Source organism: Lactuca sativa, chromosome 1 (assembly GCF_002870075.4).
Source record: "Lactuca sativa cultivar Salinas chromosome 1, Lsat_Salinas_v11, whole genome shotgun sequence".
Lineage (NCBI taxonomy): Eukaryota > Viridiplantae > Streptophyta > Magnoliopsida > Asterales > Asteraceae > Lactuca > Lactuca sativa.
In genome coordinates, this window is record NC_056623.2 from 59543943 (window position 1) to 59616031 (window position 72089).

Below are 72089 nucleotides of genomic sequence, written 5' to 3' on the forward strand. Positions count from 1 at the left end.
GAGTCCATGGGGAGGCCTCGACGAGTCCAAGTGAAAATGCAACCAACTCGGCGAGTCAGTTCGTGCACTCGATGAGTTGGTCATGCAGATTGTAGTTTTTCGATTTTTGCTGTTGGAAATGGACTAGAAACATTACCCTAAACTGTTTTGGTGTTTTAAAACTTGTTTTAGATGGTGTAATGGTTATTCTAATCCATTTACAATGGTTAATATCAAAAATTCATGATTTTATGTGTTCTTGAATTTTTGATGTTCATATTCATGTTCATATGAGTTTAGAAAATCATAGGAATTATTTGAAACTTACTTGGTAGTTTAATTCTTGATCATTATGTGTTTTAATGGAGTCCATAACTTGTCCTCAAGTTATGGAAAACCAAGAGTCACACTTGAATAAAGAACATTAAAAGAAAACAAGAGTTATAAAAATGAAGAGTCTTCATTTTTAATACTCAATTAACTCATAAGTTATGACAAATGAAAGTTTTGAAAGTTACAAAACTGGCCCTCAAGTTTTGGAATTTAAAAAGTTTTCTTTCATGAATACTTTAATTCCAAATTAAGCCTTAGAATTTTAAAGAATTAAAATTCAACCCTTATACTTTATAATATTATAAGTTAATAATATATATATATATATATATATATATATATATATATATATATATATATATATATATATATATATATGTATGTATAAGAGCAAGTCATCTTACCACTAGTAGGCCTCATTCACGAAGCTAGTCTATAAGGGGGTATAAGGTTCTTGCCTATAAAATGGCAACTTAATGGGTGTCCATTCTCACCCACCGCTTCCTTGATCGGTGGAGGGTCGTTAGCCGAAAAAGGTAGGACAAGGACTATAATTCTCCCTTCATTATAAGTATAATGATAAATACTAAGTAACTAAACCCTTAGAAATTCCCAATCTTAGTTACTTAGGAAAAATGTGAAAAAGGTGCTAATCCATGAAATTACACTTTGCACTTTGTTAAAGCCGTTAGTAGAGCGTGTGTGGTTAACCGACACACTAACTGGACTTAACAAGGTAGGCAAAGGGTGACTTAATGTTTATCATAGTATCGATGGAGCGTGTATGGTTAACCAGCACTTCGATTGAGGGGTAATACATTAATCCTCGACATCCCAGTCACAAAACATGAAGGGCACACTCAAGATTGAAACATGTCATTGAAAGTTCAATGAATCTCAAAGATCTAGGAGCTTCAAAACCAATTAAAACCTAATAATTTATTTCGATTTTCATGGTGGAAATTGGTGAATTGTCATTCACCTACCTTCAAATATTTTATAGCTTGGATTACGGAATCCCTCTTCCAAGTTATAAAATAGTTTGTTGGGTCCTAGCCTTAATATTTCATATTGGGTGTTATATTAAGGACTTAAATCAACTAACTTGAATTTCTCCCATTGTGATGTCTGGTTAGACAACAATGATCTTCCCAAATCGAGCTTTCGTAATGAAGATGACTTCCCGAGTTTGTCTCATGGAATTCATACTTCTCTTCCTCCACCTCCTCCAATTATCCTCTTTGTCCCACAAGCACAAAGACTTGAAAAGTTCAAGATCACCCAATCCCTACTCACAATAAAGCATAAAAGTGGAAGTCATGTGTGCACTCATGTCATAGGACTGAAGTCACAGATTGACAGGTTGAGTGAGTTGGGTGTCATTGTCCCAAGGAAGTTGGCTATTGACTGGGTCTTTCAGTCACTTCTTAAGTCATATAGTAGGACTACTATGTGACAGATCACGACATGACCCTAATAGATCTTTCTTATTTGCTTATTGCTACTGAATCAGAAATGATTTGGTGCAATAGTCAGGAAAATATGGATGGAAAGTCTGTTTCTCAAACTTCCATGGACATGGACAATGGTAACACTGGATGTCCAGAAAAGCTTTCTCTTCCCAATGGAAAGGGATCGGCCTTGGTCAACCCGGTTGACCGGAAGGTAAAGAGAAAGTTTAAGTTTGGAATAGCCTTTTCTACCATTCCCAAAGAGTCTATATGTTTTTCATTGTGAAGAAAAGGGGAATTGGAATCGAAGCTGCCCTATCTACCTGAAAGATCTAAGATAAAGGAAAACCAAAAGGTTTGACTCTATTTCAAGTAAATCCACTATCTAACTCTGTTAAGTTCCCAGTTGATGATTCTTAATACCAAATGTGACTTGGTTACATTTGTGATATTTAGCAGGATCAAGCAAAGGGAAGGAAACTTAAAAAGAAAGGAGTATGTTGAATCTGATTGCAAAGATGGATTTCTATCGCTTGGTTGAAAAACCAGATTCGTGAGCTACTTCTTAGGAGTTATGATAGATTGCTAGGAAACATGTAATAGCATAGTTTTCATTTCAAGTTAAATTATAAGGAAAAGTTTTTTTTTCGCATTTCATAAATAAAATAAAAGTTTCTTTTACTTTATATCTCCTTGCAATGACACTTATGAAAACTTGATGTTTGTATGTTTCTACCAATGTTGGAAATATAAATTTGATTCTTTCATTTGTGGTAATATCTAAATTTACCAAATAAGGAAAGATTCTCATCACCCAAGTTTCAATTGGACCAAAACTTGGAATCATGCAAGTTGTGTAGTATGATGAATGAGAAATTTTCATTTTTGGAAAAAATTAAGACTAGTTCCTTGTTCACATGTATATGTGAGTCAAGTGAAAGGACTAAGGGATCAAGTACACATTCTTGTGCACTGGTCAAAGTCCACCATAAAAGATCATTAAGACTAGTCATCATGATTTACTAAAGTTTAGTGAACATGGTTATACTTACAAGCTTAAGTATAATTCTGAAACATTGAAAGAATTCTATGTATGGCAGAACGAATAAGAAGAATCAAATTAGGTAGAAGGATAAAAGTTTCTCAAATCTGAAAAGATAGGAGAGTACTTTAGTATCATGTTTTATGATCATCTTAAAGAGTAATGAGACCTTATCACAATTCATCCTCTAAGTGCATTCTTATGGCTAATAAGAGGAGTCATGAATTGTTGAAGTGGTCAAATTAAGAAGATGAGTCATACTTCATTCCAAAACGAATCTTAGAGTCATACTCCAAGATTGTAATTTGAGTGACACATCTTAAGGAAGGTTTATAACACTTGTCAAATGTAAGAGTAAAAGTTTTCTGCTCTTGTACATTTGAAATTGGTAAGTTGTGATGTTTTGGATAAAACAAAGTTCAACTAAGGCCAATTGTGTGAAATGTTTGTCTTGATTAAAGAATCCACACTACTTCTTGAATATTTGACAAGAAAGTCTTATAGGTCAAGAAGACAGTGGGAGTCTAAAAGAAACTGAAATAGGTTCAATAACTAATCAAGAATAAAATCTGTATTTCATCACTTGCACACATCTAGAGGTTTATAACCTATCGTGTTGACATTTCTTTGCCCATTCCAGTTAAAGTTGGAAATACATTTGAGTTCTAAATGTTCTCAATTTTTTGCACAACTACTTGGAAGCAATGGTAGGTGTAAGTCCCGGATTTGCTTGTGTATCAATAAAATCCAATTGATGGTGCGGAATCCCAATCAATTGGATGATGTCAGATCAAAAAGAAGAGAAGAAGAAGAAGAATTAAGATGAATCTAATGATGTATTCAAAGATATGAATGATGCTCCTTACACAAGATTCTCCCTCACACACTATTATTCTCTCTAACTTTCTCTCTCTACAATATGCTTCACTCCTTCTCTCTCTTCTAAGCCTTACCCTCCTCTACCCATTACATCTATTTATATAGACCTCCAGCTGTACACGTATGTACAGTTGCACACGCGTGTGCGGCTGCATACACATGTGCAGCCGTACACAGCCACAAAATTACATATTACATTATAGAAAAATATATTTTCCTAGAAAAGCAAAGTATAAACCAATATTTTTGACCCAACAATCTCCCCCTTGGTTTATAGCTTTCTTTTTTAATTGACCCAACAAGCTCCCCCTAAAAAGTAGCTGGCTCTTCTTGTTAATCTTCATTGGGAGGTTGGCTTCAGCATTAATCTTAAAATTTCTTCACAGCATCAAGATGAACATATGAATCTTCAATAAATGACTTCATCTTGAGTAGTTGGGATTTCTGCAGAATTTGACATTGAACGCACATTGTGTGAGGAGGCTAGATGTACTGATTCTTGAAAGATAGCGCTTTCAACTTGAGAATCTTCAGAGAGAACATCAGTGAGAACAAATCTTTTGGATCACTTTAGCAGGTACAATGATAGCAGCAGACTGATTGAGGAGGCTTCAATGCAATCTGTCACATAATCTTCAATTTCTGCTTCACCTTGCTTCCGGGGTTGAAGGATTGAATGTTGAAAGAATAATCTTCATTTATTGCTCCTTCGAATGAGAATTCTTCGATGATCACGGATGAAGCCTTGGCTCAGAAATCTTCAACACAAACTCCATGAATTTCATCTTCACCTGAATTCACTTTTCAAGACAAAACAAAACTAAAAGAAAATTTAGCACACAATATTTTTGGGTTTTTCATATTTACTGAAAAAAAAAACAAAAATAACGCTATTTTTTTATTTTTAATTTTCTAATTTTTGTTTGATTTTTGAATTTATTCAGCTTTGGTACCTTACACAGATTTTTGTTTGATTTTTGAATTTTTTTTAATTCTCCCCCTAAATTTGTGCATAAAGGAAAACTATGAACAAATTTAACAAAAAGAAAAATATTTGGGATCAAAGTTGTGAGATATCTTGAACTTGTTTATCAGTACCTTCACCTTCATGAATAGATCTGGTCAATTGCCAGTATTGTGGTCCACTTAAACACGAAGGATATTGACAAACTTTTCTAAATAAACCATTTAGCTGACGACGACCACAGGTATTGTTGTCCACTTAAATTAAGCAGCGAGATCTACAAACAACCTCTAAATGGTTCAATTTTAGTTGCACTAGAACGTGTTCCCCGTTTCCCGATATACCCTGATTATCAAGAACTTCCAAAGAACTCCTTACTTTAGATAATTATTAAGGAGGAAGTCAAATTTAGAAATAGGTGCATATGTTGTGTCCCAGGTCTGATCTCTTTCAATCACGCAGAGGGGACAACATATAACTAACAAATATAGAGGGATTGAGAGGTATAATGTTGCATTTATTGTATCCTAGGTCGGATCTTCCGATCACATAGAGGGGACAACATATGGCTAACAGATAGAAAGAATTTCATAGATAAGGAGGTGCGTAGAATTAGAGTTGCATATGTTGCATTCCAGGTCGGATCTCTTCCAATCACGCAGAGGAAGCAACATTTGACTGACAGATAGAAAGCAAGAAAATAATTTCCTACAGACCTACTTTATCAGAACCCCCAGTCGCCCTATCAGAACCAGAATTAAGGACATAAGTTCGTACATCAAGGAAAAGTTGAACCACTGTTCTAGATGCGTATTAATTTAGTGTATCCCGTAGGTTCCTGTGTTTATCTCATTGCTTAATCTATCCGAGCGTCGTATGGTTAGTCCAAAAAATCCTATCTAAATCCACACTGTCAAATCCTTCGTGCCTACCAGCACATTGAGCACATAGTCTAGACAATTCAGATTCAATCCTTTACACATATTTTAGACTGGTCGTTATCACTTTATCTTTATATCACTTCCCAAACAATACCTACTAACGAAAAAGTATAAGAAAATAAAAGATTATCTTCAAAACAAAACAGATTAAGATAAACTTAGGAGTATCAAGAAGAAAACTCAAACCGTAAATCACCGATTGAATTTGCATCCAAAAGGTCTGAGAATAGCACACACAATCTCAGAACAAATCCGAAAATTCTTCATGTCATTAAGCACTAACCCCATGTGATCTCTTCCTTTCCTCATTTCCCGCAAAAGGACACATACTCTCAAACAAAGGTCTAAATGTTGTACATTTGAGAGATGTCCCCTATCATGTGCCTAGAACAGCCACTATCAACAAACCGAAGTATGATGATATCTCCATAGCTGCTCCAACACAGAGCGATATCAATTGGTCTTTGGAACCCAGTCCATTTTGAAACTGGGTCGACCTTTGTCATCAATGCAAGCTACTTTCACCCATGACATCTCCTGTTTATCACAAACAGAAAATGTAGAAATATTAGAAGCATTAGATGATTTGGGAGATTGAACCTTCGGTACCCATCTGTAGTTAGGTTTAACCCATTTCTTTTTCAATCCGATGGGTGCCTCGGCACTTGATTTTGAACTCGAAGTCGGCTTCCGAGATGATTTTGATTTTGGCTTCATGGGAGCATCTCTTGGATTTTGCTTCTTGGCTGGCATTCCCTTCTTGACCTTTGGATTTTGATTTTTCGCCTTTTGCGCGTTCCAGTCGCCATTGTCTGAACGTGACCTTGAGGAGTTTCTTTTGAAGTATCTCCCTCTTGGCGCGTTATGCCACCCTTGTGCATAGTAGGGAACGTATGCACGATTTAGACAGTTCCGGGCAATGTGTCCAGGTGTTCCACAGTGAAAACATGTCTTTTTCTTCACTAGGAAGTTGTTTCTTCCTGCCCCTGGAGGCGTGTCTTTGCCTCGCTTCTGTTTGTTCCCACATGCACACATACAACAAGCCGTCGGTTTCGTTTGTTTTGGTGGCCTGTAATTCTCAACATCAGGTGTATTAGAGGTGACTAAATTAGAAGCAACAAATTCAGAGTTCAAGGAGACATTGGTTTGTTCAAAAGTGTTCTCCTTGTTCTCTTCTTCTACTACTTTACCTACACTGGAAGTAAAAACATTAGTATTCTTCACCTCAACACCCTCAGTTGGCTCTGATTGTTCAGTCTTAACTGAAGCTGGAGCAGGGGTTTGGACATATTGACCAGACATTTCTTCCTCATTGGTCTCAAGGGGTGGGTTATAGTTTTCATTAAAAGGAGGGGGCACACTGTGATACCCTAAACCCTTGGTTTGATTATCTTTAAAACTCAATTGTTTTTCTACTAAGGACTCGACTGTCTTACTTGACGCAGTATAATTTTTGAAACTAACATCTGTTTTTCCACACTTAATTTTCAAAGCGTCAAGTTCTTCGGTTACAACAACAAGTTTTTTCTTAATGTGATCGCAATTTTCACACTTGTTGCTGTAATCTTCTTGTAATTTCCTAAAGTACTTAGTCTTGGCCTCTAATTGAGCTTTTAGAGGTTTTTGACCTTTCCTAAGGGTATAGCCTTCGTATTTGAGGTCCTCATTTTCTCTTTTTAATAAATCGATTTGATCTCGTAGAAATTTAATAGTAGTTTCACAAGATGGAGTACATGAAACTTCATTTACCGGAATGGATGAGGAACTCATTTTTTTTTAATTTTTAATTGCCCTTTGACTTAAAAACCGAGAAAGCCAACCTTAAAATTCAAACTTAAAAAAGTCAAACCGAAAAGCTAAATTTGAAAATTAAAAAATTAAACGAGAAAGTCACAGGTCAAACTTGAAGGTCAAAGTCAAAATTTTAAAGCAAAAAGTCAAAAATAAAAGACAAAATTTAAAAACTAAAATTTTTGGTTTGAAAAGGTAATTTAAAAATAAAAGAAATTGATTTTTGGGGTTAAAAGTGTCAATTTTCAAAATTAGGAACCGAAGGTATTGTATTTGAGTTAGAATTCGAAGGTTTGTAACAAGATTCAGCTTAGTCCCACTGGTAAGGCGAGTGCTTGATGACTTAAGGGACCCGGGTTCGAATCCCGGCAACCCAAAAACTCCCCGATTTTTTGAATGAACGTTGTTGCGATGTTGTTGCTGAACAAGACGAGGTTCGAACTTCAGACCCTATGCGAGGATCGGACCGTACACGAGACCGAGCCGCACACTCCGAGGCCACACTCCAAGCCGCACACCTTCAACTGGCCGCACACCTTACAGCAGGTTTTTCTCAAATTCGGGCTTCGTTGGAGCAGCGGTTCCGAGCCGAAAGCTTTTCTTCTCAGAGCCGTCGGACGCTCCGTGGCTTCCTTCTTGTGCTAGGTAGGTTCCCTAGACTTGGGAGGGGTTTAGGGAGGCTATAGAGAAGCTAGAGAGAGAAATAAAGGTTATGGTGTGAAGAAATTATGAAGAGTTCATCTCTTATTTATATGAGTTTAATCATAGAATAGTCCTTAAGTTTCGTCTGTATCTTCCGTGTACGAGCTCCATTTTCTACGTTCTTTATATCCACATGTTGATATTTACGAGTACTACAACTTTCATATAGACCCCGTCGGCTAATTCTCATTCAATCTCAGATTTACAAAAACTGTATCGTAATTATCGCGCTTGAAGAGTAGAGACTAAGCTTCATCCATATCTTTCGCATACGAGCTCCGTTTTCGACAGTCTTTTTATCATTTAACTACTGTTAACGATATCTTCATTTCTTGTTTAACTTTCCACACTTGAAACAGGTGACCCCTCCATCACATTTTCCTTGGCGCTTCTTCTTGTATTTGTTGCACCATTTGGTTTCACCTCCTCCAGACTTGTTTGTAGCAAATTTTGAGAACCTGCACTTCTTGCTGAAATTTGATGACCCATCAAATTTCCTTTTCTCTCCAACCTCCGCTCTCTCCACATTCTTAGCATCCCAGACGGCGGCTTTCAAAGTGGTTGCTTGCTTGACCATTGGACCAAAGTCCGCTGGTAATCCGAGGGCAAACTTGTTAACGTTGGAGAGTTCGGTTGGAACTAGCTACGGAACATGCTTCCTTTTCTCTGTAAAACTTGCAGTGTATTCAGTAATGCTCATTCTTCCCTTCTTCAGATTCTGGAACTCATTGTTGATTTTCATAAGATCCTGCTCAGAGCAGTATTGCATCTTTAGTTGTACCAGAAAATCCTCCCAAGACATCTTGCTCGCTTCACCCTATGGCATTGAATCAGCTAGTAACTTCCACCAGCTCAGTACTCCAGATTTTAACAGAGGAACCATGAGAGCGGTCTTCTGCCTGTTGCTGCACTCGCAACTCTCAAACATTGTCTCCATCACGGAGATCCAGTTAATGACTTCCACCGATGTCGGGCTTCCAGATAGACACGGTGGTTTGGATGCCATACAATCCTTGTACTTACATCCACGTCTGTCATTTCCTCCATCCTAGTTGTTTCGGTGAACTATTGGTGGGTTGGCTTGACCAAAAGTCCCACTGTAGTTACCTCATTCTGACTGCCCATCATTCAGTTTGGGCTGTTCAATTGGTATGGTAGCTTCCTCTCGATTCTGTTGGAGTAAATGCATGGTTTCCTCCATTTGACGATCCAACATCATTTGGATCATCGCTTGTACTCCGGCCATCATGATTGGCTCAAGAGCGGCTACCACAACCGGAATTTTTTCAATCATAGGTGGTTGATTTATGTTCTATTCACATTCCCAACTTCACTATGGGTTCTTGTCATTTTGATCTATACACCGAATAAGGTGAATTTAGATCTTTATTTTGGATATACGTTTAAATCATCCTTATCTCTCCAAAACATTTATATGCTAGTTCTCATATCGTAGTCGTACGTTTAGAGTCCTAAACACATAAGGTTTCCAGATCCAATCGGCAACAGACCATACATCCGAAAAAATAATAGCATATAGCACATAAAAGCATTTTAGGCATCTTTCCTAAAATAAACTAGTGATTGTGTCTAAAATATACTAGACACTCCTCTCACAATCATCACTTAGCATTCTAAGTTTAAGTTTAGAAATCCTACAAATTCCTAGTTCACTTAAACTAATGCTCTGATACCAACTATGACATCCCCATTTTCACGGCAAAAAAAAACGATTTTGTTTATGTTTTGATTAAAAATTAGAGTAACATTTTAAATAAAAGTGTTGCGGAATTTGTTCCCATAATAAAATATGATAACGATTTATCTAAGCATTTCCGTAGAAATGTATTTCATTAAAAACCTCGGGATGTCATGTTCGACATAGATCAAAAGCATAAACAGTACAATATAAGCCTTACTACATTTATTCATATCTATAGGCCTATATCCGTAATCTCTCATCCCAAACATCATATCTATGCTCGTGCGCCACTACCTTAATACAAGAAACTGAGTGGGTTAGGCTTGGTAGCCTGGTGAGCACATAGGGTTTTCAACCCACAATAAATAACTTTATTAATTTCATAAACTAACAACAACCCGATTACCCGTTCCCGTTATCCTCACATTACGTCCCTAAAACACCTATCATAAGGGACCTAGACTAAGGATCAACATCGGGATAGACACTAATGCTAAGGGGATTCCTCAGTAATAAATGTCCTTAAGGCAACCATGAGGGGGATGGAGTACACCGGTGAACACATCGTTCACAAACACCTACAGGTTGTGAGTCTGCTAGCGTTCCACTGGACTATCTAGAAGAGTCCGTGGTCGTCATCCATACTCAGCTAGATGACAGAATCAACAACAACAACAATATCGAGGACTCTCATCATTTTATCACACATCGTCTATTACATCTAACCATGTTTTACCCCCAATTTTTTTGTAGATATAAAATACATATACAGTTTAAATCATATAAAACTTGGATAAAATCATTCATCCAACATAGATAGCAAGTATACAGATACTATGCACACATAGCACGTAGTTTGTATAACATACTTCATATCTATGTGTAAGATAAAAGGGACCATGCACTCATAGCATATAATTTATATTAAATACTTCATATCTATGTGTAAGATGAAAGGGACCATGCACTCACCTATTAAGGTGGTGATTCCGAACTCAGACACCACTTCATTACTCTTAACACAATTTCCTTTGACAGTACCTAGTATCATTACCACTAGGGTTTAGTCTAATATTCACCGAGACTAATTAATAGTCTTGCTATTATTACTATTATATAAGCATGAAACAATATTTCTCAACGACTATATAAAGACAGGGGCCAAACATAAAACATCAGAGGGCAAGACCATTTTGGCATATAGCACTTCTGAAATTCAACAACCCTATACGACCCTTTAAACCAGATTCCCCGTACCGTGAGTGGTTAAAAAGATATTATAACGAAACTTATATAACTCATAATAATAGCCTAAAAATCATTATAAGGTATTAATAACATTACTATATTAAAACATAAGCTATACTAAAGGTAGGTTAGGCGTAGCTCACTTACAGCGGGTTTTTCTCAAAACTGGGATTCGCTGGAGCCGCGTTTCCAAGCCGAAAGCTTTTCTTCTCGGAGCGGTCGGGAGCTCCAGGGCTTCCTTCTCATGCTATAGAGGTTCCCTAGACTTAGGAGGGGTTTAGGGAGGCTAGAGAGAAGTTAGAGAGAGAAAGAAAGGTTATGGTGTGAAGAAATTTTGAAGAGTTCATCTCTTATTTACATGAGTTTTATCGTAGAGTAGTCCCTAAGTTTCCTCCATATCTTCCGCGTACGAGCTCCATTTTGTACATTCTTTATATCCACGCGTTGGTATTTACGAGTACTAAAACTTTCATTTAGACCCCATCGGCTAATTCTCATTATATCTCAAATTTACAAAAACTGTATCGTATTTATCGCGCTTGAAGAGTAGAGACTAAGCTTCGTCCATATCTTTCGCATACGAGCTCCGTTTTCGACTTTCTTTTTATCATTTAACTCCTATTAACTATATCTTCATTTCTTGTTTATATTATTTTGGCTGAAAATCGACTGATCTAAAATTCGAATTTCCAGGTTGTGCACTGTTATGCTAAATCTTAGAAAAATCAAAACTTCCTCATATGAAGTCAGATTCGGGCGTTCATTTTATGGACGCTCTTGGTTTAACATATTCTATGAATTTTGTTTAGATTACTAAGGCCAAAAATTCCTCTATCATAAATTCAGTTTTTACGTTTCCCGGTGTTGTGTTGGTTTTGCCGCGAAACTTCGACAACCCATAACTTCTTCGTTATAACTTGGATATCGGTGTTCCTTATATATATATATATATCTAGAATCCTTGTTTCGAACACTACAACTTTATGTAAAGATATCGGGTTTATCTCACACTTTAATGTTGACGCTTATTTTTATTCTTTATTTATTATACCTTTATAATTAAGTATAAAGCACATAACACTACTAGAAAAAAGGCCTTTTACGACGCGCAAAACACGACGCTCTTTGATTTATGTTACGCATTAGAGAGCGACATTAAAAAAGTGTCATCTCTTAAAAAATTTGAAGAATTTAGGTCGCGCATTACTGAGTGTCCTTAAATTAGTGTCTCATGTAAAAGTATTAAAAACACGGAGGGTACCTATAATAAAACGGGCGTCCTCTACAAATGTCGCTTTATAATTTTAATAAACGCGCGTTTCTGGACTCCTTGATAGGTAAGGGGGGAAACTAAATCCCCTAAAATTTTGAACACCCGCTTCCTCTTCCTCTCTACTCTCTACACCCGCCAAAATCGACTTCATTCTCTCCCTTCTTTCTCTCTGCAAACCCCTTCCTCTCCGATCGACTTTCACTTCCTTCTATGTGCAAACCCTAATCAAACATAACACATTTGAAATAGTAATATCTTCTTTCACAAAATAGAAGATTGATCGAAGAATGATTTTCTTTTGATGAATCGGGCATCACCAACAACAATAGCTTCCATCACAATTTGTGTTTGCTTTCAAGGTTTTGTGTGGGTGCTTTATTGTGTATGATATTCAGGTCCTTCACAAAAAAAAAAAACAGTTGTCGGTGTGATTGCTCTCTCTCTTTCTCTCTCTCAAGAATCAAATTGCTTGAGAAAGGTTTGAGATGTTGGCTTGAGGGAAAGAAGAGGCGGCGACGGTGGCTCCAATGAAGGAAGACGCCAGACGGTGGTTGTGGGGAATGAAGATGCAACGATGGTTGGGTTCAACCCCTTAGATTCGCTTCTAATCCTTCTAAGGCTCTATCATCAATGATTATTTTCTCTCCCTTTTGTCTATATGTTTCTATGGCCTCGCGTTTCTCATCTCCTTCCTCTTTGCCCCTATATAACTTTTCTACTACTTTTCAGTTTACAGTTCTAGGTTTCCCCCAAAAAAACTACAAGATCTTGATCACGATGACCTCTTTTTCTTTCCAGTGTAGGTTTTAACTAAATCAGATGCTTATATATATGAAAAGGTTTCTCTCATAGTTACCCCTTAGATTCGCTCAGAAGGCCACGAATTGCGTACCAAATCGTTTCGTACCCAATCGGGTACGAAAGCGTTCCGAACGTGACCTGGATCGCAAACCGGTACGGTGTCGAGATAGTTCCCAATCGAAATCTGGAACAAGTTTGATTCAGTAATCCAATAGTTCCAAAACACGATTTTGGGTTCAATTTCTGAAATTAGTACGTCAATTTCTGATATTGGTATCCCGATTTTTTGGAATGGCGCGAAACTGCCGACTGTTTCCACATCGACTCTTAATTCTTCTAATTCACTGAACCATCTTACACACTAATGTTCAATTTCTTATTCTAGGTACTATAATTGCGTATATATTACTCAATTTGAAATCATCTTCTAGAATGATTGTTTGTGTATTCTATACCACTGTTCCAATTCCCAATTTCTACAAAGTCTATACGTACCAGACTAGCACTAACATGTATGTATACCTACAAATACATATTGAATTCCATCATCCAAATCTGCTCTACACTTCTACTCTTCTCCTTCTTCATTCTTCTTATTCTTCTTTTGTTTTTGTTCTATTTTTATTTCACCGAATTTACTCAAAGTTCATGTTTTGGTTTTGGAATTTGGTACACTGTACCATACTAAATTGTATACCGTACTGGATCGTTCCGAAATGAACCTACCCCCCTCCTGTAAATAATGGCATGCTGCTGCTTCTGCCAAAGGAAGAGTTGGAAGATGAAGCTTCACCTATAACAGCTTCCATAAAATGTAAGGGCTCAAGGTAAGTGATGCAATCTTTCTTAATACTTATGGTACACTAAGGGTCTATTTTGGTTGGATTGAATATGATGACAAATGTATTGGAATTGTTGATTACATTGCATAATTCCATTATCTTGCTTATTCCATTACCATGTACCTATATATTGCATTTCTTCATCGTTTAATTCCATCCAACCAACACCCGTTTCACTCATGAAGTTGAAGGGGGGTATGATGGTCATTTTCTCACTTTAAGGTACCATTTATTTTATGATCTTGTAGGGAGAGTTCTACAACTATTCAGGATGTGGAAACACCTTCAACTGCAACCATCCTATTGTACGCCAATTCATAGTAGATTCCTTGAGGTATATAAGTTGCTACTTACCTATCCCCTGTTTTCAGTTATTATTTCAAGAGTAAATTACAATTTTGCTCCCTGAGTTTAGCACTTACTTAGTTTTGGTCCCAAAAGGAATTTTTTTGGAAGACATTGCCCTTATTTTATTGTTTCATAATAATTTTGATATCTGGAGCATTTAATCTAACACCCAGTTGTTGATATTTTTTCAACTGACCATCTTGCCCTTTGACCAAAACTGCAAACAGATCCCTTTTGATACATGGGTTCCTGATTCTTGGTAAATTAAGTTTTTCTTTATGAAACCTTCCTACAGATATTGGGTAACAAAGATGCATGTCGATGGATTTCGGTTTGATCCCGCCTCTATCATGACAAGAGGCAGCAAGTTATCAGTTATCTATTCTACCAAATATCTTATATTCTGATTCTTATCTTAACAATATTTGAAAAAAAAACAACATTCATTTGTATTTTCTTTATCTTTTTTCTTTCAGCCTTTTTGATGCAATAAATGTATATGGAAATCAAGTAGAAGATGATTTACTGACAATTGGCTCACCTCTCACCAACCCATCTTTCAGCCTTTCTTTATCTTTTTTCTTTCAGCCTTTTTTCTTTCATTAAACTATAGTGGTTTTATGAGATGTAGGCTTAGTTATTTATTTATATAATAATTTGTGACAATGATTATTGGCACGTGGGCATCTATTTGCCTGGTTCAGGGGTTGTCACAAAATACTTGCTTTAGAGGTAAAATTATGATTTTGTCCTTGATTATCTTTTAATCTCTTTGCCTTCCATTTTTATAACTTTCCTCATGTATACAGTTGCCTGCAAAAGTACTTGGACTAGCAGGGATTCAGCATAGTAGGCCATGGCTGCACTATATGTAGTAAATTACAAAAATGGTCCCTGTAATTTTTGCTTTTTCCTTGTTTAGTCCAAACATGAAACCTTTTTTTCAGTTTTAGTCCTTATTTCAACATTCTAGGGACCAAAATTGAAAAAAAATGTTCCAAGTTCCAATTTTGGAGTGAAACAAAGTAAAAATCAGAAATCATAGGGATCATATTTATAATAAAGCACGGCTGGTGGAAGCATCTGATAATCCTGAAACACAAGGTAATTCTGTACTTCATGTTATGCTTTATTTTTATGGTTTAGTGGTGTATTAAAACTAAAAAGAAAACCATATTTTTAATATCTCAATATTTGTTAGCAGCTGAATATGAAAAAAGAAATATCTCCAGACTGGTGGGGTAACAAATTTCGATTTGTGTCTGGAGGATTACTTGGAGCACAATCCAAGAGAAAGAAGTCTAACAGCACACCGGAAATCACTCAAAATAGTAACAAAAGGACTGCATTTTATGAAGAGGATCAAGAGAATCTTTACAAACTTGTACAAGTATGTACCTTTTTTTTAATAATAAAAACTAAAAAGACCTCAACTTTTGAATAAAGAATCAACATCTACAAAATTGACATATTTTGTTGTTTTTGCAGGATAAAGCAACTTCTGGAAAACAGGGACTTGGTATAAAGGATCGCCCAAGGAAAATAGCAGGGGTTCGCTTTCAAGGGACAAAAACGTCTTTTAGTGACAGTGAGAGGGAGGAGTCTGAGTCGGAAGATGATCATTCTTTAAAAAAACAAAAAATTAATGATGTGTCGGAATCAAAAGTGAAGCTAAAGAAACTCTGTAGAAGGCTTCTTAGCCAGGTACCTGAGAAATCATTGAAGCTTAAAAAACTCAAAGCTCTAATCGATGAAAACTCTTCAATTTTTTCCAATTTCTCTTCAAAGAAGGATTCTCTTGAATTTTTGAGACAGAAGGTATGATTTTTTTTCTGGTCACACTATATAGAATATGGTTGCATTTGATTCTGATATTAATAATTTCTGTTATTTTTTTTTTACTGTAGCTTGAACGCAGTGAAAAGTTTATTGTGGAAGGGAAGAGAGTTAGTCTCTCATCAAAATGAGAACAAATATTTTTGGAGAATTTCAAAGTGTAGAGTTTGCTAAGGCTTGTAATCCTATCGAGTTACACAATTGGATTTGTTAGCAGGTAATTAATATTATTATTCTTAAGAGAATATAGATTTGAAAATTTTGAACACATCCATTTAGGGAATTTTAATGTGTCTTATTTTATTATTAACAGTTGTACCCTTTGTCATACTTGACTTAAATTATGGAAATAGAAACTTTCGGGAAATAGAAACTTTGAAGGGCGTGTTCACCCACTAACAAGAGCCAACTACCTGGCTTCACCTCCCTTGGTTGTAGCTTACGCACTTGTCAGCACGGTATGTGTAAAATTACTCTTCTACCCTCAAAGAAACACACAACACAAATTCATATCATGTTTTGCATGTTGTGTGTTTTATTAACAACTTTTATTTATTCATGATCTTCAGCTATCTTCTGTTGGTGGACAGCTTGTAATTTCAAGTGATGGAGTCGCGGATTGGCTCCGGAATCAGCAGCAGCACAAACATGTAAGTTTTGTTAAATGATTTTTATAAAGTTTAAAGTTAATCCTTTCATCTGGACAAAATTCTTCATGTTAAATTACGTAATAGTCCTTGGAGTAGTTGACATGAACAGTTTTTTTTTTGTTAGAATGATTCCATATATATGTGCAAGCAAAGCATATGCCTTGTGAAAAAGGGAAATCTATTCTAGTCATTCTCTTTAACAAGGCAACCTTAAAGTTGATTTTTTAAACCTGATGTTTAAAACTACATTGAGTGTGAGATAGAAGTTTATGCAGAGAAGGAAAAAGATAGAAGTTTTTGAGGATGTTGCTGATGAAAAAGATAGAAGTTCTTTAGGATGCTGCTAATGAAGTTTATGCAGAGAAGGAAAAAGATAGAAGTTGTTGGCACATAGTAAGCTAAATAATGCAATTGTATATAAATGAGTTCATTTTTTTATAACATTTACTCACTATTGGAATAATTATTTGTATTTGACATATTAGTAAAATGAATTATCTTTGTTATTTATGGTATTTTATTTATTATTATGAGATTTCTAATGTATTATTTAATATGAAAAATTAGTAAATCTATAAATAATATTTTTTTTAAACATTTAAAATTATGATACGCAAAAATGTGTGTCATCTTTATTTATGACATGACCTTTCTTGACAGGGGCTTCCTTGATACGCATTGCGTGTCATAAACACGCGCGTCGTAAGGTTACGACACGCAAATGCGTGTCGTCTTCTTTTATGACAGGGCCTTCCTTGATACGCATTGCGTTTCATAACCGCGCGTCGTAAATGCGCGTCGTCTCTCTTTATGACAGGGCCTTCCTGGACACGCATTTGCGCGTCGTCTGAGCGTTTTACGACGCGCAATGAGCGTCGTAAAAGGCCTTTTTTCTAGTAGTGTAAATTCACACAATACTCAAATAATTCATCTTTATTACTTCAAAAAGAGTTACAACAGTTGACCTAGACTATTACATCTTCTACAAATGCTTAGTCCCGAAACACGGGCGTTACAATTCTCTCCCCCTTAGGATAATTCTGTCCCGAAATCATGCATCAGCAAAAAGATGTGGATAGCGACTCATCATGTCACTCTCTGTCTCCCAGGTGAGATTCGGCCCATTCGAATGTTTCCAACGGACTAGCATTAAATCGACCATCTTGCGTCGTAACTTCTTAGTCTTACGGTCAACGATTGTCTCAGGCTCTTTGATTAGCCTCTTATTCTCATCCATTCTTAACTCTGAGATTGGAATTATGTCAGGAACTTCTCCCGTGAACTTTCTCAGATAAGACACATGGAAGGTCTTATGAATACCATCTAGTTCTTCGGGTAATTCGAGCTTGTAAGTGTGGTTCCCAATTCTATGAAGAACTTTGAATGGTCCAATAAACCTTGGACTCAACTTTCCTCGTTTCACAAATCGTATAAGTCCTTTCCACGGTGAGACTTTAAGCAAAACGGAATCACCAACTTCAAAAGTCATCGTTCATATTTTCTTGTCAGCATAGCTCTTTTGACGATCCTGAGCTACTAACCTTCTTTCCCTAATCACCTTCAACTTCTCAATAGTCTCATGGACTATCTCGGGGCCCATAAACTGCTTTTCCTCAACCTAAAGCCAACAAGAAGGCGTACGACACTTCTGTCCATACAAAGATTGATAGGGTGCCATCTAGGTGCTCGAGTAGAAACTGTTGTTGTAGGAAAATTCTACCAAATGTAAGTGCTCATCCCAGTTACCTTGGAAATCCAAGGTACATGCTCTCAACATATCTTCAAGTGTTTGAATCGTTCTTTCGCTCTAGCCATCAGTCTGTGGATGGTAAGTTGTACTCAAACACAACTTCATACCCAAATCCTCTTGTAGACTTCTCTAGAACCTTGACGTGAAACGACTATCACGATCTGATACAATCGTAAGAGGAACACCGTGAAGTCTTACTATCTCCTTCACGTAAGCATTTGTGAGCTTATCCATAGACCACCTCTCGTTGGCTGCTATGAAGCGTGCACTCTTAGTGAAACAATCCACGACCACACAAATCATGTCATGACCGTTCTTCGTCCTGGGCAGTTTAGTCACAAAATCCATGGTGATGTCTTCCCATTTACCCATGGGTACAGGTAAAGGTTCTCAACTCCCGTACGGTTTCTGATGTGGTGCCTTAACTCTTGCACAAGTCACACACTCGGCCACATACTTTGCAACATCGAGCTTCATCGTCATCCACCAGTAGTAGGGTTTTAGGTCCCTATACATTTTAGTGCTACCGAGATGAATCGAGTACATGGTCTTGTGCGCTTCTTCCATCAGAAGTTCTCTTATTCCTCCTATATTAGGTACCCAAATCCGATCTTGTAATTGTTGGAATAGTGTCTAAGGCTACAACTATATTAGGCAAGTATTTGATCCGGTTGTGCATGGTCCTTTTGGGTTGCCTTCACCATAGCAACTTGATAGGATGATTTAATAAGAGAGAGTAAATATTATTAATATATTATGGGAATAATATAATGAATAATATATTGTTATTTGATTAATATAAGTCATAGAATTAATTAGAATTAATTTGGTGACTTAAAGAAGTTAATTAAATAAAGGGGTATAAACTGTCAATTGTTTGATAGTTAAGCTTTAGACTATAAATCCTTATAGATATATAGTGGACGGATTCTAATAGCTTAGGGATAGCTAAAATCGTCCATATGAGTTATCTAAGAAGGATTTGGATAGCCTCAAGAGAAGCTTATCCAATTAGGGTTTAGGTTGTAACCCTTAAGGAGTCTACAAGTATAAATAGACCCTATGGCATGGGGAATTCGACATCTAACCTAAAGTAAGGAACCTCTGGTCAAAATTCCTCCCATCTCCTCTCTCTTAAATCATCCTTCTTGCTTTGGTGTTTGTAAGCCATTAGAGGAGTGACATTTGTGACTCTAGAAGCTCCAAGACCACAAGATCAACAAGGAACTCAAAGGTATGGTTCTAGATCTGTTTCAATGTTGTTATTTAACTTAATTAGTCATTAGAAGTCTTGGATTCAAAGCATGTTTAATTAGAAAGCCTAGATCCGAGCATTAGGGTTTTGCATGCGCACATAGGAAAGTTCTTATGGCTAAAACCCATCAGTGGTATCAGAGCCTAGCTTGGTTTTCTTTAAATTGTTGCTTGATAACTGAAACAAACCTGCAAAATTTGATTTTTTGGTTTCTGAGTCATGGACTCGGCGAGTCTCAAAGTGGACTCGGCGAGTAGGCCTGACTCGGCGAGTCCCTTTGTGCACTCAGCGAGTCTAGCCGTCAGGATTGACCAGATTCGGGATTTCTTTGTAATTATCTTATGGAAACTTACCTTAATCATAATAGATCAACATAAATCCGATTTTTTGATAAATATAACAATTATCTTGATCTAGTTAAAGGTAATTATCAACTAATAAAATATTTAATTTCCTTATATGATAATTAATTGAATATTTTGATTATTTTTGGTAACTATCTTAAAAGAAATCTTGAATAAATCAAATCAAAGATAATTAGAAAAATTAATTGTTAATTGGAATTATTTGTTATTTGATCCTCCATGTTTTAAATTTTTAAAACTTGCCCTCAAGTTTTGAAATTTATATTTGTGATTAAAAGGTTTTAATTTAGACAACTTAAATTTCAAAACCCTAGATTTTAAAAGGTTTAAAATACAACCCTATACTAATATGATATTACTAGTATAATATATAAATATATATATATATATATATATATATATATATATATATATATATATATATATATATATATATATATATATGTATAACTAAATGCTAGTCTTACCGTTAGTAGGCCTCATTCACGAAGCCAATCTATAAGGTGGGTATAAGGTTGCGGCCTATAAAATGGCGCTTAATGGGTGTACACTCACACCCACCGCTTGCTTGATTGGTGGAGGGTCGTTAGCCGAACGGGTAGGATAGGGCAACCTCTTCCTCTCATTAAAAGTATAATAATTAATACAAAGTAACTACACATTTTTTTAAAAATTTCCCAATCTTAGTTACTTTAGGAAAAGTGAATCGATGCAATCCCATGAAATTACACTTTGCACCCTTGCTAAGAAGTTAGTGGAGCGTGTGTGGTTTACCGGCACACTAATTGGTTCTAAGCAAAGGTGGCAAAGGGTGATTCATTGTTTATCATAGTTCGATGGAGCGTGTGTGGTTTACCGGCACATCGAATAAGTGATCATTACAATGAAGGCCCCATGTGAATTTGCATGGTAATTCACACCCGCTTTGTGATCCTCGGTATCCCAGTCACAAACAAGAGGGGCATATCGAGATTTAAACATGCCATTGAATAGTTTCAATGAATCACATCCGAACCTAGGAATTCTCAAAAACACTTAGGACTAATAGTTTAAGTTTTTGTGATGGAGAATTAGTGAATCGTCATTCACTTACCTTCAATTTATTTGCATGTTAGATTACGGCATCCCTTTTCTAATATGTAAATGTCATTGTTGGATCCTAGCCCTAATTTTTCTTATTGGGTGATAATTAGGGATTCATATTCTAATCTATCTTTGTCCTTTTCTAATTATAGATGTCGAACGCAAACAACGATGCTGCTAGTTCTTTCACGTTGATGAGCCTTCGCCAAAAGGTCACTTTCGATGGAACGAACTTTAGCGAATGGATAAGATACATTCACACCATTGCTCGCTATGAGGACAAGGAGTATGTCCTTGATGAGAAGCTCAAGAAAATCAACACCGAAATCGCTACTCCGGCCGAAATCACTGCTTTTGAAACTCATGAGCGAGATGCAACGAAGGTACATTGCATCATGATTGCTACCATGAACTCCGAATTCCAAAAGTCCTACGAGGACATGTACCCGTACGAGATGCACCAAGACTTATTGGAGAGGTACCACCAAAATGCGAGACAAGAGCAGTATGAGATTTTCACTAACATGATTTCCGCGAAGATGGGTCATGGTGAATCTCTTACCGTGCACTTGCAAAAGATGCAAAGATATGTCGACCGCCTTCGCAAGTTAAATGTTGACTTCGGGGAAGACTTGGCGATCGACATGGTGCTTCACTCTTTACCTCCGATGTACAACCAGTTTAGGATGACCTACCACATGAACAAAGAAGAGGTCACCCTAAGCAAGCTCCAAGGTCTCTTGAGGGTTGCTGAGAGCAACTTTAAAGACAAGTCTGCTGCATCGACTCCCAATCCACCTGCTGCTCCTGTCTTGGCTATTGGTCAAGGAAAGGGAAAGAAGAGGAAGGCTTCATCGAAGAACTATCGCAAGGTCAAAGCCCGAGATGGTGCCTCTTCTAGTGGGACCAAAGTTGATCCCGCTAAGCCCTGTCCTAACCCGAAGGAGGCAGAGTGCCACCACTGCCACAAGATAGGACATTGGAAGAGAAGCTGCCCAGAGTACCTGCAAGCAATCAAAGAAGGAAAGATCAAGCCATCTTTCGTAGGTATATACGCAATTAAATCTAACGATTCTAATCATGCTATTTCTTGGGTCCTTGATACCGGTTGTGGTTATCACATTTGTTCTAATGTGCAGGGACTAAGAAGAAGTAGGGATGTGGAGCAAGGAAGGATCAATCTAATCATGGGGAACAGAAGATCGTCGCCTGTAACCAAGATTGGAGTGTATTCTTTAGTGCTTAGGAATAGTTTGGTTTTAGATTTGAACAATTGTTGCTATTCGCCAGAAATGGCAAGAAACATCATTTCATTTCATGGTTTGTATAGACAAGGATTTAGATTTTCTTTTAATAATGAGAATGGTTCTATTTTGGCTCATCTAAATGGTGTCTTTTACTTTGAAGCTATACCATGTAATGGAATATATGAAACTGTTATGATTGTTGATAACTTAGGAAATGATGTTTTGAATATTGATTCTTCCACTAGCATGGATAAAGCATCCTTGTGGCATTGTCGTGTTGGACATGTCAACAAGAAACGCATAGCCCAACTCCAAAAGGATGGAGTGTTGGAGTCATTCGACCTTGGGGAAGATGACACATGCGAATCTTGTGTACTTGGAAAGATGACTAAATCACCCTTCACAGGTACATGTGAAAGGGGTGAAGGTCTATTGGACCTAATACATACCGATGTATGTGGACCATTTAGATCAACCACGAAGGATGGGAACCGCTTCTATGTGACTTTTACCGATGACTATAGTAGATATGGGTATATCTACTTAATCAAGCAAAAGTCAGAAACCTTTGAAAAATTCAAAGAATTCAAGAATGAAGTGGAGAATCAATTGGGCAGGAAAATCAAGATGCTTCGATCCGATCGAGGAGGAGAGTACCTAAGTCTTGAATTCCACGATTATCTCAAGGAGTGTGGAATAGTTTCGCAATTGACGCCTCCTAGGACACCGCAGTTGAATGGTGTGGCAGAAAGGCGTAATCGAACCTTATTGGATATGGTTCGCTCTATGATGAGTCGTGCTTCACTACCTATCTCTTTCTGGGGGTATGCCTTAGAGACTGCTGCCCATATCCTTAACCGAGTCCCTACCAAGAAGGTTACCAAAACACCTCACGAGATATGGACAGGGAAAGCTCCCTCGTTGGCACATATCAAGGTTTGGGGTTGCGAGGCTTTCGTAAGACGAGATACTCATGACAAGCTTGAACCTCAAAGTGAGCAATGTATTTTCATCGGCTACCCGCAGACATCCTTTGGATATCTCTTCTATAGACCGAAGGACAATGTTGTCTTCGTTGCGAGGAGAGGAGTTTTCCGAGAGCGAGAACTCATAAGCCAAGGAGACAGTGGGAGGCAAATCGAACTTGAAGAGATTCAAGAATCGATAGATGAAGGAACCTCTACCGCTGGCACTCAACCCGAGGAGGAAACTCCGGTTGAACCAATTGACGAATCCTTACCTCTTAGACGTTCCGATAGAGTTAGAGTTCATCCCCAGTTTTATGGCCTTCATATTACTACCGAAGGGGACACGTATATTAGTGATGGTACACTAATAAATCTTGATGAACCTAATAGCTATAAGGAATCCATGGCAGGCCCGGAGTCTGCGAAATGGAAAGAGGCAATGGATAGCGAGATCCAATCCATGTATGACAACCAAGTTTGGAATTTGGTTGATTATGTGCCCGGACGTAAGACCGTTGGGTGCAAGTGGATCTTCAAGAAGAAGACCGACGTGGACGGAAACGTGCACACATATAAAGCGCGATTGGTTGCGAAGGGATTTACTCAAACTCCCGGAGTTGACTATGATGAGACCTTCTCACCAGTTGCGAAGATTAAATCTATTAGAGTGATGCTAGCTGTTGCCGCATTTCATGATTATGAGATTTGGCAAATGGATGTCAAGACCGCTTTCCTTAACAGGAAGTTGGCTGAGGATGTTTACATGGCTCAGCCCGAGGGGTTTGTGGATCCGAAGCATCCGAATAGAGTGTGTAAGCTTGAGAAGTCCATTTATGGACTTAAGCAAGCATCTCGCAGATGGAATCTTTGCTTCGATGAGAAAGTCAAAGAGTTTGGATTTGTACGAAGCGAAGACGAGTCTTGTGTATATGTCAAAGCCAGTGGGAGTATAGTAAGCTTCCTCGTTCTATATGTCGATGACATATTACTCATAGGAAACGACATCCCGACTCTGCAGGAAGTTAAGTCATGGCTCGGGAAGTGCTTCGCTATGAAGGACCTCGGAGAGGCTTCTTACATTTTGGGAATAAGGATAGTGAGAGAAAGAAGTAAGAGACTAATTGGACTTAGTCAGAACACTTACCTGGAGAAGGTACTAAAACATTTTAGTATGGAAAACTCAAAGAAGGGAGAATTACCAATACAAAGTAATGCCAAGTTGAGTAAGACTCAAAGTCCGAGTACCGAAGCTGAGATAGCAGAAATGAGCCGAGTACCATACGCTTCCGCAGTCGGCTCAATCATGTACTCTATGACTTGTACTCGCCCTGATGTAGCTTTCTCTTTGAGCATGGTTAGCAGATATCAAGGGAATCCTGGCAGAGCACATTGGATTGCGGTTAACAATATCCTTAAGTACCTTCGGAGGAAAAAGGAATGGTTCTTAGTCCTCGGAGGGAGTGATGACTTGAAGGTGCGAGGGTATAGTGACGCCAGTTTTCAGACCGACAGGGACAATTACCGTTCGCAGTCGGGCTGGGTCTTTACCCTAAATGGAGGAGCAGTGACATGGAAGAGTTCCAAGCAGGAGACCGTAGCTAATTCAACGTGCGAATCAGAGTACATTGCAGCGAGCGAAGCGTCGAAGGAGGCAATATGGCTAAAGAACTTCATCGGTGATCTTGGAGTCGTACCTGCCATAGAGGAGCCCATGGAGATTTTCTGTGATAACGAAGGAGCGGTTGCCTTAACCAAGGAACCGAGGGATCATGGTAGATCAAGACATATCGACAGAAAATATCACTTCATTAGACATCGTGTAGAAGAAGGACAACTCGTAGTGAAGAGGATATCATCAGAAGATAACCCAACAGATCCGCTTACGAAGGGACTGAGTAGGGTTAAGCACTTATAGCATGCTAGGAGTATTGGGCTGAAGGATGATATTAGCATAGATTAGATAGTATTAGAAACGTGTAATAGATAAATGTAATTAACATTTGATGATTAAATAAAGGAGTTTTATTTATGAGTAATGTTACTGTCTTATGTTAATTGTTTAACTATTGTTTCACTTTGCATGTTTTGACTTCCAGAATAATTGATATTATTAGGAATAATAGAATTGTTCAAATTGTCCATAATCATTCATATATTGGAAGTAGATATGAATGAAGATTGTCATGAATTGGTGTGTAGATTGTCTAAATGGTGTTAGACATAACAAAGGGTTGCTGCAACGTTCATGAGTGCTTATGAACTAGTTTTGAGCATTGGAACAAACCCGCGCTTGCTGGAATCACCTTATGGAATAAGATATAAAAGGGTGATCGCAAGACGATAATATCATATAGTCTTAAAACCTAGATATATGGTTTGTTATTTGTTAATTGGTTGTACATTGATGATGCGAAAACGCATCAGTAACTCGGTGTTATAAAACGCATTGTTGTGTATAGTTGGTTAATGAATAAGTAAATGCATATAAGTCGAAGTTTATCTGTAACTTTTATCTAAGAAGGTAAAAGTGATATCTCGGCCGCTCGATGATTTGATTTGACTTATGTGTCGGGCCCGGTCAGAACTGAATTGATGTGTTCGATTAAGTTCTATGTCGAATAAATCAGAGATCGAGAAACCTAAATGCTTGACTTACCATTCCATAGGATTGTCAGCATGATATCTAACAGAGGACTGTACGATCCCTTATCTAAAGGACAAAATTGATTAGATCAGAGTTTGACAGCGTCTTTGAGAGCTACGATTGCAAACCGAATTGTACTTGTGCATATAGTTACTAGACTTATCCAAGTGGGAGATTGTTGGAATAGTGTCTAAGGCTACAACTATATTAGGCAAGTATTTGATCCGGTTGTGCATGGTCCTTTTGGGTTGCCTTCACCATAGCAACTTGATAGGATGATTTAATAAGAGAGAGTAAATATTATTAATATATTATGGGAATAATATAATGAATAATATATTGTTATTTGATTAATATAAGTCATAGAATTAATTAGAATTAATTTGGTGACTTAAAGAAGTTAATTAAATAAAGGGGTATAAACTGTCAATTGTTTGATAGTTAAGCTTTAGACTATAAATCCTTATAGATATATAGTGGACGGATTCTAAGAGCTTAGGATAGCTAAAATCGTCCATATGAGTTATCTAAGAAGGATTTGGATAGCCTTAAGAGAAGATTATCCAATTAGGGTTTAGGTTGTAACCCTTAAGGAGTCTACAAGTATAAATAGACCCTATGGCATGGGGAATTCGACATCTAACCTAAAGTAAGGAACCTCTGGTCGAAATTCTTCCCCTCTCCTCTCTCTTAAATCATCCTTCTTGCTTTGGTGTTTGTAAGCCATTAGAGGAGTGACATTTGTGACTCTAGAAGCTCCAAGACCACAAGATCAACAAGGAACTCAAAGGTATGGTTCTAGATCTGTTTCAATGTTGTTATTTAACTTAATTAGTCATTAGAAGTCTTGGATTCAAAGCATGTTTAATTAGAAAGCCTAGATCCGAGCATTAGGGTTTTGCATGCTGCCATAGGAAAGTTCTTATGGCTAAAACCCATCAGTAATACCTTTAGCCCTTGACTGTTTGTACCGAAAACTAATGTTTTGCCCAAACGTTCTTCCTTTCGGTCATTCTTCTCTGAAGCTTCTTCTTGAGCTTTCCTGATACTTTCCACAATCGTCGAGACAACTTCTATTCTCAATGCTCTTAGCCTTTTTCTCTAAAGGTTGACTTTTCGACTGAGAGCATCAGTGACAACATTTTCTTTATCGGGGTGGTAAAGTATATCACAATCGTAGTCCTCTAGTAATTCTAGCCAACATCCTTGCCTCATGTTCAATTCTTTCTGATTAAAGAGATACTGGAGACTCCTATGATCAGTGAAAAGTTTGCATTTCGTGCCATAGAGGTAATGCCTCCATATCTTTAGAGCAAAAACTACCGCTGCCAACTCCAAATCATGAGTGGAGTAGTTCTTTTCGTTCTCTTTCAATTGTCGAGATGCATATGCAATCACCTTTTATCTTTGGGTCAGAACACAACCCAACTCGACTCCCGACGCATCGCTATACACTGCGAAGTCTTCAACTCCATCGGGTAGAGAAAGAATTGGTGCTTCACATAACCTCTTCTTTAACTTCTCAAATGCTTCTTCGTGCTTCCCGCTCCATTTATAAGTAGCTCCTTTGTGGTTCAAAGTTGTCAATGGAGCAGCTATCGAAGAAAAGCCTTGGATAAACCTTCGGTGGTATCCAGCTAATCCCTTAAAGCTTCGAATCTCTGTGGGACTTTTCGGTCATTCCCACTTCATTACAACTTTGATCTTTGTTGGGTCAACCATTATCCCTTCTTGGTTAACCACATGACCCAAGAATTGGACTTCTCGAATCCAAAAATCTCATTTGGAGAACTTTGCATAAAGTTTCTCCCTCTTCAACACTTCCAATACTTCTTGTAGATGTTTGCCATGCTCCTCCTGGCTTTTTTAGTAAATCAGAATGTCATCTATGAATACGATCACGGATTTATCAAGGAATGGATTACAAACCCTGTTCATAAAATCCATGAACGCTGCTGGAGCATTGGTTAGTCCAAATTACATAACCAAGAACTCATAGTGTCCATATCTAGTTCTGAATGCAGTCTTCTCAATATCCTGCTCTCTCACCTTCAGCTGATGATATCCTAACCTAGTATCGATCTTTGAGAAATAGCTCGAACCTTGCAGCTAATCGAATAGGTCATCAATACTTGGCAATGGATACTTGTTCTTCACTATTGTCTTGTTCAGCTCTTAGTAGTCTATACACATTCTCATGCTTCCGTCCTTCTTTTTCACGAATAACACCAAAGCGCCCCAGGGTGATGAACTAGGTGTTGGATTAATGTCTAAGTCCATAACTATAATTGGTAAGACTTGACCTGACCCGGCATGGTCCATTTGGGTTGCATGGCATCATGCACTTGGATAGACTAAATGAGAGAAATAAGACACTTATGGTTATTAATATATTATAAGTTCTAGTATATTAATAATAAGAATAATAATATTTAATTAGTATTGATCAAGAATTAATTATGTGATCAAAAGAAGACTAATTAAATATATGGGTTGATTGTGCAAATCATCCATAACTTATATAGTGGGCCAAAGCTCCATGGATAATCAAGTTGGGTTAAACCCATAGGATGCTCCATGGATGCTCCATGGAGGTTACATAACCCATGGTTCATGAAAATGAAAGGTCATGACAATTAGGGTTTACATGGTGTAACCCTAACTGTAACACACTACATAAGCATCGTATTATTCACCAAAATCGGGCACTAGTGTGTGTAATAGAAGGGCTAGCCGATTTTCATGTAGTGTAGAATTCTCTCAAGTTATTCCAAGTGTATTTGGTGTTGTGTGAACCATTTGAGGTGTCACACTCGAGGCACTTGGCACTCAAGCTTCATGAAGACATTATACATCAAATAGGTATGTATTCTATCTTGTTATATTCATTGTTTTGTATGCTAGATTAGGATAATACCTTGGATGTTCATATTTGTATGTATAATAGAGAAAACATAGATCCAAAGTATTTAGGGTTGCATGTACACTTAGGAGTGTTAGAATGCTCAAAACCCAACACTAGGTCGAATGAAACCGTTGTCCAACAACTCCTGAAGTTGTGTAATAAGCTCCTTCATCTCCTCCGGTGTTAATCGATACATTGCTTTTGTTATCGGTGTCATTCCTAGTAACAAGTCTATTCGGAACTCTACTTGTCTATCAGGTGGTAATCCGGGAAGATCTTCAGGAAAGACTTCCGAAAAATCACACACCACTGGTATACTCTGCGCCTCCTTTTTCTCCTTCTTCTTCAGGCAGTCCCTCGAAATGTGCCCTTCCTCGTTGTACTCATAACAGACCTTCTTAGTGAATGTGCACTCGTTGGCATAGTTCCCGGGCTTTCCACACTTGAAATAGGTGACCCGTCCATCATATTTTCCTTGGTGCTTCTTCTTGCGTTTGTCGCACCATGTGGCTTCACCTCCTCCATACTTCTTCATACCATATTTTAAAACCTACACTTCTTGCTGAAATTCGACGACCCATCAAATTTCCTTTTCTCTCCAACCTTTGCTCTCTCCATACCATTTTCTCGTATCTAGGTCTCCACATTCTTAGCATCCTAGATGGCAGCTTTCAGAGTGGTTGCTTTCTTGATCATTGGATCAAAGTCTGTTGGTAATCCGAGGGCAAACTTGTTAACCTTGGAGAGTTTGGTTGGAACTAGGTACAGAACAAGCATCATTTTCTCTGTAAAACTTGTAGCGTATTCAGTAACGCTCATTCTTCCCTTCTTCTGATTCTGGAACTCATTGTTGATTTCTAGAAGATCCTACTCAGAGCAGTATTGCATCTTTAGTTGCACCAGAAAATCCTCCCAAGACATCTTGCTTTCTTTACTCTTGTGCATTGAATCAGCTAGTAACTTCCACCAGCTCAGTACTCCAGATTTTAACAGAGGAGCCGCAAGAGCGGTCTTCTGCGTGTTGCTACACTCGCAACTCTCAAACATTGTCTCCATCTCAGAGATCCAGTTTATGACTTCCACCGGTGTCGGGCTTCCAGATAGACACGGTGCTTTGGATGCCATAAAATCCTTGTACTTGCATCCACGTCCGTCATTTCCTCCATCCTGGTTGTTTCGGCGAACTATTGATGGGTTGGCTTGACCAACAGTCCCACTGTAGTTATCTCCTTCTGACTGCCCATCATTCAGTTCGGGTTGTTCGATCGGTATGGTAGCTTCCTCTTGATTCTATTGGAGTAAACGCTTGGTTTCCTCCATTTGACGATCCAACATCATTTGGATCATCACTTATACTTCGGCCATCGTGATTGGCTCAGGAGCGGCTACCCCAACCAGTATTTGTTCAATCACAGGTGGTTGATTTCTGTTCCATTCGCATTCCCAGCTTCACTGCGGGCTCTTGCCATTTTGATATATACGCCGAATAAGGTGAATTTAGATCTTTATTTTGGAAAGACGTTTAAATCATCCTTATCTCTCCGAAACGTTTATATGTTAGTTATAATATCGTAGTTATACGTTTAGAATCCTAAACACACAAGGTTTCCAGATCCAGTCGGCAACAGACCATAGATGTGATCAAATAATAGCATATAGCACATAATAGCATTTTAGGCATCTTTCTTAAAATAAACTAGTGCTTGTGTCTAAAATATACTAGACACTCCTCTTACAATCATCGCTTAGCATTCTAAGTTTAAGTCTAGAAATCCTATAAATTCCTAGTTCGCTTAAACTAGTGCTCTGATACCAACTGTGACATCCCCACTTTCACGGCCAGAAAAGACCGATTTTGTTTATGTTTTGTTTAAAAATCTGAGTAACATTTTAAATAAAAGTGTTGCGGAATTTGTTCCCATAGTAAAATATGATAAGGATTTATCAAAGCATTTCCGTAGAAATGTATTTCATTAAAAACCTCGGGATGTCATGTTCGGTACAGATCAAAAGCATAAACAGTACAATATAACCCTTACTACATTTATTCATATCTATAGGCCTATATCCGTAATCTTTCATCCCACACATCATATCAGCTAATGAGAATGATCTATGGATAAACTTACTACATTTAGGTGGTCGTTGATCGGTTTACAAAAAGTGCACACTTCATAGCAGCCAATGAGAAATGGTCTATGGATAAACTTGCTAATGCTTACGTGAAGGAAATAGTAAGACTTCACGGTGTGCCTTTAACTATTGTATCGGATCATGATAGCCGTTTCACGTCGAGGTTTTGGAATTCCAAGGTAACTAGGATGAACATTTACCTTTGGTAGAATTTTCCTACAATAACAGTTTCCACTCGAGCATCAAGATGGCACCTTATCAAGCCTTGTATGGAGAAAAGTTTCGAACGCCGTCGTGTTGGCTTGAAGCTGAGGAAAAGCAGTTTATGGGACCTAAAATAGTCCATCAGACTGCTGAAAAGTTGAAAGTGATTAGGGAGAGGATGTTAGCAGCTCGAGATTGTCAAAAGAGCTACGCTGACAAGAAAAGAAAACCGATAACATTCGAAGATGCGATTTGGTTTTGCTTAAAGTTTCACCGTGGAAGGGACTTATAAGATTTGGTAAAAAGGGAAAGTTGAGTCCAAAGTTTATTGGACCGTTTAAAGTTCTTCAGAGGATTGGGAATCAAGCTTACAAGCTAGAACCACCAGAAGAACTAGATGGTATTCATAACACCTTCCATGTGTGTTATTTGAGAAAGTTCACAGGAGATGTTCCCGACATAATTCCAATTTCTGAATTAAGGTTGGATGAAAGTAAGAGGTTAATCGTAGAACCGGAGGCAATCGTTCACCGTAAGACTAAGAAATTGAGACGCAAGATGGTCGAATTAGTGCTTGTACGATGGAAACATGCGAATGGGCCAAATCTCACCTGGGAAACGGAGAGTGACATGATTAGTCGCTATCCGCATTTGTTTGTTGATGTGTGATTCCGATGACGGAATCATCCTAAGGGGGAGAGAATTGTAACGCCCATGTTTTTGGGCTAAGCACTAAAGATAATTTAATAGTCTAGGTTAACCTTTGTAACTCATTTTAAAGTAATAAAGAGGAATTATGTGAATATTATATGAATTTTGTGCTTGTTTACTTAATTACTATGATTTAATAAGTTAAGAATAAAAATAAGCATCGAAAATAAACATTAGATAAACCGATATCTATGAAGAAAGTTATAGTGGTTGAAATAAGGATTTTGGAGATATAAAGAACTCCAAAATCCGAGTTATAACGAAGAAGTTATGACATGTCGAAGTTTCGCGACAGAATCGGCACAACGCTATGAATTTTCATTAAAATGATTTTTAGCCTTAGTGATCTAAACAAAAATCATAGTATTCGTTAAACCATCAAAAAAAAATATCCAAATCTGACTTCGTATGAGGAAGTTATGATTTTTCGAAGTTTCAGATTAGCAGTATGCAGCCCGAAACTCGAAAGTTAGATCAAGTGGTTTTTAGCCGAAACAATCTAAACGAGAATCGAAGATCTTGTTGATTGTAGTTTAACGATAAAAAGACAAACGAAAACGGACGTCGGAGGAAGAAGTTATAAATTTTTAAGGGACTTCTCCTGTCCCGGCCTGTTAAAAATATAACTTTAAAAATAAAGCCAAAATTAGCCAATGGAGTCTAAAAGAAAGTTGTAGAGCATAATCTCACCTACACATGGATATAAAGAACGTCAAAAACGGAGTTCATATGCAAAAGTTACGAATTTTAGTAGTTTGAAAATTCAGAGTGCGCCTAACATACTCGTGTTCATGGTTTGAGTTGGGCCATGTAGCCTACTACTTCGTATGGTCGACGCGTGTACGTAGCTCCAATGCGTCCAAGATGATCCACTCGTACGCCCAGCATACCGGGCCGCCTCGCAGTGCGCCCAACGTACAAGGATATTACGCCCAATGTAAATCGAGGTTCCAATCCCTATAAATAGGACTCGAGGGCAGTCGGATTTTGTTTACTTCCTTACACCTTTACACCCCTAAACTTTCTTCTACTTTGCAAGAAATACCCCCCAAAGCCTAGTATATCATCCTAACACTCGAAGCAAGTCCGAGAGCCCCGAAGATTCCGAGAAAAAGAGTTTTCGAGCCGAAACTCTGCCCGTGTGGAGCCCGATTTTTGGGAAAACATCTCAGTTTTTATCGGAAATGATTGTTTTAAGAGAAGAGGTGCTACCCGATTATCGTCTTATCAAGTGAGTGTGTAGTCACTTTCACCTTACACATAGCTATGAAGTATTTTATATAAAATACATGATATGTGTAATTATATTGTTTGTTTATTTGAGATGGGTGTTGAATGAATGTTTTATATAGTTTTTAAAACGATTTAAACTGTATATATGTATTTTTTTTATCTACAAATATGTTGGTTATAACATGGGTAGATAAAATAGTTGGTTTGTGTTAAAATGATGAGAGATCTCGATATTGTTGTTGTTTCAGTCATCTAACGGAGTATAAATGATAACCATAGACTTTTCTAGACAGTCCAGTGGAACGCTAGCATGCTCGCAACATGTAGGTGTTTGTGAACTTAGTGTTCAATGGTATACTCCATCCCCCACATGGTTGCCTTATTTGACATAAATTGCTGAGGAATCCCCTAAAGCAATGTTGTCACCCCAATGAAAATCCTTAGACTATGTCCCTTGTGATAGGTGTTTAGGGACGTAAAGTGAGGTTAACGGAAATGGGTAATCAGGGTTATTGTTGGTTGATAAAAATTAGTAAATTTATTTTGGATTGATAAATTTATTGTTGGGTGATGAATCTAATAAATTTATTTATTTGTGGGTTGAAAACTCTATATGCTCACCAGGCTCCCAAGCCTGACACACTCAATTTTCTGTATTACAGGTAGTGGACCCCGAGCGTAGTTTGGAGGTTGAAGAGGAATTTTTGAATTATAAACCAATAGTTGTAGATATTTGTTGTAAGGCTTATAATTTACTGTTTATGTTTTTGGTCTGTTTCAGAACATGACATCCCGAGGTTTTTGATATATAATGAAAACATTTATTTCTTTAAGGAATGTTTGGTTAAATTTTTATTATATTCTTTTTGGGAACAAATTCCGCAACATCTTTTGGAAAATTACTCTGATTTTTTTAAAAGCACAAACTAAATCGGTCTTTTCTGGCCGAGAAAATTGGGGATGTCACTGCTTCTTCTTGCACTTTTCACACCATTTTGCTTCGCTTCCTCCTCCTCTCGAACCAGACTTCGAGAATTTACTTTTCTTGTTGGATATCGAAGATCCATCAAACTTCCTTTTCTCACCAACCTCTGTCCTCTGCAGACCCTTCTCCTTTATCTGGGTCTCAACATTCTTAGCGGCCCATATGGCGGCTTTCAGAGTGGTTGCTTGCTTGACCATCGGACCAAAATCTGCTGGTAATTTGTGGGCAAACTTGTTGAAATTGGAGAGTTCAGTTGGAACTAGATAAGGAACAAGCTTCATCTTTTCTATAAAACTTGCAGCATACTTAGTGATGCTCATTCTTCCCTTCTTCAAATTATGAAACTCAATGTTGATTTCCAGAAGATCCTACTCGGAGCATTATTGCATCTTCAGTTGCACTAGGAAATCTTCCCAAGACAATTTTTTAGCTTCTCCCTGGGGTATTGTAATAGGTAGTAGCTTTCACCAGCTCAGTACTCCTGACTTTAACAGAGGAACCACGAGAGCGGTCTTCTTCCTGTTGTTGCATTCGTAACTCTCAAACATTGTCTCCATCTCGGAGATCCAGTTCATAACTTCCACTGGCGTTGGACTTCCAGAAAGACACGGTGTTTTGGATGCCATAAAATCCTTGTATTTGCATCCACGCCCGTCATTTCCTCCACTTTGGTTATTTCCTCAAACCACTGGCGGTTCAGCTTGACAAATGGTCCTGCTATACTTTCCCTCCTCTGATTGTCCATCATTCAATTTTGGTTGTTCAACAGGTATCAAAGGTTCATCCCTATTATTCAGCAACAGTTGTCTCATCTCTTCCCTCTGTTCGGTCATCATAGCCCAAATCATGGCTTGTACTCCAGCCATAGTGTCTGGCTATGGCACAGCTTCTACTATCGGCACCTGCTCAATCACTTGGGGATGATGCTGTTGATTCCTGTTTTTATTTGCGTTTCTAGCTCCGCTTCGGGCTCTTGCCATTTTGATCTATACACCAAATTAGGCGAATTTAGATCTTTATTCACGATAGACATTTAAATCCTCCTTATCACTCTGAAACGTTACATGCTAGTTCTAATATCGTAGTCGTACGCTTAGAATCCTGAACACATAAGGTTTCCATTTCCGGTCGACAACAGACCATAGATCCGAACAAATAATAGCATATACGACAAACATATAGCATTTAGCACATAAAAGCATTTTAGACATTTTTCTTAAAAAAAACTAGTGCTCGTGTCTAAAATATGGTAGACACTCATCTCACGATCATCACTTAACATTCTAAGTTTAAGTCTAGAAATCCTTCAAATTCCTAGTTTGCTTAAACTAATGATCTGATACCAACTATGACATCCCCATTTTCACGGCCAAAAAAGACCAATTTTGTTTATGCTTTATAATAAAATCAGAGTAGCCTTTTAAAGAAAAGTGTTATGGAATTTGTTCCCAAAAGAAAATATGATAAAGTTTTATCAAAGCATTTCCGAAGATATGTATTTTCATTACATTACAAACATCAGGATATCATTGTCAATACAGATCAAAAGCATAAACAAAACATCATAGGCCACAAAACAAAATTGGCCTAAAAACAACATAGGCCTTACAACATTTTATTTATTTTCTACTGGCATATAATTCATAATCTCTCGTCAGATCATCCAACTATGCTCTTGGCACTACCTGTATGACAAGAATTAAGTGGGTCAGGCTTGGGATCTTGGTGAGCACATAGGGTTTTCAACACACAATAAATAATTTTATTAACTTCATCAAACCAAACAAACCCGATTACCCATTCCCGTTATCCTCACTTTACGCCCCTAAAGCATCTAATAAAAGGGACCTAGCCTAAGGATCATCATCGGGGTGGACACTACTGTTGAGGGGATTCCTCGGCCATAAATGCCTGTAAGGAAACCATGAGGGGGATGGAGTATACCAGTGAACACATTGTTCACATACACTTACAAGTTACGAGCCTGTTATCGTTCCACTGGACTGTCTAGAAAAATTCGTAGTCGTCATATATACTCCACAAGATGACTGGAGCATCGTCAACGTCGAGGCCTGTCATCATTTTATCACACACCAACTATTTCATCTACCCATGTTTTACCCAACATATTTGTAGATAAAAAATACACATACAGTTCAGATCTGAAAAACAAAGTTTAAATCTTTCATCCAGTATAGATCTCAAAGAATAATATATATATATATATATATATATATATATATATATATATATATATATATATACATACATACATTTACAGTTTAGATCTGAAGAGAAAAGTCTAGATCTGAAAAGAAAAAGTTCACATCTTTCATCCAGCTCAGATCTCAGCTAAACATATAATATACACACATAGAACATAATTTATATAAAATACTTCATATCTATGTGTAAGATGAAAGTGATTATGTACTCACTTGATAAGGTGGTGATTCGGACTACACTTCGCTTCTTAAAATTATCTCCTTTTACGAAACCGGGAGGTTTGCCTGAAAACCGGGCTCTGCGGGGGCAGAGTTTCTAAACTGAAAAACTCTTTTTCTCGGAGCCTTTAGACGCTCTGGGCTTTCTTCTAGTGCTAAGGATGTTTCCTAGGCTTCGGGGTGGTTAAGGGAGGCTAGAGAGAATAGAGAGAGAAAGAAGGTGTAAAAAGTGTGAGAAAGTTGGCTGCCTCTGCTCCCCTTCTATAGGTCGAAGCCTCGCAGTATGTTGGGCGTACCCTCGGTGGTACGCTGTGCGTAAGGGGCAAGTGTCCGATCTTCGGTGGTGAATTGTGGCTGCTTCGGGACCGCATAAGGAAAGAAGACTGCGGTGCGTTCACTTCTCGTATGTAGGGCGTACTCCGGACACGAGGCGTCCGAAGGTACGCTAGGCGTACCCGTCGCATCCAACTCGCATTTTGCCATCCCGACTTCAAATTTTCATAACTTGCGCATACGGGCTCCATTTTCGATGTTCTTTATATCCACGCATAGGTGGGGGCGTACTCTACAACTTTCAATTAGACTTCGTCGGCTAATTTTGACTCTATTTTTAAAGTTATATTTTTAACAGGTCGGGACAGGAAAAGTCCGTTCAAAATCCATAACTTCTTCATCCGACGTTTATTTTCATCTGTCTTTTTACCGTTGAGCTACTATTCAATTCTCATTTAGGTTGTGTCGGCCAAAATAGGGTCGATCTGTTATTCGAACTCCGGATTGCATATTACTAAGCCAAATCTTAGAAAATTCATAACTCCCTCATACGAAGTCAGATTTGAGAGTTCTTTTTATGCACGCTATTGGCTTAATGATTGCTACGACTTTTGTTTAGATCACTAAGGCTAAAATCACTTTATCGTAAACTCACTTTTTACGACACGCAGTGTCCTGCTGGTTCTGTCGCGAAACTTCGACAGGTCATAACTTCTTCATTATAACTCGGATTTCGGCGTTCTTTATATCTCCAGAATCCTTGTCATGACCATTACAAATTTTTTCATAGATATGAGTTTATCTAACATTTTATTTTTGACGTTTATTTTTATTCTTAATTTATTATATCATTATCAACAAGTATTTACGTTTATTGACCCTAACTATTACATCATTGCATCAATGCTTAGCCTCGAAACACGGGCGTTACACCCTTCGACACAAATCAATCCACATTAATGGACTGTAAGATAACTAATGATCTAATAGATGAAACTAGTTCTTAGGTTTGTACAATAAAATTAGTTTATATATATATATATATATATATATATATATATATATATATATATATGTGTGTGTGTGTGTGTGTGTGTGTGTGTGTGTGGAAAATTCAACAGAGAACCGTTATAAAATGGTTCTTCTAGGAACCAAATATTTTTTCAAGTTTTAGAATTTTTATTTTTCGAAAAAAATAACTAAAAATATCTAAATTCATAACTTCACATTATGAATGCTAAAAAAATAAATTATATATTTTTCGGATTCACCGTGAGAATTCAGGTTTACATTGTGAATCTGCACAAATTCACACTGTAAATTTGACGAAGAAAATTATATTTTTTTTTATCGAATTTGATATCATTGGAAAATGGATAAAAAAAATTATGAATTTCTATATTTTTAGTTTTTTATTAATAAAAATAAGATTTAAATGTTGAAAAAAAATTGGTTCATTGGTTCTATGGTTAATAATTGTCCTCTATTGAATCTTATTCTCTCTCTCTCTCTCTCTCTCTCTCTCTCTCTATATATATATATATATATATATATATATATATATATATATATATATATATATATATATGGAAAGGATCAAATGAGAACACCTAAAAGGTTGAGAACGCGAGAACAGTTGTGAACCAATCATCATATAAGGGCATAAAAGGAATTTTATATTATAATTAATTATGGATAATTTATGAGTAGTTAATTAATTCCTAAAATCATGAGATTTAATATGATTAATAGATTTTTTACCAAAATATTAGGAACTTATATAATCTATTTTTAATTAACAAAATCAATAAAATGATTTTAAAAAACGTTTTTAGCATAATTTAAAAAAAAAAAAAAATTTGCCATAAGTTTTTTTTTACCAACCACATCAAAAATACTGACGCATTAATCATTTTATCCGAATATTAGTAATCATGCATGAATAAATATATATTTGTAGTCATATATGAAGTCGGTAATAATCTTGAACGAATAGATGAATTAATTTATATTCATAGATGAATAAAACAAAATTAAAGAAACATCACCATAAATGAAAACATTTAAATATGAATTGCTTCAATTATTAATGAATATACATTTAATCTTCTGAATACATTTAAATACACATTGAATCACTAATGAATACACATTTAGTCAAAAATGAATAGAAAACACTGTTAAGAGACAAAGAAATTCTAATATGGTATCGGCTTTGACTTCCTCGGTTAAAGAGATTGATTCATTGTGGATCTCCGATGGGTCATAGAGGCGTGGTAGTCCGACGATGATTTTTCTCAGACCGCCTTAATCTTTTTTGTCACCCAACTTCCCTTTTCCATAGCATTCTTTCTATGTGTATATTTTTGTCTGATCAAGCTATTGTATATGTATCAACATACAAACCCAATATTTATAAATGAATAAGACATGAGTGAAAAAAATAATGAAATATAATAAACCAATCTATGATATTTAGTGTTCATAACTGAATAAGGTGTTAGTTAAAAAAAGAGCTTAACGTCTTAAGCCAATTTTATTTATTCATTGATGAATAGTTCAATGAACAAATTCATATGTCTTATCTTTTGACCCAATAAACAAACCTGGTGTTCGTAATTCGGTTGAATAACAGAAATGGTGTTTGTAACTTGATTGTAGGAAACTAAAAAAAAAAACTATACTTTCAGTGCAATATCCTTCAAATTTCCTGAGAGGAAAAGAAAACAAGAGACCATCATTCCAATCCTAATCCTAAAATGAGTTCATTTAGGCATTTTATCAAACACCAAATGGGCAAAAAAAACTCTAAGTAAATTGAATGAATAATGAACTCTAACAGATACCAAAAATCGTATTAGGGCTTCGTAAACACTAGCTCTAAGTAAATGAATGGAATTGCAAGGAAACTCACCTGATTCACCCACCTTCCCCTTTGGCCTCGATGAAACCCCAGAGACTCCTTCCTCTTTGCGAATCAACTGACGAAATCGTGCCTGTGAGACTTCCCGTTTCCTTCTCGCTGTCCTCAATTCGACTCCCTTCATTCATCTGCTTTGTCGCCTCCATTCCATGTACTGGAAGCTTTCATTCATTCCTTTATTTGCTCGATCAAAACAAGAGACGGGGAATTAAAAATCCCTAACCGTTTCTTGCTCACATAACTCCATCACCGCTGCTTCCCCCCTCCTTCTCGATCTCACTCTGAATGCTCGTGTATTCTCTCATCTGTTTCACATTTTTAGATGCTTTGGTGGTGTATAGATGAGGGAGGCGACGAAGCGTGCCCTAGGTATAGAGAGAGAGACGGCAAATTAAAAGGAAAGATATCAGTGTATGAGAAGTTATAGAAATTAAATAAACATTCAATTACTATTATACCCTTTTCACCATTTAAAGTTACACTTTAATACCAATAATTTTGAGAATTTACATCAATGGTCCATCTGATAATAGTCTTAGATTAGAATATTTAGATGGTCTAGATCTGTTCTCATGTACTCAACCTTTTAGGTGTTCTCACTTTATCCTACTCCTATATATATATATATATATATATATATATATATATATATATATATATGTGTGTGTGTGTATGTGTGTGTGTGTTTGTGTGTATTTTGATAAGAATCAAACCAAAGAGAAATAAAAATGTTAATGCAAGACATGAGTCACTTAATCGATGAAGATTTCGAAGCGGATTGGAAAGTGAAACCATAATTATAAAATAAATAATAATTTATAATGTTTCTTATTATTGTTATTTATTGTTATATTTTAGATAGGAAAAAACATCATAAATGGTCCCTGTGGTTACCCAAAATCTGAAGTTTAGTCCCCATGGTTTAAAAACCTCATAGATGGTCCCTGTGTTTTCCAAACTTTTGATGTTTGGTCCTTTTTGCTAACTCCGTTAAGTTTGTCCGTTAACTGAAGGGTATTTTCGTCATTTCACCACCACATGGACCATTTATGATGTTTTCTTTTCTTTTCTTTTTTTAAATTTAATTATATATATATATATATATATATATATATATATATATATATATATATATATATCGATCGAAATGTATAACCCTCCCTTTCATTCGTATCTCACCAGCCAATACCATCGTTTCCCAACCTCCTCCATCCTCTTCCTTATTCAAACCAAGAACCACCACCGCCTGCTATATTTCCTCTCCATTCACCGCCGAGGACAATGTAGCACCTGGTTCCTGGTACGTAAATCTTATTTGAGTATTCTCTTTTCTTTTAACCTTGGACTCGGCGAGTCATAGGTCCGACCCACCGAGTAGATACGGGACCCGAGACATGTTTAAGTTGGCGAGTCGGCGAGTCCATATCCTGTACTCGGCGAGTCACCGCTGTTGGATGAAACCCTAAGTTTCAGGGGTTTGCACCCTATTTAAACCTCATGTCCGCCCCAAGCCAGCCCCCATTCACCTCAGAGCTCCCAACCCTCGTTCCAAAGCTTATTTCCTTGAGAGTTTGAAGCATTTTGTGTGTTCTTGAAGGATTTGAGAAGGAAGTGGAGTAGATCAAGAGGAAGGGAAGGAAGCCAAGCATCTTAGTGTTCTCTTAGTGATTTCCTTGAGGTATAACCCGTTTTCCCTCTGTTTTTATGCTTATTGCTCCATTAATTCTTTCTTGAGCCCTTCCCCAAACTTGTATGTGCAATATAAGTCGTAATAAGTTGATTGGCCTTTAGATCTAGGCAAGATTGAGCTCATATCTGTTACCTTTATGGACCCATGTTGCTTGTTCACCCTAGATCTACCCTTTTGAGGCATTTTGAGCCCTAAATCTCTCATTGGTGAGTATCTACACATAAAGTTGGAAACTTTACGTGTCATTCATGTTCTAGGAACCCAGATCTGTGAATGGCATAGACTGGAATCGAGCAAAATCGCGTATATAGTGATTGCATGGCGACGACTCGGCAAGTCGTTCATCTGACTCCGTGACTCGGCGAGTCTGCTCGCGAGTCTCCAAGTTGTCCCCTTTTTGTTGTGTCGAGTGTGTGTAGTGAGTCACGGGGTGTGACTCAGTGAGTTGGAAGCCAAACTCATCCATGGAGGAACTCGGCGAGTCCATGCTCTGACTCGGCGAGTTCAAGGCAATCTCCTTAGATCAAGAACAGACTCGACGAGTTGTTCATACAACTCGGCGAGTCACAACATAAAGTGTTCCTCGGATGAAGATGAACTCGGCGAGTTGTTCATACAACTCGGCGAGTAGGATGAAGGACTTGAACCTCGGTTTAGAAGAAGAACTCGTCGAGTCAACGCCTAACTCGACGAGTAGGGACGGGATCCAGGACAATCGATTGGATAGGGACTCGGCGAGTTGGAGAGCCAACTCGACGAGTCGAGTCAAATGAGAGTTGAATCTGACTTTGACTTATGGCATGGTCAGGGGTAAAATGGTCATTTTACCCAAAGGTCAGTTAGCAGTGATTGATTGAGTATGTTGTAGGAATTGCAGCCGGAGGATTTCTGGAGCGGCAGCAGCAGTAGTCAGTCAATTCCCGATCAGATCAGCAGCTACTTCGAGGTGAGTTACCTTCCGGTAGCGGTGGGTCTACGGCCACAATGCCGGCCCACCAGTAGGAATTGTATGAGGATGATTGTCTCTGTGATAATCATCTAGGGTTACTACTACCTGTTCCATGCTTATGCGTTAGTATGATGTGATGCTATATGTTAGTGGTAGTAGGGGAGATAGTCCCCAAGATATCCGGTCGATAGGGCTGAATGGGTAGTTATACCCAGCCATGCCAGATAGATTCTTATACTGTGGTACGTATTATGTGGTAGTAGTAGAGGGGAGAAGTAGTCTCCGGTACCCGGTCGAGAGGACCAAAGGGTAGGCCAGCACCCAGATATGCTAGGCAGTATCCGGTCGAGAGGACCGAAGGGGAGGCCAGCACCCAGGTATGCTAGGCAATATCCGGTCGAGAGGACCGAAGGGGTAGGTCAGGCACCCAGATATGCCTGACAATAGATGCATGTTATGTGATTATTATGGTATGTGGTTTAGTGGGGGAACTCACTAAGCTTTGTGCTTACGTTTTTCAGTTGTTGTTTCAGGTACCTCTTTAGCCAAGGGGAAGGAGCAGGCCCGGTAGCAACATATCACACACACACTTTTGTTTCCGCAGTTATGAGTTATTCTGGAATTGACACTCTGATATTTTGGTTGTTTAAATGATGTGGATTTCAATTTGGTTTTCGATGTGGAATGGTTCAATTATACAATGTTTTAATTATTAATGATTTCCAAGTAATGATTTATAAATAAAATTTTTGGACGTGAAAATTGGGTCGTTACAGACAAACACCACCAAGGGTGGTGTTCCTGTGGTGACCACCGAGAGGCACAATCACCTACTGTGGTGACCATCCATCGTGAAGGAAAACGCCAAAGTGATTGGGTCGACATGATCTTGACCACTGTCCAAGACAATGATCTAAAATTGATTTCATCATGGACGAGATCTTGAGTTGATTTAGGAGAACGAAGGCGAAGATGGTATGGGAAAACACAGCGATGGCGACAATAACAAATAGGGAAGATGGACTGTCCAAGACATGTTGTTTTTACTTGATGTCGATTTCTGGATTTCTCGGTAGAGGCGAAGGCGGTGGTCGGCGAATTACAGTTTCATACCCTCCCGATCTAGCGATTGTTGTGGAATTCATCTTTATTGTTACAATGGAGAGATCCGTTTTGGTGAAGATCATCCCTACATCTACAAAAATCGATTTTAGGTTTAGGGTTCACATCAAAAATTGATTCAGATTAAGCGATGGTTGTGGAATCCATGTCCTTCCCTCTTTCTTGTCCTTAAAATCATAACATATTGTGTGATGGATAAATAGAGATTTCATCAGGTTTGTTTAAGATTTTTTTTTTCTGGGATTTTCATTATAAATCAAGAACCATAAGTATAGATTTCACTCTGGTTTTGGTTTCCTTTTGATTTGGTGCAGGTGTTGGCGATGGTGGTTATCGGATCTGATAGGTGTTTCCTATTCTAATTTGGATTTTGATAACTTTTGTGATTTAGGGTAAGGGTAAATGATGAAGGAGATAAGAGAGTTGATTCGACTAAAGATGAAGATGGGTCTAAGGAGAGATAGAGAGAGAGAGAGAGAGAGAGAGAGAGAGAGAGAGATATTAAATTTAATTAAAAAAATAAAAGAAAAGAAAACATCATAAATGGTCCCTGTGGTGGTGAAATGACAAAACTACCATTCAGTTAACGGACAAACTTAACGGGTTTAGCAAAAATGACCAAACATCAAAAGTTTTAAAAACACAAGGATCATCTATGAGGTTTTAAACAACGGGGACTAAACTTCAGATTTTGGGTAACCACAGGGACCATTTATGATGTTTTTTCTTTTAGATATTATTATTTCTTATGTAATTGTGAATATTAATTAATAAAATTTTATATTTTTAAGCTAAATGAAATTGTTAAAAAATAAAAATCGAAGTGGCCCATTTTTAGTGCAACAAAAATTAGAGTAACAAGGTAAAAATATGATTACAAGACAAAATTAATGACAAAGAATTTTATCATTCCCACCAATCTGTAATGTTAAAAAAAATTCATATTCGAATTTTTTTATTTTATAAATTTCAATCTTAAATATATATATATATATATATATATATATATATATATATATATATATATATATATATATATATATATATATATATATATATATATATATATATATATATATATATATATATATATATAAAATGATAAAGTATTTTTATGTTCTAAAAAAAGCCAACCAAAGTCACAAGTTTAACAACCTGTAAATTGTGCATGACCGTTTCGTATCCGAAATCGAATTACTATCGAACCACTAGCAGTACCGACAACCCAAATCTTGAAGTCATTGTCAACATCCTCCATCCAATGAACTTGCTAGTAAAACAAACATCTTAGAAATTTCTACGCAATGAGTTTTTAAATTGTCTTATTTTTCAAATTATGTTTCTCATCGAAAAGTCTTTTGGTCAAGTGGTTTATTTATTTCAACCCATCTCGAACATTTGGTTAATAGTGTTATGAATATATATTTTTTAATCAAATCGTTTATAATGATTTGAATTTGGGATGCGACCAGACCCTTTATATATGTTCGATTTGATTAAAAGTTATAAAACAAATCTCCAATAGGCTTAAGCTTGAGTTTGCATTTTGTTACACTTCAAGTCCCTTAATCTTCGGCCTTTATTAATTCAGCCATCAGCCCAATTGTAGGTCCAGCCCAATCAACAACAGTTGTTCATCCAACTCATATCACAATGAAATAGTCGCACTGCACCATTTCAAGTTATAAACAAGAACACGATAATAGTCGACACATTACAAAAGTTAAGATTGAATTGAAGCATATTGCTTTCAATAAAGCTATTATAAGGATGCTTGTGGTGCGGTTTGAAGCGAAAACTACAAATTACACCACATACATAAAGCAGTTACAAACTACAAACCACATCGTAAAAGTTCTAAAATATATGATGTATGGTTTAGTATGATGTGTTGCAGTGCAATTTTAAAAACATAAATATCCGTGATCCACAAATAGACAGGCTAAAGTCAAACTTCAAACACAAAAATGAATTTTAAGATCGTAAAGTTATAATATGTTTGAATTTTGATCGCAACCCATGTATGTTTAATTATTTATTGTTCACTGTTTGGTTTTCATTTATTAGTAAACTAGGTGTAAGACTCATATATTACATTGTTTAATTAAAAAAGTATACATAAACGTCTAGATATTTAAGAACTTTGGATTTATAAAAAAATAAAAAAAATAATGAATTATTAAAATTGATTTTTTTTTTTATCTTTTAAATTTAAATAAATAAACAAAATAAAGTAATAAGCTTTAATTTGGGAATTTCGAAATACGAAGATAAGTTTATTAATGAAATTGATATTCATTTATTACTATATTTATTATAATTATTACATTAAAATATTATATGGAATTTATTAAAATAGAAAACTCCATAAAATGACATGTGGAAAAGAAATTAATTCAAAATAACTACAAAATGACATTTTGCAAATTAAATTAAAGTGTGACATATGGCAAAAATACATTTATTTAGTATAATATTCGATATATAAACTATATGAAGGAAACTTATACTATCTCAAATGCATAATCATGGAAACTATCTATCAAATTAATATCTTGACAAAATTGTAAAAACAGTCCTTTTGGTTGTCAAAAATATGTGGTTTTACTCCAAAAACGTTTGGTGGTGCATCATTGGTCTAAATTTGGATACTTTGCGCAATTTTGGTCTCTATTCTCGTTTTCCATTAACTTTAGACAAAATTGCAAGAATGGTCCATGTGGTATGTGTTACACCCCAAAACCACGAACGGCGGAAACGTTCAGGGGTGGAGGACATTATGTACAGTATCACAACAGTGTAATATAATAAACAAGCAACAACATCATCCATTGCATTATAAGTAGAGTTGTAATACATGTGTGTTATTTAATAATGTACAACAATAATATGAATAATCAAAATAAGGCGAGTCTTGTCTGTGCTCCATCTTCTCCGAATCTGGCCATCGCACCTGTCTAACTGATGACCTGAGAATACAAGTTATTTTGAAAGCGAGTATCAGCTTTAAAGCTGGTGAATTCATAAGTATTTAGGTGTCATTGTCTGGCTTATGAAAATCTATTATGAAGGCCATGTAAACCTTTAATGAAAATGTTGATGTAAGTATGAAAAACCCTAGGAAATCCCTTGCTTTCTATAAGTATGAAATGTAGTCTTCTACCAAGACCCGAATGTTTTGTTATGATAATGTAGTCTTTTACCAAGACCCGAATGTTTTGTTATGATAATGTAGTCTTCTACCAAGACCCGAATGTTTTGTTATGATAATGTAGTCTTCTACTAAGACCCGAATGTTTTGTAAGTAAAATGATAGTTTTTCCTTCAATTGTTTAGTACTAAAGTATTTAGTCTAACTCATCGTTTATGTGAAAGTATCACAAAATAAAGTAAACAGGAAAATGTACTACTGTAAGTGTTGTCACTGGGTACTAGGACTAACACAACATCGCATTAAGCAAAATATGTAACCTAATGAACATCCGAAGAATGTCCAGAACAAGTATTAATGTAAGTTGTACTACTGTAAGTGTTGTCACTGGGTACTAGGACTAACACAACATCGCATTAAGCGAAATATGTAACCTAATGAACATCCGAAGATTGTCCAGAACAAGTATTAATGTAAGTTGTACTACTGTAAGTGTTGTCACTGGGTACTAGGACTAACACAACATCGCATTAAGCGAAATATGTAACCTAATGAACATCCGAAGATTGTCCAAAACAAGTATTAATGTAAGTGTCATCGTTGGGTAATAGGAGTAACACAACATCGCAATAAGCGAAAGGTATAACCTTATGAACAATCAAAGATTGTCCACTTGTCCTCTGTAGCAGCAGCAGGTGGGTGGAGGGGTTAGCCCCGGTTATCGATCTAACTAGTATAAGTAGTAACCTTAGACCTCCGTAGATGGTCATCGACCACTGGTGCTAATCAGTGGGGTTCGGAATGGTAAGTCCCGCCGAGCTATCCCATTGAACCGGGATAGGAAAGATAATTTACACAGGAAGTACTAATAAATCATCCTCGTAGTTCTAAGTACAAGTATCCAGGTAAGTGAATACATGATAAGGCACCTATGTAGAAGTGTTCCTGTATGGTATTCATGTAAGTGTGTTCATGTAATAGGTAAGTATATGTAAACATATTCATGTATCATGTATTCCTAAGTACGTGTACTCATGTATCATGTAAGGTATTAGTATAGACTCATGAATGAACTAACTCTTGTGTGATTCCTTGTAGTAGTAATAATGTTTTGTTTCTTCTAACTATCCCTATGATAATTAACTGGAAAGTAAGTGATTGTTCAAGTAAATTTATGCACCCTCGATACACCAGGGTGTGGGAAACTGAACGAAGGATGAAAACTATAATCTCTAACATATAAATGAACATATGCGCATAAGTATAGTTTGATTCAAGAAGGTAAAATAATGGTTTTGCAAGATATCTAGGAGTTTTGAACAATAATTAAGAATGGCTTGATGTCATTTTAATAAACATTTCAGAACTAATACTTTTGTTATCAAGGTATTTTAAGATAGAAAACCACTTCATGTGTCACCTTTTGAAATATGTGAAATCTACTGAGTGAAAACACAGTTACAAAATACATAAGATTGATTTAATAACATATTGTTTTCAACTTGTATCCCCCCCCCCCCCATTAAAACGTTTAAAATCATTTAAAACATTGATTAAGGGGTATGAATTCACCTGTTGCGGGTGATACGGATGAACTGAAGAGGTAGGACTGCTAGGTGTCAAGTGAAGTCTTGAACACACTTACGATCCTAGTTAACATATAATTTCACATATATGTAACAAATTAGTCTATAAACAACTAATAAACAAGTCAAGACACCCTAGGACATGCTAAACACCTTTATCAAGTGTTATTAGCCTCTAGGATTGCATCTAAGTGTTTGTAGGGGAAGCTATTGTGTGTAAGGCTCAAGGAATACTCCACCATGAGGTTCACGGCCCTAATGACCCTACTAAGTGAGTTTACGGTCGTAAAATCATGAGTTTACGGCCGTAAGCTCACACTTATGTTACCATTTGATGTTTGATGCTCTATAAGGCCCTAATAAGCATTTCTACTTAATGGCTTGGTCTATGGAAGAGTTTAGGGCATAATATAACTCCTTTTAGGAGTTTACGGCCCTGGGACCATATTCCCTTGGATTTTACGGCCGTAAACTCCCTTGGAATGATGTTTTTGATGCTTTCAAGTCCCATACTCACATAGGATATGTTCTAGGCAATTGTTCAAGGCTTTAGGAAGAATTATGGCACCATTTGGCACCATTTATTGGAGTTCACGGCCCTAGAACCTTTTGGGCCGTGAACTCTCTTACTCCCTTGCATATTAATTGATTTGGTGGTCTAAACATGTAATGTAGGCTTCTAGTTTGAGATCTGAGGCTTTGAGGGACTTTGGGACACCTTTAGCCCTTAAAATGGAGTTTACTCCCCAAGTGTTCTTGGGCGGTAAACTCCCGAATCTTAGGGTTTTGTTTGTTTTCTAGTCTCAAACACACTTATATACAAGCCTAAGTTCGTTACCTAACACGGGGAAAAGACTAGGTAGCATTTAAGCCACATATAGGAGTTTACTCTCCAAGAACGTTCTTGGGCGGTAAACTCCCGAATCTCACAGATTTGATATGTAATCTAAGTTATTAAGCACATAATAATCATTATAAGACAACTAGAGAAGTGTACTCACGATTTGGGATAAAAACCCGAAGATCCGTGAGAGAGAAAATGGCTTTTCTCTAGTTGGAAATGCGAATAATGAATGAATTTGGTTCAGAATTCTATTTATAGTCCTAAGATATTTTTGGCAGAAAATATTTTTAATCCTGAAATGATTTCTAATATAACTGAGTGTTGGAATAACAGTGTTGCACAAAACCCTAGTGCAACCACTCTCCTGATATCTCCTTAAGTGTAAATCCTAAAAAACTGCCAAACTTATACCCGAAGTCTGGAATTTCACTGAAACTGTTCTAAGCTCTATTGTCTTGATATGGTTTGTTCAGAATGGAAATTTCGGGTTGTCACAGTATGTCCAAAAATGCTACTTTGGGCCAAACAGGTTTGGACTAGCATCAATAGTCCTAAAGGTTTCATTTTGCTACGACTTTGGTCCAAAACAATTTTTAAAAAATCTAAAATGACGGATTTGCCCTTTTCCACTTGTTTTTTGCTTTTCTTTTTGTTATTTATTTATTTTCTAACTAAGAAAATAAAAAAATAAAAGAAAATATTTTCTCTCTCTCTCTGTCTTTTTTTTTCTCTCTCTCTACCCTCTCTCTCTCTATCTCTCTCGTTTCTTGCTTACCACCAGCCAAAGAAGAATAAATCGGCGATTGTCGCCGACTGGCTACCCCTCCGCCTCCCACCGGTCAGGTAGCACCACCCCAAACACCCACTTCGATCATTTTCTGCCTTTCATTTGAACCTCCACAGCCGACGACGAGAAAAAGGAGATCGAGATCTGAAAGTTAGGGTTTCTTGGCGGCTAGGGTTTTCAGACGGGGCGTTTAACGGCTAGAAATCGAAGGGAAGACACACGAGGTCGATTTTTGGAACAGGGGGTGAAGGGATGTGTGTTTAGTGGTGCTACACGACCGGAGGGAGGATGTGAAGGGTTGTGAAGGTGGTGGTCGGCAGCCACCAATGGTTTATAGATAGGACCTAGGGTGGTGGTTGTTTTGGTAGAGGAAGACGAAGTCGGTGGATGGACCAAGATTTATTTGTCTTCTCCGACGAGAAGAATACGTCATTATAACCCAACATCGATTCCGACAACGACACACCCCCTGGAAACCTAGCAGCGTCGATATGGGTTACATCTCCCAACCACCGCCTTCCCCTTGTTGTCATCCTCGACTTGTGGACGCAAGAATCACCATCGTTCCCCATACATTCATCGTAACTCTAAGCCATATCATATTGTGTTCTCGTATTGTAATCTGCAAGAAATGAAGAGCTGAAGAAGCTTAATCCTTTTTCGATTGTCTGAAACACATTTTTTCACTTCTGTTGGGTTTAATTATAGAGTAGGTAGCTGATTTTGGGTCTTCAAGATAATTATACCACTCTCTTTATCCCTAAATTTCAGATCTTCAGAATAATCAATTTTAGGTTTGATTGAGTTTGATTGTAGAGGAGGTAGTCGGGTATCAGGGCTTAATTGGAAACCTCTTTTTGGATTTAATCGTGTTTTGTGTGTTTGGATTTAATTTGTAGGTTTTTCTTGACAAAAACAAACCTCTTAACAATTGGGTTTTTGAATTTGATTTGGTTCTAAAAATTTAATGTGTTTGTTGGGTTAAGGTTTTATTATTTAATGGGTTTCGTGATTTTTGTTTCTACGGCATAGAAGGATGATGGATTTATGTTTCTTGACAAAAATTAAAACACCATAAACATGCTTTTTAGATATGGGTTTCTTTGGAATTGAAACAAAAATGATGAGAGAGAGAGAGAGAGAGAGATTTTCTTTTATTTTTATATTTTTTTAGTTAGAAAATAATTAAATAACAAAAAGAAAAGGCAAAAAATAAATGGAAAAGGGAAAATTCATCATTTTTAGATTTTCTAAACTGTTTTGGACCAAAACCGCAGCAAAATGAAAACTTTTTGACTATTGGTGCTAGTCCAAACTTGTTTGATCCAAAGTAGCATTTTTGGATATATCACATGGACCATTCTTTCAATTTTGTTTTAACTTTAACAACTTGGCTATTAATTTTTTTAAAATGACATTTTTACCCTTAATGACCATTTTTGCAACTAATTCTTTTAATTATTATGCATTAATTCTTTTAATTAATTCTTGTGTTTTTAGTTTTTTTTTATTGGATTATTTTTTTATTGGATTATTATATATTAACAAATATTATTTTACTATATAACATTTATATAGAGTTGTAAACGAACGGAACCAACACGAATAATGGCTTTGATGTGTTTTATTTGCACTAGCTTTTTTTATTTATAAAGTCATATCAGATCTCAGCTACTCTTAAACACAAATAGGCAATGTACCTAGTCGTTAAGTAATATAGTTGTGGTAAGAAATTAGGTCGAACTCAGGAAACTAGATGGTTTAGATCAAATAATTCAAGAGTTTAATAAATTCATAACAGTAAAGTAAAAAAAGAAGGTTCGTATTTAAACTAAATTAAACTAGTTTTAGTGTTCAATTAATCACACATAACTAAAGAACTAAATGAAAACAATAGATAAGAAATACTTACAGTAGAATACGAATTCCTAAAGTTTATATGTTTGATTTATTAGAAGTGCAATAGATTAATGAGTTGATTACCGAATTGTAATATGACTAGTTATCTTGGTCGAATTTCCTAGTACTAATAATTAATGAACAACTAACTCAATAGTCATGCAAGTTGTAAACACATAATTAATTAAGCATATTGGAATTATGAATGATATGATTTAGCAATTTCTTGTCAATGGCCATGACAATCAATCGAAGCATAGCATGGATATCTAATACTCTTTAACATAGTCAAAGTCACCGATTAATATTACGTAACCCTAGGATATGGTAAATCTCTAGTTCTAACAGTTTAATGGTCATAAACTAATTAAGATTTGAGTTAATGTAATTAGATTGGTCCTCTCAACTACACATAACTCAATGATAGGCATTAAAAATCATAACTTTAACATGAAAGGTAAGGTGATCAATTGAACACAAGTATTAACTTACGAGTGTTATAATGGTGTTGTCTAAAATATGCTATCTTTCAAATATTTAAAATAAATTGTGTTGTCTAAAATATGCTATCTTTCAAATATTTAAAATAAATTAGGAGATATGAGGCAGATGAGATTTTTTGAGTTTTCTATTTAAAATAAAAAAGAAAACAGATAAAAACACTTCAAACAAAGTAATTAAAAAATTAGGAATGCAATAAAATAATACTTTTAATATATAAATATTATATATTTAAGATAATATTTACTCCCTCCATCCCAAAATTATAATCCATTTTTTCTTTTTGGTTTGTCCCAAAATAATAGTCCACTTCTAAAAATAAATAATATTTTTACCAAAATACTTCCTCATTATTACTAAACCAACTAAGCATTTAATGAATCATTAAATGCAAAGTAATGACAAAACTGACAATTTATTGTATAAAGTTAGTGATAATTAGACTACCCCCATCGGTGCACATGGACGAGCGGATCACACATTTAAATTAAAAAAAAATTAATATATGTGGCCTAGGCCACATGGACAACCCAGGTTCACAAAAGTTCACCATACATTTTCTTGCCACGTGTTTAACAATGAAATGGGAGTTGTATGTTTTTCTTAGATAAAAGTTATTATCTTTAAAAATCCAACATTATCTGAATAAAAAAAAATTTAAAAATACTAAAATTCATGATTTTTTTCTCTATAAATAGAGTATAATATTGATATAGTTCATATCTCATCTTAACTCTTCGTTTCTAAACCTTTTTATTTCTTTGATACCACGGATCCAAATTTTGTTTTAAATCTTGATGATTCTCAAGATTATCAAAACTTTCAAGGTTATGCAAGCTCTCAATTTCTCCCAAATCCTGAATCAATTACCTGTCACTGAAAATATTCAAGCATCACAAAATATCGGAAAAAACCCAAGATGCGATAAATGAGATGTTGATGAAGATATCACTTTAATGTCAGCATATTTCATTGTTAGTGAAGATAAGTGTCGTGGAAAAAACCAAAAGAAAACATCAATATGGGCACAAGTGAAGGATCTATATGATGCAAATCAAGCAAAAAACCCAGGAAAGATTGGTAATATGAACATAGCTCAAATGAAAGGTCATTATAAACTACTTAATGAAAGTGCTGGAAAATGGGTTGGTGTTTATCGAGAAGCATATAGAAAGAGAAGAAGTGGAATGAGTATGAAAGATGTTGAGAATGAAGCTCATTGTAACGACACGATTCTCAGGTATTGATTTTTGGGTATAAGATTTTCTTGATTTCAAGGTCTACTCGTCGAGTAGTAGCGGGTCGGTCCACGTGTTTAAGTGACCTACTCGACGAGTCCAAGAAGGGACTCAACGAGTAGGAGCTGGAGGATGAAACCCTAATTTTCGGGGTTTTGCACCCTATTTAAAGGATCATTAGCCTCCTCAGCCTCCCCTTACAGTCTCTTGATATTCCATAAACCCTAATTCGTGTGAGTGTGCTCTATTTGTGTGATCAAGCTTTAGAAGAGGATTGTTGGTGAGAAAAGCTTGGAGAACAAGTGACTAGAAGCAAGGAACGTGTGGGAATCAGATATCTACCTCAATTGGCATCCTTTGGAAGGTATTAAGTCGTTATCTTGACCTCATTTCATTCTAGATCTCATTTGGGTGGATTTTAGGGCTTTTCTAGCATATTAAGAAGCCTTTCTTGTGTTTGAGCTAAGATCTGAAGTTGCAACTTCAAATCTGAACTCTCTTAGGTCTCTAAGTCCATAAAGCTTCTATCTTTTGCAAGAATGAGACTCTCATAAGGTGTAAAACTCCATTACAAGCATGGATTTGTCATTTAGAGTCTCTAGAGCCTTGCATGCACATAAAGTTTGCAACTTTATGTGATAAACATGCCTTGGGGATTTGGATCTGCAATATGGAACCTTAGCATAGCTTAAAAGCATCTGCTTGGATGAGGGATTGAAGGGACTCGGCGAGTTGCATGGTCAACTAGGCGAGTCCGATGAAGATTGTCGTAGACTCGGCGAGTCAGCTAGGGTTTCCCAACCTTTGGACATGTGTGAACTTGGCGAGTTGCAAGGGAAACTCAACAAGTTGGCCAAGGAGTTCACGGCCACAAACATTAGGAACTCGACGAGTCACTCAAGTGACTCGGCGAGTTGGCGAGTTATGCAAGGAACTCGACAAGTGGCTGGTTGTACTCGACGAGTTCAGGTAATATGGACTGTCGACCTTGATAGTTGGCTTTGAATTTGACCAAGGGTTGACTATTAGGCTTTTGGGGCATTTTAAGAATTTATGAACATGGTTGTGTGGCGAATATAGGTGGTGGAGTTTGTGGCGGTGATCCGAGAGTTTGAGCTTATCTTTCGAGTCGACAGTTGCGAGGTGAGTTATTCTCAATATACTAAGGGGTCTAAAGCAACAAGGTCAGCCCATTGGATATGATTTCCTAGTAGTTGGTAGTATGTTGAGTATTACTTAGTATTGGATATTAGTTTTTATGCCAGTTAGGTAGATCTGTAGGACTACCTGTAGTATCATAAGATTATTTGTATGTACATTAGTTATGTTATATGTCGACATATTATGTGAGATGGGTTGAGGTGATACTACTCCGTGTGGTAAACAACAAACCCGGGAGCATTCCAGATACGGGCTGAGGGAGACTCATACTGTGGGCTCAGTGGCAATCCTGTCACACCCCCGAACCAGATGGCGGAAACGTCCGAGGGCTGTCGTGACTTAATTGAATACCACAACATTGAATATAAATGAAACATAACATTGTTCATCACCATGCATTAATATAGTACAACCGATAAAGTTTACACTGAGTACATTGTTTAGTATTACATTCCCAAAATAAATTGTTTGATCGTAGATAACAAACTGCAATCCGTCACTGAATACAAATTTTCTTCGGCTTACTTGTTACCTGAGAATACAAGTATTTTGAAAAACGTCAACATATGAAATGTTGGTGAGTTCATAAGCGGTATTTGAAAATCAACATTTTCTATTGTTTGAAAACCACCAGAAAATCCGATATTTTCTGGAAAGAGTTTCTGAAAAAGTTTGTGAAGATCCATAAGTATGCTTGTTTGTTTCTATAGTTGTAAAAACAATTGTTCATAAAACTTGTGTACATTTCGAAACTGTATGTATTGAAAATCCCTAGGAAAACCCGATGTTTTCCTAACACTTTGAATTCCATGTAGTTGAAAATAAAACCATTGCAGCGTGTGAAGTCATTAATTCCAGGCGACGTCGGATTATTTTTGCGCATGATTAATTGCTATAAACACGCGTTACTCAAACGACTAGTTTATAACTTTACTAACGATTCCCGTAGGCGTCGTCCGTACTAATCACGTTATCCAACCGCCCTGACTTCATGTAGTCCCACATCCGAAGAGAAAGAGGGCACGAAGACCTCGTTAACTCTATTAGCCGGTTGGGGATAAAATGAGTACGAAGGGCCCTTGGCCCACTCGCATGTGAATAACCGACTTTACTAGCAGTACCAAAGGACCCTTGGGGACCAATAGTAAAAAGCCATTGAAAGTCCTTTTACGCTGTGTTGGTTCATGTAAGACCCAACAACTCGTAAGGTTGGAGTCTTCGGGCCTTAAGATCAGGTCATTGGGCTAGCTAGGCCCAACAAACAAGATTTTACACTTTGGGGCCCAAAGATGGTGCGTCGACGTCTGTGCACTCTCACGTGTGTATTGAATTCCCAAACGTTACTTGTATGATTCGAGTTATCGTCGTGTTAGTAGTTCGAGTTGTTATTGATTCGAGACCGAATCAATTCGTTTAACAACGATTTTTGGTATTGTTGTGTATTGTATTACGTCGGTAGTCGTAGTGCCAGTGTTTGATCACAACGGATGTATTGAATTAACATTTCAACTTGTCTGTTACAGCACCTCTTTTTGTTGTGAATTTACTTTTTCAACCCTTTATAAAAAAAATTACCGGTTTGGTCCTTAAACCATTTTTCTTGACATTTTAAACCCCAAAACTCATTGAAATTGATATTTTCAGCATATTTTTAGTTGAAAACAGTTTGAGTCCCTGAAAATTCAGTTTTCTTGGTTATAACCCCTCTTTTTCGCAGATTTTACATTTTTGGCCCAAATTGGAAAAGTTTTGCAACTTTGATCCTTTTTAAATTTGAAAAGCATTTTAAACCTTAGAAAAGGACTTGGAACACTAATAGTCCACTGTTTTACAGAAAAACACAGTTTTGGCCCTTCAAAACAGAAAATTTCGCATATTGGGCCCTATTGGGCCAAAATTGTCATTTTTAGCCCATTAAGCTTGAAATTCATATTTGTAATCCTCCAAAAGTTCATATTTCCAGAAAACACTATTTTGAAACTGTTTTGACACTTCTCATCCATCAGAATTCGCAATTTGTCAATTTGGGCCCTTTAACTTTATTTTTTTTAGCATTTTATGTCAAAAAAATGAGTTTTTAGCCCAAAGAAGATGTTATGGAGGTATTTAGCAATTTTTCTTAGGATACTTTGTATGTAATAATCTAGTATATGCTAGTATCATTTAACATACAACACATCTCGATTTTTAAGAGTTTATGACTAGATAAACATCATAAACACACAAAATCACACATATAAGCATAGAAATCATACAAAGCATACAAAATACATATAGATCTACACTTTCACTTGTATTCCCTCCCCCCCCCCCCATAAAACTTATAAAACAGAAAATTGGGAGTATGAAGCTCACCTTGCTTGAAGTTTTCGGTTTTTGATGAAGATGTGAAGAGGTTTTTGGTCCTAGCAAGTTTCTTGAGGAGCTTTACAACTTAGATGGCTCTAAGATGCATGATTCACGAAATGGAAAGGGTTAGGAGGATATTTTGAAGAAACTAAGAAGCTAAACCATGGATATAAGTAAAAACTTACCTAGAATGATGATTAACTTGAAAAATCCTCTTGAAAGCTTCCTAAATTTCGAGATTTTTGAGTGGAGAGGGAGGAGGTGTTCTTGAGTATACTAGAGAGAGTTTGAGAGATATTTGTGTATGTGTGTGTGTGTTTCGGCCGAAAGTGAGAGAGAGGAGAAGAAGAAGTGATCTTTGAAGTGATATGCTCCTAGAAGTATGAGAGATGCATGGAAACATGTTGGATATAAGTGAGGTGGCATGCAAATAGTCAACACTTCTCCATTTCTTCTTGGACTTGGGCCTTGGGCCGAGAATATGGAAGGAAAAAGGAAAATTTGGGCTTTTTGCCTCTAGGCCCATTATTAGAGTTAGTTTGGGTGATTATTGGCCCTTTGAAATAAAATTGTGATTTTTAGGCTTTATTAAGCTAGATTAGGTTAAATCATGGATCAAAGCTTGTAATTTATTTCATTCTAGGCCCAATATGGCCCAGAATATTGAAATAAATAAATGTGGGTCCAATTAGAGCCCAATTAACGGTTCTAAGCCCATGATAGTCAAATTGGAAGCTTATTGGTCCATTTGGGTCCAATAAGGAAGTCCTAGTCCAAAATGGACCTAAACAAGTGATGGGTTTTAGCCATAAGAACTTTCCTATGTGCGCATGCAAAACCCTAATGCTCGGATCTAGGCTTTCTAATAAACATGCTTTGAATCCAAGACTTCTAATTACTAATTAGGTTAAATAACAACATTGAAATAGATCTAGAATCATACCTTTGAATTCCTTGTTGACCTTGTTGTCTTGGAGCTTCTAGAGTCACAAATGTCACTCCTCTAATGGCTTACAAACACCAATAGCAAGGAGGATGATTTAGGAGAGAGGAGAGGGGAGGAATTCGACCAGAGGTTCCTTACTTTAGGTTAAATCACGAATTCCCTATGCCATGGGGTCTATTTATACTTGTAGACTCCTTAAGGATTACAGATAAGTCCCTATCAGATAATCTTCTCTTAAGGCTATCCAAATCCATTCCTAGATAACTCTAATGGATGATTTTAGCTATCCTAAAGCCTATAGAATCCATCCATAGCATATCCAAATGGATTTACAGTCTAAAGCTTAACTATTAATAAATTGACAGTTTATACCCCTTTATTTAATTAATCTCTTTAAGTCACCAAATTAATTCTAATTAATTCTATGACTTATATTAATCAAATAACAATATATTATTCATTATATTATTCATTATATTATTCCCATAATATATTAATAATATTTACTCTCTCTTATTAAATCATCCTATCAAGTTGCTATGGTGAAGGCAACCCAAAAGGACCATGCGCAACCGGATATAGTTACAGCCTTAGACACTATTCCAACAGTCTCCCACTTGGATAAGTCTAGTAACTATACAAGTACAATTCGGTTTGCAATCGTAGCTCTCAAAGATGCTGTCAAACTCTGATCTAATCAATCTTGTCCTTTAGATAAGGGATGGTACAGTCCCCTGTTAGATATCATGCTGACAATCCTATGGAATGGTTAGTCAAGCATTTAGGTTTCTCGATCTCTGATTTATTTGACATAGAACTTAATAGAACACATCAATTCAGTTCTGACCGGGCCCGACACATAAGTCAAATCAAATCATCGAGCGGCCGAGATATCGCTTTTACCTTCTTAGATAAAAGTTACAGATAAACTTCGACTTATATGCATTTACTTATTCATTAACCAACTATACACAACAATGCGTTTTATAACACCGAGTTACTGATGCGTTTTCGCATTATCAATGTACAACCGATTAACAAATAACAAACCATATATCTAGGTTTTAAGACTATATGATATTATCGTCTTGCGATCACCCTTTTATATCTTATTCCATAAGGTGATTCCAGCAAGCGCGGGTTTGTTCCAATGCTCAAAACTAGTTCATAAGCACTCATGAACGTTGCAGCAACCCTTTGCTATGTCTAACACCATTTAGACAATCTACACACCAATTCATGACAATCTTCATTCATATCTACTTCCAACATATGAACGATTGTGGACAATTTGAACAATTCTATTATTCCTAATAATTTCAATTATTCTGGAAGTCAAAACATGCAAAGTGAAACAATAGTTAAACGATCAACATAAGACAGTAACATTACTCATAAATAAAACTCCTTTATTTAATCATCAAATGTTAATTACATTTATCTATTACACGTTTCTAATACTATCTAATCTATGCTAATATCATCCTTCAGCCCAATACTCCTAGCATGCTGTAAGTGCTTAACCCTACTCAGTCCCTTCGTAAGCGGATCTGCTGGGTTATCTTCTGATGATATCTTCTTCACTACGAGTTGTCCTTCTTCTACACGATGTCTGATGAAGTGATATTTTCTGTCGATATGTCTTGATCTACCATGATCCCTCGGTTCCTTGGTTAAGGCAACCGCACCTTCGTTATCACAGAAAATCTCTATGGGCTCCTTTATGGCAGGTACGACTCCAAGATCACCGATGAAGTTCTTTAGCCATATCGCCTCCTTCGACGCTTCGCTCGCTGCAATGTACTCTGATTCACACGTTGAATCAGCTACAGTTTCCTGCTTGGAACTCTTCCATGTCACTACTCCTCCATTTAGGGTAAAGACCCAGCCCGACTGCGAACGGTAGTTGTCCCTGTCGGTCTAAAAGTTGGCGTCACTATACCCTCGCACCTTCAAGTCATCACTCCCTCCGAGGACTAAGAACCATTCCTTCGTCCTCCGATGGTACTTAAGGATATTCTTCACTGCAATCCAATGTGCTTTGCCAGGATTCCCTTGATATCTGCTAACCATGCTCAAAGCGAAGGCTACATCAGGGCGAGTACAAGTCATAGCGTACATGATTGAGCCAACTGCGAAAGCGTATGGTACTCGGCTCATTTCTGCTATCTCAGCTTCGGTACTCGGGCTTTGAGTCTTACTCAACTTGGCATTACTTTGTATTGGTAATTCTCCCTTCTTTGAGTTTTCCATATTAAAACGTTTTAGTACCTTCTCCAAGTAAGTGTTCTGACTAAGTCCAATTAGTCTCTTACTTCTTTCTCTCACTATCCTTATTCCCAAAATGTAAGAAGCCTCTCCGAGGTCCTTCATAGCGAAGCACCTCCCGAGCCAGGACTTAACCTCCTGCAGAGTCGGGATGTCGTTTCCTATGAGTAATATGTCATCAACATATAGAACGAGAAAGCTTACTATACTCCCACTGGATTTGACATATACACAAGATTCGTCTTCGCTTCGTACAAATCCAAACTCTTTGACTTTCTCATCGAAGCAAAGATTCCATCTGCGAGACGCTTGCTTAAGTCCATAAATGGACTTCTCAAGCTTACACACTCTATTAGGATGCTTCGGATCCACAAACCCCTCTGGCTGAGCCATGTAAACATCCTCAGCCAACTTCCCATTAAGGAAAGCGGTCTTGACATCCATTTGCCAAATCTCATAATCATGAAATGCGGCAATAGCTAGCATCACTCTAATAGATTTAATCTCCGCAACTGGTGAGAAGGTCTCATCATAGTCAACTCCAGGAGTTTGAGTAAAGCCCTTCGCAACCAATCGCGCTTTATATGTGTGCACGTTTCCATCCACGTCGGTCTTCTTCTTGAAGATCCATTTGCACCCAACAGTCTTACGTCCGGGCACATAATCAACCAAATTCCAAACTTGGTTATCATACATGGATTTGATCTCGCTATCCATTGCCTCTTTCCATTTCGCAGACTCCGGGCCTGCCATGGCTTCCTTATAGCTATTAGGTTCATCAAGATTTATTAGTGTACCATCACTAATATACGTGTCCCCTTCGGTAGTAATATGAAGACCATAAAACTGGGGTAGAACTCTAACTCTATCGGAACGTCTAAGAGGTAAGGACTCGTCAATCGGTTCAACCGGAGTTTCCTCCTCGGGTTGAGTGCCAGCGGTAGAGGTTCCTTCATCTATCGACTCTTGAATCTCTTCAAGCTCCTTGGCTTATGAGTTCTCGCTCTCGGAAAACTCCTCTCCTCGCAACGAAGACCACATTGTCCTTCGATCTATAGAAGAGATATCCAAAGGATGTCTGCAGGTAGCCGATGAACATACATCGCTCACTTCGAGGTTCAAGCTTGTCGTGAGTATCTCGTCTTACGAAAGCCTCGCAACCCCAAACCTTGATATGTGCCAACAAGGGAGCTTTCCTTGTCCACTTCTCGTGAGGTGTTTTGGCAACCTTCTTGGTAGGGACTCGGTTAAGGATATGGGCGGCAGTCTCTAAGGCATACCCCCAAAAAGAGATAGGTAGTGAAGCACGACTCATCATAGAGCGAACCATATCCAATAAGGTTCGATTACGCCTTTCTGCCACACCATTCAACTGCGGTGTCCTAGGAGGCGTCAATTGCGAAACTATTCCACACTCCTTGAGATAATCGTGGAATTCAAGACTTAGGTACTCTCCTCCTCGATCGGATCGAAGCATCTTGATTTTCCTGCCCAATTGATTCTCCACTTCATTCTTGAACTCTTTGAATTTTTCAAAGGTTTCTGACTTTTGCTTGATTAAGTAGATATACCCATATCTACTATAGTCATCGGTAAAAGTCACGTAGAAGCGGTTCCCATCCTTCGTGGTTGATCTAAACGGTCCACATACATCGGTATGTATTAGGTCCAATAGACCTTCGCTCCTTTCACATGTACTCGTGAAGGGTGACTTAGTCATCTTTCCAAGTAAACAAGATTCGCATGTGTCATCTTCGCTAAGGTCGAATGACTCCAACACTCCATCCTTTTGGAGTTGGGCTATGCGTTTCTTGTTGACATGTCCAAGACGACAATGCCACAAGGATGCTTTATCCATACTAGTGGAAGAATCAATATTCAAAACATCATTTCCTAAGTTATCAACAATCATAACAGTTTCATATATTCCATTGCATGGTATAGCTTCAAGGTAAAAGACACCATTTAGATAAGCCAAAATAGAACCATTCTCATTATTAAAAGAAAATCTAAATCCTTGTCTATATAAACCATGAAATGAAATGATGTTTCTAGCCATTTCTGGCGAATAGCAACAATTGTTCAAATCTAAAACCAAACTATTCCTAAGCACTAAAGAATACACTCCAATCTTGGTTACAGGCGACGATCTTCTGTTCCCCATGATTAGATTTATCCTTCCTTGCTCCACATCCCTACTTCTTCTTAGTCCCTGCACATTAGAACAAATGTGGTAACCACAACCGGTATCAAGGACCCAAGAAATAGCATGATTAGAATCGTTAGATTTAATTGTGTATATACCTGCGAAAGATGGCTTGATCTTTCCTTCTTTGATTGCTTGCAGGTACTCTGGGCAGCTTCTCTTCCAATGTCCTATCTTGTGGCAGTGGTGGCACTCTGCCTCCTTCGGGTTAGGACAGGGTTTAGCGGGATCAACTTTGGTCCCACTAGAAGAGGCACTATCTCGGGCTTTCGCCTTGCGATAGTTCTTTGATGAAGCTTTCCTCTTCTTTCCCTTTCCTTGACCAATAGCCAAGACAGGAGCAGCGGGCGGATTGGGAGTAGGTGCAACAGACTTGTCCTTGAAATTGCTCTCAGCGACTCTCAAGAGACCTTGGAGTTTGCTTAGGGTGACCTCCTCTTTGTTCATGTGGTAGGTCATCCTAAATTGGTTGTACATCGGAGGTAAAGAGTGAAGCACCATGTCGATCGCCAAGTCTTCCCCGAAGTCAACATTTAACTTGCGAAGGCGGTCGACATACCTTTGCATCTTTTGCAAGTGCACGGTAAGAGATTCTCCATGACCCATCTTCGCGGAAATCATGTTAGTGAAAATCTCATACCGCTCTTGTCTCGCGTTTTGGTGGTACCTCTCCAATAAGTCTTGGTGCATCTCGTACGGGTACATGTCCTCGTAGGACTTTTGGAATTCGGAGTTCATGGTAGCGATCATGATGCAATGTACCTTCGTTGCATCTCGCTCATGAGTTTCAAAAGCAGTGATTTCGGCTGGAGTAGCGATTTCGGTGTTGATTTTCTCGAGCTTCTCATCAAGGACATACTCTTTGTCCTCATAGCGAGCAATGGTGCGAATGTATCTTATCCATTCGCTAAAGTTCGTTCCATCGAAGGTGACCTTTTGGCAAAGGCTCATCAACGTGAAAGAACTAGCAGCAGCGTTATTTGCGTTCGACATCTATAATTAGAAAAGGACAAAGATAGATTAGAATAAGAATCCCTAATTATCACCCAATAAGAAAAATTAGGGCTAGGATCCAACAATGACATTTACATATTAGAAAAGGGATGCCGTAATCTAACATGCAAATACATTGAAGGTAAGTGAATGACGATTCACTAATTCTCCATCACAAAAACCTAAACTGTTAGTCCTAAGTGTTTTTGAGAATTCCTAGGTTCGGATGAGATTCATTGAAACTATTCAATGGCATGTTTAAATCTCGATATGCCCCTCTTGTTTGTGACTGGGATACCGAGGATCACAAAGCGGGTGTGAATAACCATGCAAATTCACATGGCGCCTTCATTGTAACGATCACCTATTCGATGTGCCGGTAAACCACACACGCTCCATCGAACTATGATATACAATGAATCACCCTTTGCCACCTTCGCTTAGAACCAATTAGTGTGCCGGTAAACCACACACGCTCCACTAACTTCTCAGCAAGGTGCAAAGTGTAATTTCATGGGATTGCATCAATTCACTTTTCCTAAAGTAACTAAGATTGGGAATTTTAAAATATGTGTAGTTACTTTATATTTCTTATTATACTTTTAATGAGAGGATGGGGTTGCCCTATCCTACCCGTTCGGCTAACGACCCTCCACCAATCAAGCAAGCGGTGGGTGTGAGTGTACACCAATTAAGCGCCATTTTATAGGCCGCAACCTTATACCCACCTTATAGATTGGCTTCGTGAATGAGGCCTACTAACGGTAAGACTAGCATTTAGTTATACATATATATATATATATATATATATATATATATATATATATATATATATATATATATATATATATATATATTATACTAGTAATATCATATTAGTATAGGGTTGTATTTTAAACCTTTTAAAATCTAGGGTTTTGAAATTTAAGTTGTCTAAATTAAAACTTTTAATCATAAATATAAATTTCAAAACTTGAGGGCAAGTTTTAAACATTTAAAACATGGAGGATCAAATAACAAATAATTCCAATTAACAATTAATATCCTAATTATCTATATTTGATTTATTCAAGATTTCTTTTAAGATAATTACCAAAATAATCAAAACAATTAATTAATTATCATATAAGGAAATTAAATATTTAATTAGTTGATAATTACCTTTAACTAGATCAAGATAACAGTTATATTTATCATAAAAACGAATTAATAGTGATCTAATTAGTTTATGGAAAGTTTAGATAAGATAATTACAAAGAAATCCCGAATCTGGCCATTCATGACGCCTAGACTCGCCGAGTGCACAAGGAGACTCGCCGAGTCAGGCCTACTCGCCGAGTCCACCTTGGAACTCGCCGAGTCCATGACTCAGAAACCTAAAAAATCGAATTTTGCAGGTTTGTTTCAGTTAATCAAGCAACAATTTACAGAAAACCAAGCTAGGCTCTGATACCACTGATGGGTTTTAGCCATAAGAACTTTCCTATGTGCGCATGCAAAACCCTAATGCTCGGATCTAGGCTTTCTAATAAACATGCTTTGAATCCAAGACTTCTAATTACTAATTAGGTTAAATAACAACATTGAAATAGATCTAGAATCATACCTTTGAATTCCTTGTTGACCTTGTTGTCTTGGAGCTTCTAGAGTCACAAATGTCACTCCTCTAATGGCTTACAAACACCAATAGCAAGGAGGATGATTTAGGAGAGAGGAGAGGGGAGGAATTCGACCAGAGGTTCCTTACTTTAGGTTAAATCACGAATTCCCTATGCCATGGGGTCTATTTATACTTTTAGACTCCTTAAGGATTACAGATAAGTCCCTATCAGATAATCTTCTCTTAAGGCTATCCAAATCCATTCCTAGATAATTCTAATGGATGATTTTAGCTATCCTAAAGCCTATAGAATCCGTCCATAGCATATCCAAATGGATTTACAGTCTAAAGCTTAACTATTAATAAATTGACAGTTTATACCCCTTTATTTAATTAATCTCTTTAAGTCACCAAATTAATTCTAATTAATTCTATGACTTATATTAATCAAATAACAATATATTATTTATTATATTATTCCCATAATATATTAATAATATTTACTCTCTCTTATTAAATCATCCTATCAAGTTGCTATGGTGAAGGCAACCCAAAAGGACCATGCACAACCGGATATAGTTACAGCCTTAGACACTATTCCAACAACAAGAACTTCTAGGGTTTCCAATTGTTTGATGACTATTTGTAGTGCTTGTATAATGTATTTGATTGAAGTTTTTGATGTCATAATAATACGTATCACACATGCTCTTCAAGTTTTTTATTTTTGATTCAACATTTCACTTAAGTATAGTTATTACAAGACACAAAATTTCAGATTGTGACATCATCCCCCCGTTAGAGGGAATTTCGTCCCGAAATTCTGTTTGAAAGCCAGATTCGAGAATTCTAGAATAGGTGAGGGTACTTTTTCTTCATTTGGTCTTTGCGTTCCCACGTAAATTCTGGTCCACGCTTTGCGTTCCACTGTACTTTCACGATCGGGATGCGACTTTGCTTAGTACGCTTCACCTCCCTGTCCATGATTTCAATTGGTTCCTCAACGAACAGGAGATTCTCGTTGATTTCGATCTCGTCAAGGGGAATGACAAGGGTTTCATCTGATAGGCACTTCTTCAGATTAGAGACATGAAACACAGGGTGTACACCGTTTAGTTCTGCGGGCAATTGCAGTCTGTATGCTACCGGACCTATTCGAGCGACGATTTCGAAAGGTCCAATGTATCGTGGGTTCAATTTTCCCCGCTTCCCAAAACGAATAACTCCTTTCTAGGGCGAGACTTTTAGCAGTACTCGATCTCCGACTTGAAATTCTAAGGGCTTTCGCCGTTTATCGGCATAGCTCTTTTGTCGGTCGCGTGACGCTTGCAATCGAGCTCTGATTTGAATGATCTTTTCTGTGGTTTCACGAATGATCTCCGGCCCCGTAAGCACCTGATCCGACGTGAGTGTTTTTGCTAGCTGGGTGTCACCTACTTCAGCCCAACATAACGGTGATCTACACTTACGCCCGTACAGTGCTTCGAAAGGAGCGACCTTAATGCTTGAATGATAATTGTTGTTATACGAGAATTCGACTTTAGGCAAATGGGTATCCCATGATTTCCCAAAGTCTATCACACATGCACGAAGCATGTCTTCAAGCGTTTGTATGGTTCGTTCGCTTTGACCGTCCGTTTGTGGATGATACGCGGTGCTCATGTCAAGGTGAGTTCCTAGTGCCTTATGGAGAGATTGCCAAAAACGCGAAGTGAACCTACTGTCCCTATCCGAGATAATAGACGCTGGTACTCCGTGGAGTCTCACGACCTCTCAAATGTACAGACGTGTCAATCTTTCCATCTTGTAGGATTCTTTTATAGGCAGGAAATGGGCAGACTTCGTCAGTCGGTCGACTATTACCCATATGGTGTCCAGTCCGTCCGGCGTCTTGGGTAGTTTGGTCACGAAGTCCATAGAAATCCCCTCCCATTTCCACTCGGGGATTACAGGTTGTTGTAATAATCCTGAGGGTTTCTGGTACTCCACCTTCACCTTGGCGCACTTGAGGCACTTACTGACATAGGTTGCAATTTCCACCTTCATGTTAGGCCACCAATAGTGTTGCTTAATATCTAAGTACATCTTGTCTGAACCGGGATGAATGGAGTATCGTGTCTGGTGGGCTTCCTTCATAACCACATCTCTAAACCCTCCCAGTTTAGGGACCCAAATACGGTTCATGAAGTAGTATACTCCATTATCCTTTGCCTCTAGGTTCTTTTCCATACCGCGCAGTGCTTCACTTGCTTTATTTTCCGCCTTCATGGCCTCTGACTGGACCACTGCAATTTGAGTGGCCAGGTGCGATTGAATGGTTATTGAGAGAGTTTTCGCACGACGATTAGAGTACTCCTTCCGACTTAATGCGTCAGCTACCACGTTGGCCTTGCCTGGGTGGTACTTGATCTCACACTCATAATCGTTTAGCAATTCAACCCATCTTCGTTGCCTCATGTTCAGCTCATTCTGGTTCAAGATGTGTTGCAGACTCTTGTGATCCGTGAAGACGGTGCACTTTGTACCATAAAGGTAATGCCTCTAAATCTTTAGGGCAAAGACTACAGCTCCCAACTCTAGGTCATGGGTTGTATAGTTTACTTCGTGCGTCTTTAGTTGGCGGGATGCGTAGGCTATCACTCTCCCACGTTGCATGAGAACGCAACCTAAGCCCTGATTCGACGCGTCGCAGTAGACTACAAAATCTTCTGTTCCTTCCGGTAGAGATAGTACGGGAGCGCTACAGAGAGCTTGCTTCAAGGTTCGAAATGCAATCTCTTGTTTGTCTGTCCATTTGAATGGTACGCCCTTTTGCGTAAGCGAGGTAAGTGGCTTGGCGATCTTAGAGAAGTTTTGAATGAATCTCCTATAGTAGCCTGCTAGGCCCAAGAATTGACAAATTTCAGTGGGTGTGGTCGGTGTTGCCCATCCTTCCACTGCTTTGACCTTGGAGGGGTCCACATGAATTCCTTCTTGGCTAACTACGTGACCTAGGAAGTTCACACTCCGGAGCCAAAACTCACACTTGGAGAGTTTTGCGTATAGCTTCTCTGATCGCAGCGTTTCTAGGATTTGTCGGAGATGTTGGCCATGCTCTTCTTCACTTCGGGAATAGACGAGAATGTCATCAATGAAAACAATGACAAAGTTGTCTAGGAATGGTCGACAGATCTGGTTCATCAGATCCATAAATGCAGCAGGGGCATTTGTTAGACCGAAGGGCATTACGACAAATTCATAATGTCCATAACGGGTTCGGAAAGCGGTTTTTGGAATATCCTCTTCCCGGACTTTAAGTTGGTGGTATCCGGACCGTAGATCTATTTTAGAAAAATAACTAGCTCCTTGGAGCTGGTCGAATAGATCATCAATTCGCGGGAGTGGGTAGCGATTCTTGACAGTGAGTTTATTTAACTCTCTGTAATCGATGCACATCCTAAAAGATCCGTCCTTCTTTTTGACAAAGAGTACTGTAGCTCCCCATGGTGAGTAACTAGGTCGGATAAATCCCTTGTCCAGAAGTTCACTGAGTTGGCTGGACAATTCCTGCATCTCAGCAGGAGCCAGCCGATAGGGTGATTTAGCGAGAGGAGTTGCTCCTGGAACGAGGTCGATTCTGAACTCAACCTGTCTCTCTGGGGTACTCCTGGAAGATCTTCAGGAAATACGTCTGGAAATTCACACGCTATCGGAATATCTTGGATGTTAGTTTCTTCCTTGGTCTTATCCACTATGTGTGCCAAGAATGCCAAGTTGTTCTTTCGTAGATGTTTTTGTGCCTTGATGCACGAGATGAGGCAAAGATTCATGATGGGTTTGTCTCCATAAATTACCAGGGTTTCGTGATTTGGAAGACGAAGACGAATGGCCTTCTCGTGGCACATAATTTCGGCATGGTGGGGGCTTAACCAGTCCATGCCGATGATCACATCGAAACTCCTAATTGCTACAGGCATTAGATCTATCCGAAAGTCGTGTTGATTAAGGGTTAAGGTACATCTGATGTAGATTTCCCCAGTGGATTCGGTTTTCCCATTGGCCATTTCCACCGTATAGGTTTCATTTAGCTTTTGGGGTCGTTGTTTTAATAAATGCTTAAACTTATCGCTTACAAAACTTCGCTCCGCTCCGGTGTCAAATAAGATGCATGCATAAGTGTGGTTTAGGGGAAACGTACCGGTAACAACTGAGGGGTCCTGAATCGCCTCTCCCTGACCCATGGTCAGCATCCTTCCTGTTCCTCTGTTTCCTGAATTGTTGTTGTTAGGGCAGTCTCGGCGGAAATGCCCAGTCCTTCCACACCCATAGCAGGTGTGGCTAGGTCCTGCATTGCTGCCACCGGTGGTGATGTTGTTGTTGTTGCGATAGTTATTGTTGTTGTTTCCCTGACTTTGGTCATGGGGAGGGTAAGTCCTGCAGTATCTTGCAGTGTGTCCCCTTCGGTTGCAACTGGTGCAATGGAGTTCCCTGCATTCGCCGTGATGATGGAGACCGCACTTATTGCACTTGGGAAGATTACCGGAATAAGGTCTGGGAGCATTTGGTGCAGCTGAGGTTGGAGCATGTAGTGTGGCTGGGACCGGTGTGGCGACAGCGTTAACCGCCACTGTCTGTTGCTTTTTAGAGGTCTCGGGGCCCTGACGTCCCTTCCTCTTGTTGTTCTTCCCTTTCTTGCCATCACCCTCCTTTTTCTTCTCAGCCTCCACTGGCTTCTCACCCTTCTTGTTGTTATGATCATACAGCCTCTTCGCCAATCTCTTCGCACTGTCAAACGTTTCAGGGTTCGCAGCTATCACATTCCCTTGAATGGGTGATGTTAGTCCCCAGATGAAGCGCTCAATCTTCTTTCCTTCCGATGTGATCATACCCGGGCACAGCAGGGATAGTTCACTAAATCTCGATATGTAGGCATCAATATTCGCATTCTGCACAGTGAGGTTCCATAGCTCCTGCTCCATCTTCTGTATTTCGCCTCGCGGGCAGTACTCAGCCATTAACATCTCTTTCATTTCTGCCCATGGTATAGAGTTGGCTACAGGGAGCGTCATGGCTTCCACGTGTCCGTTCCACCAAGTAAGTGCTTGGTCCACAAAAGTGCAGGCTGCGAACTTCACCTTCATCTGTTCAGGGCAATCGCATATCTCGAATACCGATTCCACCTTCTCGATCCATCGCTTCAGAGTGATCACCCCTCCAGTGCCGTTGAAAGTTCGTGGTTTAGCGTTTGTGAAGTCCTTGTAGGTACATGTCTTGGTGGGTCCTTGATTCATTCCGTTGTTCGAACTTCCGGCTCCTTGTCCATTGACTCCTCCGTTGTTCCCTTGATGAATTTGCGCCATTGCTGCAGTGACTGCTGCAGATACAGCTGCCTGGAATGCGGCTGAGTCAACTTCAGGTGGAGTTGGTCCTGGGTTTCCGCGAGTAGGTCGTAGAGGCATCTTTCTGTCATGAAACGGAAAGATGTTGAGTGTATGTGGTTCCCGTGAGGTTGTGATCCTACTGACTAGGTGTTTGGTACGAACCTAAGCACTACTACCATCGAACATTCAATCATAATTTCTCAACACATAGCAATTTGTAATATCATAATAAAGCACGTAAAAGTTTATTAATATTATCCGCATTTGATACAAGAAAATTTTGCTCGTAAGAACATACATGGGTGACACTAGTTCGACAGCATAACGGCCCTATGAGTAGTGTAGTCACTTAAACATAGAGTCGGGGTACATAGCATAGTTCCTACGATCTACTAAGATAAGTCTATCCCTAACCGCGATGAGTTGCGTCCGGAGGTGGTACCGAGGATGTGGATGCTCCCTGAAGGCGAGCCACCAAGCGTTCTGCGTCCTGAAGTCGAGACTCCCACCGAACCTGCCTCATGTGAAACTCCTGAAGGACGTCACGCGTCTCCTGCTCCGCACGCTCAACCCTAGTCCATAACTGGCGTACATGATCAGCAGTGTCCTGTGCAAGGTCGTCGCCCGTGTTCCGTAACCGCCTCACCATGACTGGAAGGGCTCGATCAGCCGGTCCTCCGTCTCTCAGGTCAAAGAAATCGCGTGACATGCCGTACGGGGGTCGCTGTCCTTGCTGTCTGCTCCAACTCCAAAGATCAATACCCTAGGGAGGTGTAGGACCAGTGGGGCCTACACGATAGGCAGGCACCCTGATCGGGTAGGGAGGGTCGATGACTTCGGACTCCGCGTCCGAATCACCCCCTTCACTGTCATCAGCATCCCCCTCGAGACTTCCTTCATCTTCCTCTGATTCAGCAGGCTCGCCCTCGACTTCTGCCTCCGTTTCCCCTTCAGATTCCTCCTCGGGGTCTTCCTCAGGTTCCTCCTCAGGCTCTTCTTCAGGCTCTTCCTCAGGCTCCTCCTCCTCTAGCCATCCGTTATTTCCCTGGTTAGGGAAGTAGGGATCCCCGGGATGATGAAAACCAGCCATGCTGTCTGCGAGAGTGTGTAAATACGCTAACATTATTCCTAAGATGCCACGACTAGTGCATACACTAAACAGGCGTTCTCTTTTTGGTGCTATAGGGGTATAGTTTTAGGTTCCCTAGATATCACGATTTCATCGGGACATGCATTAGTTGTATCCTGGAGGGAATGTAGTTGATCAGGCTACATCCACCCCTTGATACCACTAAAAACAGTCCGGAATTAACCGGGATACTAGTATTATCATGTTTGGTTCGGCGTTATGTTCTTATTTCTAAAGCAAGCAAGGGTGTTTTATTTACTTGTTTTGTTCAGAATTATGTTAGTCCCTCTTTTTGGTTTATAGTTGCATATCAATGTGTGGCTAGATATGCTAGTTCACTATAAACAAAGCTCTGATACCAACCTGTCACACCCCCGAACCAGACGGCGGAAACGTCCGAGGGCT